This window comes from Bidens hawaiensis, unplaced genomic scaffold (assembly GCF_021521415.1).
Source record: "Bidens hawaiensis isolate Kalapana, Puna unplaced genomic scaffold, B.hawaiensis_p1.1 tig00059096_1, whole genome shotgun sequence".
Taxonomy (NCBI): domain Eukaryota; kingdom Viridiplantae; phylum Streptophyta; class Magnoliopsida; order Asterales; family Asteraceae; genus Bidens; species Bidens hawaiensis.
In genome coordinates this window covers 1-72089 of record NW_027506429.1, presented here as the reverse complement: position 1 = coordinate 72089, position 72089 = coordinate 1, and the positions used below count along the sequence as shown (strand labels likewise).

General features: G+C 34.6%; 3 protein-coding genes, 2 long non-coding RNA genes, 1 other non-coding gene and 1 pseudogene across 6 annotated transcripts; 3 read left to right on the top strand and 4 right to left on the bottom strand.

Moving 5' to 3' along the window:
• The first annotated feature begins 2039 nt into the window (after positions 1-2039).
• Positions 2040-2112, top strand: TRNAA-AGC (transfer RNA alanine (anticodon AGC)). Its single transcript has one exon. It is a non-coding gene; the product is annotated as a tRNA-Ala (tRNA).
• Positions 2113-4883: 2771 nt separating this feature from the next.
• Positions 4884-6465, bottom strand: LOC143617826 (uncharacterized). Its single transcript, XM_077090259.1, has 2 exons — positions 6034-6465; positions 4884-5972 (listed from the first exon to the last, which is right to left on the bottom strand). Exon 2 carries the CDS (start codon positions 5818-5820, stop codon positions 5047-5049), a length of 774 nt encoding a protein of 257 aa, XP_076946374.1. The 5' UTR covers positions 5821-5972; positions 6034-6465; the 3' UTR covers positions 4884-5046.
• Positions 6466-32629: 26164 nt separating this feature from the next.
• LOC143617829 (uncharacterized) lies at positions 32630-37006 on the top strand. Its single transcript, XM_077090261.1, has 2 exons — positions 32630-33173; positions 36645-37006. The coding sequence occupies exons 1-2, from the start codon at positions 32717-32719 to the stop codon at positions 37004-37006; spliced, it is 819 nt and encodes a 272-aa protein (XP_076946376.1). The 5' UTR covers positions 32630-32716.
• A 1838-nt stretch (positions 37007-38844) lies between these two features.
• Positions 38845-45684, top strand: LOC143617824 (inner membrane protein ALBINO3, chloroplastic-like). Its single transcript, XM_077090258.1, has 11 exons — positions 38845-39193; positions 40870-40980; positions 41104-41178; positions 41923-41983; positions 42338-42411; positions 42568-42672; positions 43117-43224; positions 43306-43409; positions 44316-44465; positions 44896-45019; positions 45453-45684. The coding sequence occupies exons 1-11, from the start codon at positions 38855-38857 to the stop codon at positions 45549-45551; spliced, it is 1350 nt and encodes a 449-aa protein (XP_076946373.1). The 5' UTR covers positions 38845-38854; the 3' UTR covers positions 45552-45684.
• A 1074-nt stretch (positions 45685-46758) lies between these two features.
• On the bottom strand, positions 46759-50762 carry LOC143617825 (uncharacterized). Its single transcript, XR_013150891.1, has 3 exons — positions 50565-50762; positions 47153-47226; positions 46759-46859 (listed from the first exon to the last, which is right to left on the bottom strand). It is a non-coding gene; the product is annotated as an uncharacterized LOC143617825 (long non-coding RNA).
• A 1938-nt stretch (positions 50763-52700) lies between these two features.
• LOC143617827 (uncharacterized) lies at positions 52701-54368 on the bottom strand. Its single transcript, XR_013150892.1, has 3 exons — positions 54340-54368; positions 54215-54257; positions 52701-52872 (listed from the first exon to the last, which is right to left on the bottom strand). It is a non-coding gene; the product is annotated as an uncharacterized LOC143617827 (long non-coding RNA).
• Positions 54369-67604: 13236 nt separating this feature from the next.
• On the bottom strand, positions 67605-71351 carry LOC143617828 (actin-depolymerizing factor 2-like; annotated as a pseudogene).
• Between the last annotated feature and the right edge of the window lie 738 nt (positions 71352-72089).

Genomic DNA, 72089 nt, shown 5'->3' with positions numbered 1-72089 from the left:
AAGTTGACTTTGGGTTTGACCATTTATCAAGACCCGAACCGACAACCCGAACACTCGATAAAAAAAAACCCGTTTTAGTATCTTTATTCCAAAGGGATTTGCATTCTTGCATTTTACCCACCTTATTACTTAACATAGGTTGAGTAAATATTAAGGTTAGATACTTTAACCCGGTTTCGAGCAAACTTACATTTTTAAAGGGTTATTATTATAAATTCTTAAATAGTCACATTTTAAACCTTGAACTAGAAAATATTTAACATGAGACTATTTTTAAAGGGTTATTATTATGAACTAGAAATTCATTGGATTTTTAAAATGAGACTATTTTTAAAGGGTTATTTCTTAAATAGTCTCATTTAAGTTCGGTTAAATCCAATGAATTTTTTTTTTTTTTTTTCTTATGTTCTAGTTGAAATTAGTTTGATTATGGTGTTTCAAGCTCAATTATGAATAATTATGATGTTTGTAAGCTTAATGTGATAGTTTCAAACATGATTATGGTGTTCAAAGTTATGATGGCAGTTGCAACATAAGCTAGAACTAGAGGTACACACTATAGAAATATGTAAGCATACTGTTCACCAGTTTTACTCACCACTGTTAGAACACATCAAAGCATCATAAAAATTAAGATTTTCTTTTATACTAAATGGTTTGGTTTAGCTTTGGGCTGAATCTTGTAACGTGTTTAGCTAAATATGTCATGAATGAGTTGACCTGACAAGCCCACCAAGTGACATGTCTAACTCATTTATTCTTACAAATTTTAAAATACATATTCTAAATGATAAAGCAAATGAACTGTTATTTTTTAAGCTTGATTCCGTCGGGTCCGTTTCCTCCCAAATTTTCCGGTTGACCAATACCGACCCGAAACAAAACTCAAGAAAGCTGAAACCGGAGGATCAACCCGTATGTTTGAATCAAATTGTAGAATGGGACGGTCTCAGTTAAGTTTCCGGGTTAGTCACACCACTGAGGGTATGTTTGGTTGGAGGTAATGGAATGAAGGGGGAATGAAATGGGAGAATGAATGGAATTGATAGGGGATGAAATGGATCATTACCATTCCTTTGTCTTGTTTGGTTAACTTATAAGAATAAAATGAATTATTAATTTATGTTGTTTGGTATCAAAAAAAAAAATTTTGTAGGAATGAAATATAAATAATAAAAATACTCATATCTCAAAATACTTGAAAAAAAAACTACAATGGCAACGGTGGTAGCTCCGGCGACGAAAATGGTTGTGGCGGTGGCGGGTGGCGGCGGAGTTGGTGGTGGTGGTGGTGTTGAGAAAGTAGGGTTAAGAAGAAATGGAATGAAAAAAGGGGGGTGGGGCGGAGATTGATTTTGATGGAATGAGATTCCATGTGTAATAGATGATTCCATTCTATTGAACAATCCAACACCAATTTTTTCATTCCCCCGTAATGAATCATTTCATTCCTACTATTATTTCTACATACCAAACGCTACCTTATCTTTCGCTTTGTTTAAAGAGTAGGTCGGTTATCATTAAAGGGTAGGCAGTAGAGGCCAGTTATGGGTTTGGGTTAAACTGGTTACATTTAAAGGCCTTTTGCGTCAGCCCAATAATTAATAACTTGGCCCAGTTTTAGTTCAGATTTAGCCCATAATAGGTCCGTGAAGATGAAACAAGTAAATTCTTTGTATGTCAACATAATTTAACCAACAACAAGTGCTCATCTCAGATCATCAAATTAGATCTATACGATTCTAAAATTTTACCTACAGTTTGCAGGTCGACACTCGACATGTTTCCTTGTGTGGGTCTGTTTTTGTTTCTAGCAATACTACATATCTAAAATTTTACCTACACCTTTTAGTTCCTAAAAATTGTTGATTTGTTTTAAGTAGTTACAAATGCCATGACAACTCAGTTAAAAACTTTAATAATCAGTTTTATAGTTTTGATTTTATACTGATACCTTTTAATACAGTTTTACTTTTACAGATATGTATTTCATAAAAATAAACTAGCATATAAAAATAGTATACTTTGATACTGGAAGTGGGGATGTAGCTCAGATGGTAGAGCGCTCGCTTAGCATGCGAGAGGTACGGGGATCGATACCCCGCATCTCCAATTTATTTTATCAGTTTCGTTTATTCAAATGTTTTTTTAACCCTGAAGTTTGAGGAAAAATACATGAGCAATCCTTCACGTTGAAAGTGTACTTTTTATGTGACATTCATGTGTATATATTGCACCGTTCAACTCATGTTCAAGTGGCTTTTCTAACAATTATTATTACTTTTTTTTTATAAAACTTTTAGCAATTTTATAAAACCAAATTCACATAAATTTCACACATTTATATCATTTCTATATAATGTATTTTAAAACAAAAGCTTACATAATGTCTCTATAATGTAACGGAAATGGTGTTACTATGAAAACAAAAGTTTGTGTTGGGTTCAAACTTCAAATCCTTGAAATATTACTTTTTTTTTCAATTAAGAGTCATCTCGTTTTACTCGCCCTAAACCCCGGAATTTCAGGACCTGAAATAAGTTATTATAACATTTTTTTCTGATAAGTTTTCACACTTTAAACAATACTTCATCAACATATAGTGACTAGTATCATCTTTCGCGTATGGAACTTTAGCATCATATTTGTCATAAGATGAAAGATACAATGATAATCATCACAATACGCACGTATAAGAGCATTCACAGGTAATTCACCAATCACCATCCATATAATTTACCTAAAAAATACCGCTATATAGATTTATCTCTCATATTCTATAATTTCTCACATCACGTCCCCCGTATCTATCTCATTCTAATTCTCTTTTATTGTCGATGATTCTTTGAATAATTTTCCTAAAACTTAAGTATTGGGACGAGGATTGGGATGGAAATTTATTAAGTTATATATATGTTTACAAGTACGGTGAGAAATAACAAATATTGACAACGGTGGGCAACCAACTGCCGAATTCAATTGTTGGTATAACCGGGTACCAATAAAAGTTAATGTTTCATTTGGAGAACACTGTTAGATATTTAGATCGCATATCTACTCAGTTAGCACTTGCTTTGAGAGTAACAATTGTTTCAACTGTGAAGTGTGGCTTACGCGGACAACATTCAGAGACCATAGAACATTGATGTTAAAGCCTTCTCTTTTTTTTGTCATTTGTATTGTAATTTCGTTCTTGGATTGTTATACCTTGGTCCTCTTACTACTCGCTTGAGATTCTGCTTTTGTCGTTTTAATATATTTGGCATTTCTAAAAAATATTGAATGAATAGCAAAACTATTAAATACTATATACATAAGTTCAATAAATACAAACTTTATTGTTTCTGAATACAATAACGGCTCGACATTCTAAACAAAGTAATAAATGAATTTTATTATTTTACATGTTAAAATTAAGACATTTTAACTTTAAAAAAATAGTTGATGAAATATCATTTAAATTGAAGTGGGAGGGAAGTAATGAGAAGAGATGAAAACGTTACCCCACCGGTTTTCCAAAATATGAAGCAAAAGAACATGTTTCGTGCTTATCGCCATAATTTCTGCTAAGTGTTGTTGAACAATCAAAATCATTACCATACATGCCAAGTTGCCAACCACAACACACACATTCATATGTATATTATTTTTTTATTAAATAATTAGAATATAAGAGTACAAAAAAAATCACATTGGCAATATCCTCATGTTACTTGCAATAATGAACTAAAAACTAAAATTTTAAAGGTCTTTGAAGGTGGTATGTCTATAATAGAATTTAACCAAGTAGTCTAGGTTGTAGTTCAAAATGAAATAAAAGGCGAAAGATTTAAAAGTTTAAGGTATAAAATGTTTTGCTTTTTTTTTAGTACCAACAAATAAAACCCGGTTACCTAGGGTAACCGAATGACAAAAGGCGACTTCATAAACACGCGATCGCAGATAGCGTCAAATAGCTTAAGCCCGCCATTTCCATGAAAAATCCACCAGTGAAAGGCTAACTAAGATAACCCGATTAGAATTATATTCAAAATATAAACATTGCTGACTTTTTTTAAGAAAAAAACTATGAACACTCTTTAAACTATAAATTTATACTAAGACAAACTTTAAAGTCAAGGGTTATATGATTTTTATAGAATGATAATTCGAGGTCTTGTATGGATAAAAAAAAAACAAACTCAATGACAGTTGAGGCTCACCGCATCTACAATGTAGGGCGCATATGGTCGAACATGTGTTTGATGACTGCTTTCCATCTCTCATCTTCTTACTATATATGGATATTTATAGCGACGAACGACGGATTTTTACACAATAAGTTATTAATATCTAAATCTAATGTAACAATGATGTAGTGATGTAGATATAACACTTCATAGATTTTAGTTGAGATGCTCTCACTTTCTCAATTGAGGTTCCATTGCTCAATTTTATCAACTGCCATTACCATCATATTGTTTTATTATAGATTTTGTTTTGTTAGAGCTTTTGTTATATATTGTTTTGATAAAACTTCTCCATTGTTGCTACTTTACGGGCTCCTCCTATATCTAAATGTCGGCTTGCCCCAAAGAAATTTCACGGGCATGCACTCTGTCTTCTCACTGCGTCTCTCCCTTCCTTGTCTGTTTCTCTTTCTTGTGTATCGAACCACGAGCGGCCTCTTTTCACCAGAATAGTCATGGTCGTACATATAGATATAAACATATTATATAAGTATTTTAACATTACTATTGTATAAACAATTTATTTTAGCTTGAAAAATTGTTCTATATTATATAAGTATTTTAACATCTTTTTTTTTAAACAATTTTTTTATAAGGGTGTTTAGATGCATTTTCTAAGTATTGAAATGAAACAAATCACACAAAAATAACATCTAAACACCCTCTTTAGATTAATAATAATACACAAAATTTCTATCACTTATTGTATATCCACATCATTGATGATACTAAGAACAAATAAATTGAAAAACAAAATTATCAAATTAAAGTTAAAGAACTGGTTTCTGCATGCTCACCCTTTCATGTCAAATTTCACTTACTGTTTTGATGGTGAAGAAGCCAATGGAAGCACCTTTGAAGCAGCTGAAATTTGACCATTTTGTTGCACCCCACCATTTTTGCCCTTACTTTCATCCAAATTTACAAAAGAGCCATTTGCACCCTCTAGTTCCTTCAATCTCCTCAAAAGCTTCTCCTCTGCATCTCTCAAGAACTTGAATGTTGGTGGTGGTGAAGATCTTATGTTTTTGCTATCAACTTCAAACAAAGGGTTCATATTCAACCCATGTTGACTAAACTCAAAATCTTGAAAATCAAGCAAATGTGACACCTTTATAGGTGGTGAGGCTTGAGGGGTATCAAACTGAACAAGAAGATCACTCAAGCTTCTGGTTCTTGAGCCTTTTCTACTCCTTTGTGACTCCAAGTCCTCTTTGGTTTCTTCATTAATGGTGGTCAAGAACCTTGGTGGGCCATGGAGGTTATGCAGCCTCATGAGTTCAAGATCCAAACTTTCTTCTTCAGAATCATTTAAAAGCTGATCTTCCACCATACCCATGTCAGAATCTTGATAATTTTCATGGGTTTTTGTGGGTTTGGAATAATTTGAGGTTTTCCAGCAAGAAAGATGAGTAGGGGTATAATGGGAAGAACAAGAACAAGAAGAGAAAGATGATTTTTGGTTTTCAATATCAATTCTTGTGTTTCTGTTCTTCCACCATAGCAGATAGTAGACCTCTGCTGCACATCCTAAGAGGACACATCCACATACAAAACTCAAACCAATTTCTAAACCACTAAAAGTTGACATTTTTACCCTTTGAGAAATTAAACGTCAAACCATCAAAAAGATTATAACTTTTGCAATATCCTGAACTTTTTTTCAGAAATTAAACAACAAAACTACAAAAAGATTAATCTTTTGCAATATTTTGAACTTTTTTGAGAAATTAAACATCAAAACTCCAAAAAATTAAAACTTTTGCAATATTCTGAAGTATTTTTGAGATACTAAGCATTAAACTCCAAAAAGATTAAAACTTTTTCAATATTTTGAAATCTTTTTGAGAAATTAAACATCAAAACTCCAAAAAAATTAAAACTTTAGCTAAATTTTGAATTTTTCTTGAAATATTAAACATCAAAGCTCCAAAAAGATTAAAATTAATGAAATCATTGAAGTTTTCTTGAATCTTTAAAGCAAAATTGAGCAAGTAAACTCCATGGAGATGAAACAAGAAGAGAAAAGAACAGATGATTCTTGAAATCAGACACAAAAAGTTGACATTTTTTTAGAATTGAAGTAAACAATTGTTAAAAATGGAATGGAAGATTCTTATTAAAAAAATTTGAGAAAACCCTTTATTAAATGATTTAAATCAATATTTTGATAATATTTATTGAAATTTAAAACTTCAAAAAAATCCAAAGAGATGATGTGGTCTCACATGCAGAGTGTGTGCTTAAAACCATGGTGGGCAAGAAGTTTTTCCTGAGCTAAAAAAACTAAATCCAGGGTAGTGATGCTATAGAGAGTTGTACATTATGGACAAAAAGTTGTATTATATTCTGATGTTAAGGACTTTTGAGTTGGAAAGAGGGTGTCAGCTTTTGGTGATAAATATAATATTTGGTAAACTTTAATAACAAAATAAAAATAATTAAATAAGAAAAACACAACTTATCTGCAATAAATAAGTCTTTAATGAGAAATTGGACAAATTGTAGATGAAGCCGACATGTTTTATGGCTTTCAAATGAATCTGAAAAAGTTTTCTTTCTATCTGAGTAACATGTTGGATGGAGACAAAACTCAAATCTAAATTTTCTATACCTTTCCGGTTAAAATCGTGTTTTGAAAACCGGACCAGACTATAGTTTGGATTGTTAGATAGAAAACGAGTAGCTTGGACAGTCGAACACTTCAACTAGAAACGGATGAACTCGTTGTATATGATTATTTCATAGCAATTATATACGTGCACTTGTACTCGTTAAATATGTATACTCGTTGAATATAATACTCCACAACAATCATATGCGTGTGTGTACGTATAGATATTTATTATTGTTCTTTTAAACTCAATTCATATTTTATATGATTAATTTGTGGACTTAATTTAAAATAATTAATGTTGTATTGATGTGCGTATGCTTGAATCATTAATGTTAAGATTTATTTTCTTTTAAAATCTTCTTACATTTAACACTAGCTTAGAACTTAAATATTACGTCGTTTTCAATGGAGGGTAGTAGTAGGGAGTTTGGGTTTCTCAATGGATAGTCAAGTTCAGTTCTCACATACAACATTTTGGGGGGACAGGGGTGGCTTTGTGATTTCTAGTTCGATCCTGAAGGCATCCAGGTTTTATCACAGTGGGCCTTCGGACATGTGGTTTTTCCCCAAAACTGGAGATAACTTGTAAGCGCTTAAGCGCTCCGCATGGCTGGGTTGGGCCAGCTAGCGGTGGCCTTTAACCATTCGCCCTATACATAGTACCTAGGCATTCTATATTTGTTGGTCGTTAAAAAAAAGAACTTATATATTACACAGGATTTAAAATATTAATATAAAAAAAATCTTAAATATTTATGCACATCTCATGTGAAAAATTGTATTGCATAATAACAATTTTAACAAAAAATTTCAAAATTATGTAAAAATTATTAATATATAAATGGGTTTTGAAAATACATTAATTATTATTTTATGTAATTTAACTTCTATTACTATTTGTTTGAAAATAACACTTACATAACTACGTCTCGAAAAAGTTTAAAACAAAGAACAATTTAAAATAACTGTGTTTTATTATCAACATTAGTATTTTCTTTAAAAATAAATTGCTAATAAAAGAAAGTGTATTTAATATGAGAGAGGGGCAGAAAAAATTGTGAGAATTGATATAGCGCAACACATAACATAAATGATATTTTATTTGTTATATGATTGATATAGCTTATCATACAAAACTAACTTGATTATGACGTAATTCAATTTTTATTAAGACCATTAGTTGTGGAGGGTGGCGAGGTGTTGTGGCTGCCTCACCCCACCAAACCATAGCACCCTCCGACACTATCCTTTTCCCTCCCCTCTGGCACTATTAGGGTAGCGCCCATAAGAGCTCAAAACGCGGTGTCCATCCTCACTAATAACTAATCTTTTTTTTTTGAAAGAATATATTTAAACTTAGTTAACCCAAAGCTCTTACATTAGCTTGTGACTAGTTATTACCACGCTGTCTATATTACTTTACGTGACACTATAACTAACTCACAAACGACCTTATATTTGGTTTCAAATTCCATATGTAATCTTCAAAACGTTAAAAAAACATATAATGATTGGGGTTGGCGATCATTGCCAACACTTTTCGCAAACAAAGTTTTACCAATAATTGAAAAGGCTCTTAATGTATACCCTTCTCTTAAAACGTACCAAATTAATAAAAGTTTCAACAAATTTTACGGATTGTAAAGGCCACGAGTTGTGGTTTAAGAGTTTATATCATAGTATAGGATTTTATATAATATTAAAAAATGACTCCATATTTCATAACTTTTCAACATCGCCTATGTATTACTTTTTTAACAATAAGATATATTCGAAAGGTCCGCCAGAAGCAGTGGCGGAGGCAATAAGGTAGTATCAGATCAACCAACAACATTCTTTCTCACGTTAAACGTATAACAAGCACATTTCAAACCAGCTTTATCATTTTTTTAATTCAACCCATTGATTTATTAAAAAAATTGGAACCTGGTCTTTATTTCCTCATCTAGCAAGCAGGATTATTTGTTTGTTTGTTTGTTTTTTTCTTTTTTTTTTCTTTTCATTTTGCAATAAGTATAGACTTGTAAACTTTTAAATTAATGGGTTGTTAAAGTTTTTGGAAATTGATGTCAAACTTCTTGTGGTCGCTCTCTCGGGATTAGATGATATATATGGTTATATACTAACAAAAATGAAATAAAAAATCATGGGGTGTTGACAAGCCTATCTCAACTAGTTCATAAATTAGTAATTTTGGTACCATGTATATACACCTGTAAATGAACCGAACGTTCGGTGAATCATCGTAAACTGTTCGACGGGAAGTTCGTTTATGTTCGTTTATTTAATAAACAAACGAACATGAACAAAAAATTTGTGTTCGTTTAATTAAACGAACGAACATGAACGCATGTTCCGTTCGTTCATTTATGTTCATGAACGTTCGTTTATGTCTGTTTATTTATGTTCATTTATGTATTAATATTAATAGAAAATAATTAAATATTATCTGGATAGGTCATCTGCTTAAAGGTTTTATATTTATTAATTTGTGTTCATTTAAGTGTTTTCATTTAAGTTCGTTTATATTTGTGTTCATTTACATTTGTTCAGTTATGTTAGTTTAGATTTTAAACAAACAAACACAAATGCCCATTTTTAAATAAACGAACATTAACATAAGTATTTGTTCGATTTTAAACAAACAAACACAATCTCTAGGCTCTGCCGATTTTATTTGTGTTTGTTTGTGTTCGTGAACACATTAATTTCCTTAATGAACAAACACGAACATAAAATATCGTTCGGTAAGTGTTCGTGAACACATTAAGTAAATAATGTGTTTGAGAGGTTGAAGATTTTGAGTTCAAGTATATCACATATCATAAGAAATAAAAAACTTTATTATTCAAAAAAAATTATAAGAAAGTTTTAACTTCAATATTAACGTATTTCATAATGTAGTCTATTACCATAATATAATTATATATTATTATTACTATAGACTAAAATAGAATATAGGTGTCGCAAGACTCCTATTAGGTAATGTGGCGGCAATGTATTGGTCCATGCTATTTTTTTTGTTTTATTTTAGGCACCGCAACAAACATAATAGAAACTGACCGAACGTCATTTTTTTTGTTTTAGTTATGTTCTTGTGTCGAAATAATAATGATTATTTATCTTTATACTGTTCGTCAAACATTAGCGTATTTTTTTGTTTTACGCGTCCGTAACTCTTCCTCAGCCAGGATGGGGCAGAATAGCTCATTCTTCAACATGCACGCGGTCAGAGCCCCGGGCTCCTCCCACTGCTTGGAAGCTTACGGAGAGGTTATTAAATCGGTAGGGGGTGGACGCATTTCTTCTTATTTGTTCTTTTATTTTTCTTATGTATCAATCTTTTTATTAATTTATTACTTTTTGAATCTTTAAGTATTCTTTATAGTAGACACAGGTAACTAATAATAAAATACTAAAGATACAAAGGCCCGGCTGGGTATTGACTAGGCCAGGCCAAAAAGTAACTATTTTATAAATTCCGTTCCAGTTGCATCTCTTAAAATAAGTTCAATATCAATTTTCTTATTCATATATTATTGCCCTGGACTTGTGCTTTGTTTTTTCGAATTATATAAAGATTTCATTCTCCATAGATCCTATATATATCTATATGAAAAAGGAATCAAAGAATTAGTAGATCTGTTCCGTCCAAAATGGCAATGGGCTCCATATTTGCATGAAAATACAATAGATGAATAGTCATTCGATGAAAAATCATACTCTACCTATTCCGACTGGGGAGAACAGGCCATTCGCCAGGGGGATTCCCCTTCTCCCGAAGTTACAGGGCTATTTTGCCGAAACTTAACACAAAAGAAGAAAAATAAATAATAATAACCTGGTCCCGGGCTCCATCTCTCCTACTCGTTGCCCCCCTTTCTTGGCCCTTCCTTTAAGAGGTTGTTGTGTAAGACGTGAGGTATGGAAGTAGGCCAACATTTTTATTGAACACATTCTCCATAGGACCCTCCTATCTCTTTCTTCTATATTTTTTCCATTCATTCCCTTTGAGGTGTAATCGGACCTACTTTTTGTGACAACTGCCCGAATCCGACCCGACCCAGGTACCCGTTTTCGAATCCGATTCTTTTTATGATTTAAATTTGATTATTAATCTTTGTAAATTTAACATTAAATAAATATTATATATGTATATTTTTATATTACTTACTAATAATAATAATTTCCGTCCCGCCTCTTTCTCTTTCTTGTAGCCGTCCCGCCTCTTTTTCTCTCTTGTCGCCGTCCCGCCCCTTTGCTTAACCTTTGAGCCTTGAACCCCCTTTTTCTCTTAACTCTTTGCTTGTCCTTTGGTTCTTCCCGCCTAAGGATGTCTGCGCAGCTCCACGCGCCAGACTCCTTACAAGGAAGACTGCGTGAAGACCAGTTGTTCCTGCGATACGCGAGGCGAACTGTTCTCGCAGCGCGCTAAGAATTGTAGTTCTTCTCGCAGCGCGCTAAGAACGGTAGTTCTTCCCGCGACGCGCTAAGAATTGTAGTTCTCGCAGCGCGCTAAGAATGGTAGTTCTTCCCGCGACGCGCTAAGGATTTGTAGTTCTTCTCGCAACGCGCTAAGAATGGTAGTTCTTCCCGCGACGCGCTAAGGATTTGTAGTTCTTCCCGCGACGCGCTAAGAATGGTAATTCTTCCCGCGGCGCGCTAAGGATAATAGTTCTTCCCGCGGCGCGCTAAGGATAATAGTTCTTCCCGCGGCGCGCTAAGGATTGTTCTCTGTCTGCCTTCGCCCTCGCGCGTGCGCTCGAGTCTTCTCGCGCTAGACCTTAAGTCTTTTCTTCTGTTTAGGTCAGCCTGTATTCTTTTGAGATATCTTATCTTTTGATTGAGCTCTTTAGGTCAGTTCCGACATCTGTCCGAAAAGCCACTTTCGGCGCAGCATGCGCACCAATCCTATTGGTTGACAGAAAAAGTGACTGACATTATCTTTTGAAATCTTCTTTTGCATGTCTTGAACAGTGTTTTCTCTGACTCCTCCCATGCTTTATTCTGTAACCTGTCAGCTTTTCCATCCCCTGCAGCTGCCGGCATATCTTTTGGTATCTTTTGCTTTTGGAATCTTTTGCCTTTTGATATCTTTTGCTTGATTTGATATGATCTTTTCCTCTTTTTAAGGGATTGTGTTCCCTAGGGTTTCCCTATATATAATACTATTTTCTTGTTATTTAACACTACACACACAAACACTTAAACTCCCCTCTACTCTCTTCTCCTTGCCCTCTGCCGTTGTTCCTCAGCCGCCTCCTCTCTCTGCCTTCGTCTTTTCCCTGGTCCTGCCCAGATTTCCGGTAATATATAATATATAATAATTTGTTAAAGATACATATTACTATGCTAACATATATTCAAGACATAAAATCAATCGTTAAACCAATAAACTTTTATTTATAGGTTAACTTGTGCTTGTTTAAAAGTTGGTTCTTGCATTATCTTTCATCGCGCCGTTTACAAGTGAGTAACCTCGTACCTAATCCCTTTTTTATTTTTAATGTTTTGGGATGTTCATGTGTTCGTACAAACTTGAGTCTTAAACTTGTTTATAAACTTTTGTCGCGCAAAACCCCATGTGTTATGGACGTAGACTTGGCTGTTTATTTGTATGTGTGGATCATTAACCGTCTTGTCGGCCTATTCCGCAGTTTTCATGGATCCATTAGATGAACACGGGAGAACTATCGTTTATGATTTCTCTTTTGTTTACACTTGCACAGTTTTCTTGTTTTTGTGCTCAATTGGGAGCACGGGTTGAACTATGAGCTATGATCTATTAGGCTTGATCACAATCTGATTACACCCTTGTTGAACACCAGTTATACACATGATGCGCGCAGATATTGTTATCTATTTATATGTATTAAACTTGATTTCTCACCGACACGTAAGTGTTGATGTTTTATTTTAACACATGTTCAGGTTTGCTGTAGCTGTTTCTGGAATCTCTTGGACGCGTAGGATGTTTTCTTTTTGTTTGGACCTAGTTTAAAATGTAACAAGACAAGTTTATGTTATTTGAATATTTTAAGTTATGATATGATTTATGTTACTTTATGATTCATGTTCTGCGCTCGCGCAATGAAAATGTATTTATTAAATATTGACACCCAATAGTGTCGCGAGTAATGAAACAATATGTGGCGCCCCGATGTATAATCCGCCATCGGTCGGGGTGTGACAGATTGGTATCAGAGCTCCGTGACTTTAGGATAGGTGGTTAGACGTAACGACCTAGAATACCTAAGAGTCCCTTCTCGCGCATGAGAAATATCTCATGTTTGCGCGCTAATTGTTATTTACTCGATATTTATAAAATATGCTTGCGTATACGCAGCGCATGATTTCATGTTTATTTCGCGATCCTTCGATTTTTATTGTTGAATTTCAATTTATTTCTTTACTTACATATTCGTTTGTTGAGGGGATTGAAAATCTGAGAAGTCATGGTGGTACATGAATAGTTGATTTTCAATTACCATTAACTTTATGTTTTAAATTGAAGATTTGAAAAGTCATGGTGTTACATGAATTGTCAATCTCCAATATTCATTTACTCGATATTTTAAATTGAAGACTTGAAAAGCATGGTGATACATGAATTGTCAACCTTCAATGCTCGTTTACTCGATATTTTAAATTGAGAATTCGGAAAGTCATGGTGATGCATGAATTGCCGATTTTCAATTCGAATTTATTACCTGTATTAAGTTTGCATTTAAATTCATATCTTACTTCAAAATTTGATAGCATTTAACTCCGCGAAACAAGCTTTACGACGATATACTTTGCGCTAAAACGATTTCTCATACCAAGATATTAACAAAAATTAAAACTTTTATAGAATGCCTCCGCTATCTCGCCGATTTCAGAGGAGAGAAGCCTCGCGCAGGCGTAGACAGCAAGGTTCCCAGGAAATGGCCGCCGCGATAGCCCAAGCCTTAAACCAAAATAATCCCAACCCCTCCGGATACAATATTAAATCCTTTAATGCGGGTAACCCTCCTAAATTCACAGGACTTGAAGGAGCCACCGTGATGCTCCAGTGGCTCGAGAAAATTGAAAACACTTTCCTCCATACCCAATGCCCTCCAGACCGACGAACCTTATATGCCTCTAGTGTCCTGGAATCAAGGGCGCTTACTTGGTGGAACGGAGTAGCTCACGCGCGTGGCGCAGAGGCTGCTTCTAGCATGCTTTGGGAGGAATTCAAGGAAATCTTGACGCTAGAGTTCTGCCCTCCCAACGAAGTAAAGCGCCTGGAGGAAGAGTTTTGGAACCTGAAACAGTACAGTGGCGAAGCGCGCGAGTACGCGACGCGCTTCCATGAATTAAGCTTGCTTGTCCCGCACCTAGTTACCCCTTCCCGCCGAGCCATCGAAAAGTTCCTTGGGGGTCTCCCCATGGAAATCCAAGATTCTGTATGGGCCAGGAACCCACTAACCCTCTCTGACGCCATCGAGTTGGCCGTTGTGCTCAGCGACAACCATGTCAGGGCAGGAACCCTGTTCCTGCGGGGAGCTGAGAAGACCAAACCCACCAAGACTGTCACTGAACCAACAGAAACCAAGCCGGAACCCTCAAACCGTAACAACCTCAAGCGCAGGCGCAAAGCGTATGCGCTTACCAACCCGCCCATTGTCCAGCAACCCGCCTACCAACCTCTAGTACACGCTCCTAACCCACTGTCAACTTACCCAACACCCCCTGTAGTCCATAATTATGCCTTGACCAATCCCGCACTCCCTGCCCCGCCAACTAAGAAACCCTACACAGGAAACCAAACCTTTTGCCCAACCTGTAGACTTCACCACCCACCTCAAGTCCCGTGTCGACTTTGTCACCGATGTGGCCGCGCTGGTCACAATGCGGAAAACTGTAGAATCCTTCCCGCCAACCCAATCGCGCAAACACCACCAACTTACCCGCTAAACCCACAACCAACATACCCTAATCCACGACCCAGGTCGTGCTATAACTGCGGTGATCCCAGTCATTTCCGGAACGCGTGCCCGAGACTACAAGTTTAGATTACGCAAGCGAACCCAGTTAACCAAATTTCGAACCAAGTGACGCGTGGCCGAGCTTTTAATATAACCGCGCACCAAGCGCAAGCGAATAATGACGTGGTTAATGGTACATTTTTACTTAACGGACAATATGCATCCATACTTTTTGATACTGGCACCGATAGAAGTTTTATTTCTCGCGCATTTGAGCAAAAACTTGCGCGACCGCGAGTAAACTTAAACGAAAACTTTTCAGTTGAATTGGCTAATGGTGAAACTATTTTAATAAACTCCGTGATCAAAGATTGCACGCTTAACCTTAATGAACATGATTTTCTAATCGACCTCATTCCCATGCCTCTTGGAAGTTTTGATGTGATTATTGGTATGGACTGGCTCTCGCAAAATCGCGCCGAAGTTATTTGCGCCAAAAAGATGATTCGCATTCCTCGAGAAAATGGTGATCTGCATATCTACGGCGAGAAACCATCTAACGGTCTTAAACTAATGTCTTGCACTGAAGCCCGAAGACTTTTGCGGAAGAAATGTGTTGCATTCTTAGCCCATGTGGTCAAACCCGATGAAGGAAAGAAGAAACTTTCTGAAATCCCCATCGTGCGTGACTTTCCTGAAGTCTTTCCCGATGATCTTTCTGGTTTACCTCCCGCTCGGGAAGTTGAGTTTCGTGTTGATCTTGTCCATGGTGCTTCCCCCGTAGCCAAATCTCCTTATCGTCTTGCGCCCGCTGAAATGCAAGAATTAGCAAGTCAACTCCAATAGTTGACCGCTAAAGGATTCATTCGCCCTAGCTCTTCGCCCTGGGGTGCTCCGGTGTTGTTCGTTAAAAAGAAAGATGGTACGTTTCGCATGTGTATCGATTACCGCGAGCTGAACAAGCTCACCATTAAGAACCGGTATCCCTTACCGCGTATTGACGACCTCTTTGACCAACTCCAAGGTGCCTCTTGTTTCTCCAAAATCGATCTCCGTTCTGGCTATCACCAGTTGCGTATCCGCGAAGAGGATATTCCCAAGACTGCTTTTCGAACCCGCTATGGCCATTTTGAATTCTTGGTCATGTCCTTCGGTTTAACCAACGCACCCGCCGTTTTCATGGATCTAATGAATCGGGTGTGTAGGCCTTTCTTGGATAAATTCGTGATCGTGTTTATCGATGACGTTCTGGTGTATTCTAAAACTAAGGCCGAGCATGAGCAACATCTTCGGTTGGTGTTGCAAAAGCTTCGAACCGAGCAACTATTTGCCAAACTCTCCAAGTGTGAGTTTTGGTTGGATGAAGTACAGTTTCTTGGTCATGTTGTAAACAAGATGGGTATTCATGTCGACCCATCCAAGATTGAAGCAATCAAGAACTGGATTACGCCATCCACTCCTACCGAAATCCGTTCCTTTTTGGGCTTAGCTGGTTACTACCGGCGATTTATTTCGAACTTCTCAAAGATCGCTTTGCCTTTAACAGCTTTAACGCACAAGGGCAAACCGTATATTTGGGGCTCGAAGCAAGAAGAAGCCTTTCTGAAGCTCAAGCGATTGTTGTGCGAAGCTCCTGTTCTAACTTTACCAGAGGGTAATGATGATTTTGTCGTGTATTGTGATGCCTCCAACCAAGGTCTCGGTTGTGTACTTATGCAACGAGGCAAGGTTATCGCTTACGCGTCAAGGCAACTTAAAATTCATGAAAAGAATTATACGACTCACGACCTTGAACTTGGTGCAGTTGTATTTGCCTTGAAAATCTGGAGACACTACCACTATGGGACTAAGTGCATCATCTACACCGACCATAAAAGCCTTCAGCATATTTTTGATCAAAAGGAACTTAACATGAGACAACGCCGATGGAACGAACTCATCAGCGATTACGATTGTGAGATCCGATATCACCCTGGAAAGGCTAATGTGGTAGCCGATGCGCTCAGCCGTAAACCCAGCCAACTTAACTGTATCTTGCCGCGCCTGCAGCTTCGCTTCGCGCCGATTCAAAGCAATCTTGAATCACGCATTCGTGACACGCAGCGCGCATCGATCAGCAATGGCAACCTTCGCGCCGAGTTAGCGTGTGGCGCGGAAGCGCATTTTGTCCCTAATCTGAGTGGAATTCTCTGCTATCTCAATCGCATCTGGATTCCCAATGATGAGAATCTTCGCACTGTCCTACTGTGTGAAGCGCACAAATCTCGGTATTCCGTTCATCCTGGTGCTGACAAAATGTACAAAGATTTGCGCCTTTCTTATTGGTGGCCTGGTATGAAAAAGGATATTGCTGTGTTCGTAGCTAAATGCCTAACTTGTTCTAAGGTAAAAGCTGAACATCAACGCCCATCTGGTTTGCTCGAACAACCTGAAATTCCTACGTGGAAATGGGAAAGTATAGCAATGGACTTTATCACCAAGTTACCCTTGACCGCAAGCAAACATGATAGCATTTGGGTAATAGTGGATCGATTGACCAAGTCTGCCCACTTTCTGCCCATTCGTGAAACCTACCGTGTTGAACAACTTGCGCATCTTTATGTCAAGGAAATTGTCTGCCGTCATGGTACTCCCTTGAGCATCATATCCGATCGCGATGGCCGTTTTATATCTCGCTTTTGGAAATCTCTCCAAACTGCGTTAGGAACTCGTTTGAACATGAGCACTGCATATCATCCTCAGACCGACGGACAGTCTGAGCGAACCATTCAAACCCTTGAGGATATGCTTCGATCTTGTGTTCTTGATTTTGGAGGTAATTGGGATTCACACCTACCTCTGGTCGAGTTCTCTTATAATAACAGCTATCATTCCAGCATCGGTATGGCCCCATTTGAAGCACTTTACGGTCGAAAGTGCCGTTCACCGATTTGTTGGAACGAAGTGGGTGAAGTTCAAATCACAGGACCCGAACTAGTTCAAGAGACAACCGATAAAATCGCCAAGATCCGTGATCATCTGCTGACTGCCAGAAGCCGACAGAAGAGTTACGCAGATCGCAGGCGGAAGCCTCTCGAATTTCTAGTTGGTGATCTTGTTCTCCTCAAAGTGTCGCCCTGGAAGGGTATTGTCCGCTTTGGGAAGAAAGGTAAGCTTGCACCTCGTTATGTTGGTCCATTCAAGATTCTTGCGAGGGTGGGAAAAGTTGCCTACAAACTAGACCTGCCGCCCGCGCTCAGCAATGTGCATCCAACTTTCCATGTATCCAATCTCAAGAAATGTTTAGCTGATGAGAACCTTCACATACCACTTGATGAAGTTCAAGTTGATGAGTCTATGCATTTCGTTGAGAAGCCTGTTGAGATTATGGATCGCGAGGTAAAGCAAACCAAGCGCAGTCGCATCCCTATTGTTAAAGTTCGTTGGCAGTCCAAGCGCGGAGCCGAGTTCACTTGGGAAAGGGAAGATCAGATGAAGATCAAGTACCCGCACCTATTCTCTGCGCAACCTACTTCGAGATAAATTTCGGGACGAAATTTTTTTAAAGTAGGGGAGACTGTGACAACTGCCCGAATCCGACCCGACCCAGGTACCCGTTTTCGAATCCGATTCTTTTTATGATTTAAATTTGATTATTAATCTTTGTAAATTTAACATTAAATAAATATTATATATGTATATTTTTATATTACTTACTAATAATAATAATTTCCGTCCCGCCTCTTTCTCTTTCTTGTAGCCGTCCCGCCTCTTTTTCTCTCTTGTCGCCGTCCCGCCCCTTTGCTTAACCTTTGAGCCTTGAACCCCCTTTTTCTCTTAACTCTTTGCTTGTCCTTTGGTTCTTCCCGCCTAAGGATGTCTGCGCAGCTCCACGCGCCAGACTCCTTACAAGGAAGACTGCGTGAAGACCAGTTGTTCCTGCGATACGCGAGGCGAACTGTTCTCGCAGCGCGCTAAGAATTGTAGTTCTTCTCGCAGCGCGCTAAGAACGGTAGTTCTTCCCGCGACGCGCTAAGAATTGTAGTTCTCGCAGCGCGCTAAGAATGGTAGTTCTTCCCGCGACGCGCTAAGGATTTGTAGTTCTTCTCGCAACGCGCTAAGAATGGTAGTTCTTCCCGCGACGCGCTAAGGATTTGTAGTTCTTCCCGCGACGCGCTAAGAATGGTAATTCTTCCCGCGGCGCGCTAAGGATAATAGTTCTTCCCGCGGCGCGCTAAGGATAATAGTTCTTCCCGCGGCGCGCTAAGGATTGTTCTCTGTCTGCCTTCGCCCTCACGCGTGCGCTCGAGTCTTCTCGCGCTAGACCTTAAGTCTTTTCTTCTGTTTAGGTCAGCCTGTATTCTTTTGAGATATCTTATCTTTTGATTGAGCTCTTTAGGTCAGTTCCGACATCTGTCCGAAAAGCCACTTTCGGCGCAGCATGCGCACCAATCCTATTGGTTGACAGAAAAAGTGACTGACATTATCTTTTGAAATCTTCTTTTGCATGTCTTGAACAGTGTTTTCTCTGACTCCTCCCATGCTTTATTCTGTAACCTGTCAGCTTTTCCATCCCCTGCAGCTGCCGGCATATCTTTTGGTATCTTTTGCTTTTGGAATCTTTTGCCTTTTGATATCTTTTGCTTGATTTGATATGATCTTTTCCTCTTTTTAAGGGATTGTGTTCCCTAGGGTTTCCCTATATATAATACTATTTTCTTGTTATTTAACACTACACACACAAACACTTAAACTCCCCTCTACTCTCTTCTCCTTGCCCTCTGCCGTTGTTCCTCAGCCGCCTCCTCTCTCTGCCTTCGTCTTTTCCCTGGTCCTGCCCAGATTTCCGGTAATATATAATATATAATAATTTGTTAAAGATACATATTACTATGCTAACATATATTCAAGACATAAAATCAATCGTTTAACCAATAAACTTTTATTTATAGGTTAACTTGTGCTTGTTTAAAAGTTGGTTCTTGCATTATCTTTCATCGCGCCGTTTACAAGTGAGTAACCTCGTACCTAATCCCTTTTTATTTTTAATGTTTTGGGATGTTCATGTGTTCGTACAAACTTGAGTCTTAAACTTGTTTATAAACTTTTGTCGCGCAAAACCCCATGTGTTATGGACGTAGACTTGGCTGTTTATTTGTATGTGTGGATCATTAACCGTCTTGTCGGCCTATTCCGCAGTTTTCATGGATCCATTAGATGAACACGGGAGAACTATCGTTTATGATTTCTCTTTTGTTTACACTTGCACAGTTTTCTTGTTTTTGTGCTCAATTGGGAGCACGGGTTGAACTATGAGCTATGATCTATTAGGCTTGATCACAATCTGATTACACCCTTGTTGAACACCAGTTATACACATGATGCGCGCAGATATTGTTATCTATTTATATGTATTAAACTTGATTTCTCACCGACACGCAAGTGTTGACGTTTTATTTTAACACATGTTCAGGTTTGCTGTAGCTGTTTCTGGAATCTCTTGGACGCGTAGGATGTTTTCTTTTTGTTTGGACCTAGTTTAAAATGTAACAAGACAAATTTATGTTATTTGAATATTTTAAGTTATGATATGATTTATGTTACTTTATGATTCATGTTCTGCGCTCGCGCAATGAAAATGTATTTATTAAATATTGACACCCAATAGTGTCGCGAGTAATGAAACAATACGTGGCGCCCCGATGTATAATCCGCCATCGGTCGGGGTGTGACACTTTTTACATATCTCTGTTGCCTATAAATAAAAAAGTGAAGGGAATTTTTTGTAACAAAAAAAGTAGAATATAGGTGTCGCAAGACTCCTATCAGGTAATGTGGCGGCAATGTATTGGTCCATGCTATTTTTTTTGTTTTATTTTAGGTACCGCAACAAACATAATAGAAACTGACCGAACATCATTTTTTTTTGTTTTAGTTAGGAAAATTGGTTTTTATTGGTCCCAACTATTTCATTTCTGTCGGCGCTGGTCTCAACTTTCATTTTGGCTGGCAATTCATTTCTGTCGGCGCTGGTCCCAACTTTCATTTTGGCTGGCAACGGTCCAAACTTTAATATTCGTTTCTTCTACCAGTCCGCGACTGATGGAGCACTAACTCCGTTATGTTTTTTTGCTTACGTGTCAATTTGAGTTGTCAAAAAACACCTTACGTGGCAGCCACCGTAGATTATTGTATATAATAATACAAGTTCATCCATAATTCTGCAAACCCTAGAAATCTAATTGATTAATCCAATCCATGTTTGTTAAAATTAAGTTAGGGTTTTTGATTAGTGGATTAAAATGATTCAAAACCATGTTTTAATTACCTCGAATGATGCCGAGAAAGGGGGTGAACGAAGTTGGCCGAAGCTCCGAGCTTGGAGGAAGGATTACGGGGTTAAAGAGGATATATCAATGAAATTTGAGAGGATGAGCAAGTTTAGCTTGGTGTGTGGATCCTATTTATACTAGTAATTACGATGAAATTCATTAATCAGTGTTAATTGCTTATGGCCGATTTTCCGATGAAGGTTACGGGAATTAGTTCGACGGTTAAGGCGTTAAAGTATTGTTGTTTATTGCCGTCTAACTACGTTATTCTAAATTAACGGGTCAAGAACGGCTGAAATGGGGGTGTTTTTCGGTGGTCGGAGCCTCACGGCGTTGCCGGCGGCGGCTCGCCGGGAATACGGACTACAGGGGGGGGGGGGTTGGGTTATTTTCTATTAATTTAATATATTTCAAATTTATAATTTCGGTTTAGACCCTAAAGCTTGATGTTATATTAAGTATAAATCAATAATCCACGATGGCTGCCACGTAAGATCTTTTTTGACAACTCAGATTGACACGTAAGCAAAAGCATAACGGAGTTAGTGCTCCGTCAGTCACGGACTGGTGGAAGAAACGAATATTAAAGTTGGGACCGTTGCCAGCCAAAATGAAAGTTGGGACCAGCGCCGACAAAAATGAAATAGCTGGGACCAATAAAAACCAATTTTCCTTTTAGTTATGATATTGTAAAGAACGTGATAGAAACTGATCGGATTGACGTAGACTTTCCGCTTCAACACCTAGGACTAACTAGGGGTATACATGGGTCGGTTTGGGGCGGTTTTCAGCCAAGCCCATAACCATAACCGATATGTCGGTTAATGAATATCTATAATCATAACCGACCCATTATGGCAGTTTTGGTTAATCGGTTTTGAAGGTTGTAGCAAGTCGGTTTGGGTTAGTTAACCATAACCAAAACAATGCATCTGCACCGAAAAGTTTGGTACCAAATATTACAAAAAAACGACAGTACATGGTCCAACAAAATATATAATCCATGATATTAATACCAATGTTAAATAAATGGCAACATATAACTGAAATTCAAGTTAATTCAATAACGTTAAACCAAAACCATCAAAATGGTATAATCCGACTATATCTGGTGGAAGTTAGTCTCAAACATATTGTTGGTTAAATCAATGGGTAGGCTCGGTTATGACGGGTTTGAAATTGTCTTTAACCAAAACCGACCCTTATTTGGCGGTTTTTGAAAATTCAATAAACCGACCCGCCCGTTATGTCGGTTATTGGTTAAAACTGGTTTGGTTATGTTAGTAATTATGGTTCGGTTAAACGGTTATGACAATTGCGTTGCTCGCCCCTAGCCGTAACATAACACATCTTTTTTGTTTTTAGCTCCGGGTACCGTTAACAAACATCACGGAAACCGACGAATTTGCGTAGACTCACCGCCTCAACACCTGAGATTGACAACACTATGGGCTTTATCAACGGCCGAGTTTTACCGATACCGCTCCATTAGTCAACCTTAATGTTTATTTTAGTGATGTTAGTGTAATGAACATAACCGAATACACGTCGAGTTACCGCAATAATGCTCAAGAATAACGCTTGGGTTTTACCACCGCATGGGTTTCATCGACCAAATAAATGTTGTTTTAAATATTTTGTTTTTTTATATGCTACTCTTTTTATATGTTAATTTGACGAATTTATTTTTTGGGGTTTTATATGTAACTAGGTTAGTTACCCATGTAGCACATAGGTTGGAATAAATAAATTTATTTAAATAATAACACAAAGTCAAATAAAAAAAATTATGTTTAACAGATATAAAGATATATTATACGATACAATAAATTACATACTACATAATATGAAAATAAAAGGTCGTTACGAAAGTCATAAATCCCTAAATATTTCCTTGTACATAATATTTGTAGTTTTATTTGTAATTTTACTTTCTATATCAAAACTTAGTAGTTTCATATTTTTTATGCTTTTAACTCTAGATAATGCAACGCATAACTGACCACGAGTTAAAATAAATTGTCCCAAAACAAAGCAACAACTTTTATTAATCTTCATTTCAAAACAAAAACAAAGTGAAAAATTTATTATTTGAAATTAATCATTTTATCTACACGTGTAGGATTTTTCTTTTTAAGAATAAAAGTGTGAGTTTTAGTATTACTTAAGGATATGATTTCCGTTTCTATAACACGGTTATCATATTGTATTTTCACATGTATTTTAGTTTCATTGCATAGACCACTTAAGCAACACCACATCAATATCGTCTTTCAGGACTAACCTATGACCTGACAACCTTAGATTTTGAGGCAATTTAAAACATCAGAAAACTAATACTTTCTTGTAATGTATCATTTTATGTCTGATAGATACCATTTGAACAATGGTAATATTTTAAGTCGCCAGAAAATATGGATAGCAAACGCTTGATAATTTCTTGAACGAACTCATTTTTTGATGCAAATATAACTCGTTCACTGAAGAAATCTATATTTTTATATTTTTCAAATCTTTAATAATATAAGGATATACAAAGTCAATTTATTATCTGATTAACTGTGTATTAATATCTAGCATTTGTATTCCCAAGGTAAGAAGTTGTCTCATTCACATAAAAAACCAAAACATGTAGTCTAGTGTTTATATATTTTTATGGATATTTTTGTGGATTTTTAAGTCAATTAAAAAAAAGAAGTAATTTCTATGCTTTTTAAACCAACTCGTGGACCGGAACTCATTATAATCATAAACTGTTTTGACAGGAACTATGTTTGACACTTTAACCGGGTAAAGAAACCCGCTCGTTTAAATTAACATAAACTCTAAGAATACATCAATAGTGAATTTGTATTTTAAGGGTTAGAAAAAAAAAACTTTAATAAGTTAAAGTTTATTGAAATTTTAATTGTAAATTAATCTTGCATCTTCATCCAATAATATCATTTCTTATAAAACCTCAATATTAATTAACTAATATAATATATTTTATACCTTAATTTTTGTAATCATTATTCAAAATGAACGTGAAAATTGATTACTTATAATTAAAAGCCTAATATTAATAACTAATAAAATATATTTATATAAAAAATAATATATTTATGATGGTATTAAATTTTTTAAATATGAAATAATTATTATAAAGAGAAAATGAAAGATTAAAAAGAAAAAAAATGAAATACAAAATTATTAATAAGAAAGTGGAATGTATTTAATATGAGAGAGAGGAGGGAAAATTTTATAAGAATCATCATGGTGATGACATGTGACACTTAGAAAGCTTTGTTTATCATATAGTATAGATTTTATATATTTTAATCATCAGACGCACGACACAAGCCAATGGCTTTTTATAACATTTTATTTTTAAAAATACAAGAGCAACCATGTGTATGTTAATAAATTAGGCCCAATAAGACAGCCCAAGTGTACATGATCATTAGAAGGAGAATGGTTTGGGGCTAGAATGCTAGATGCTGCATGCATGAGGCCCATCAGAAGGGGCTACCCGCCAGGCCGCAACTGATCAACCCAGTTACCCAACCAATTTTTTTTTAATAGCAAAGATATTGCTTACAAACCATCACTAATGGGGATAGAATCCCTTACCACAGTTTTAAAAGTAAACCATCAACCCAGCTGACTTAAAAGATTTGTCACCTCATTAGCAGTTTTTTCGGTTACGTAAGTGTTTAATTAGTTTTTGTTTTTTGTTTTATTTGCATTTTAATTAGTTCTTTTGAACTCTAAATTTCCATGAAAAACATCCAACCACCCCTCCTACCAAGAAGCTAGCAGGGCCCGAAGAAAACAACATAAACAATCACAACATTTTTCATATTGCCCAATCTAGTCTCACATTTGTAGCTAGAGGTGCACACAGAATCCAGTTAACCGGTTCGTACCCAAAGTTGTAATCGGTTACTAAGCGATCCAATCCTAACCGGTTACTAACATATCTTAATGGCCTGTTAGTAACCGGTTTATATTATTGACTTCAAAACCGGTTATAAACCGGTTAACTGATTTTTTTATTATTATTTTACTAAAAACCGGTTTTTTCTGGTTATTAACCGGTTCGGTCTAACCGGTCAAACCGTTTCTCTACCGGTTAGTAACCATCTCGAAAAACCAGTCTAACCGGTTAATTCCCGCCTAAAAAACCGGTTAGCATATTAGTCGATTAATGGTTAACCGGTTAACTGATTTGTGCACCTCTACTTGTAGGCTTGTAGCCCTCTTTTTTAATTCGTAAAAAGCTTAACACTTTGATATCTTCAAGTATGTTTTCAACCTTGATTGGTTATTATTGACGATATAATTTTGATGAGTCCTCCATGCACCAAAGAGCCACCATAATGCACCCTCTTCCTTTCATGCTCCTCATTAGGGACGTATTTGTGAATCTCCAAAATGTCATGCACCGAAAAGCATAGATTGGGGAAATATAAACAAGTGATGCTTTGTCACACCACGCTTCGTGACATAACTGTAAGTAAAAACGTGATCAATGCACCTTACATCGTCACTACAACGGTAAATATTTGGACCTGAAAAGGCGTTTTCCTTAATGAAATTATCCGTTGTGGGAAGACAATTTAGACGAGCTCATCATGCTATGGTATTCACTTTCAAAGGCAGCCCAGTACTCCATTCCATAATGTTATTTAGGGGTGGGGGGGGGGGGGGGGTTCAAGTCATTAAAGAAACCATTTCACCAAGGCCAACGAGAAACAACGAAAGCTATCACCAACCCAAATTATCCGTTGTGAGAAGACAATTTAGAGGAGCTCATCATGCTATGGTATTCACTTTCAAAGGCAACCAAGTACTCCATTCCATAATGTTATATTGTTATTTAGGGGTGGGGGTTCAAGTCATTAAAGAAACCATTTCGCCAAGGCCAACGAGAAACAACGAAAGCTATCACCAACCCAAATTATCCGTTGTGAGAAGACAATTTAGAGGAGCTCATCATGCTATGGTATTCACTTTCAAAGGCAACCAAGTACTCCATTCCATAATGTTATATTGTTATTTAGGGGTGGGGGTTCAAGTCATTAAAGAAACCATTTCGCCAAGGCCAAAGAGAAACAACGAAAGCTATCACCAACCCAAATTATCCGTTGTGGGAAGACAATTTAGAGGAGCTCATCATGCTATGGTATTCACTTTCAAAGGCAGCCGAGTACTCCATTCCATAATGTTATTTAGGGGGGGGGGGGGGATTCCCAAAATAGCCCTTTTTAGAGAGAAGATTTCCAAAATAGCCCTTTTTTCCTTAAAATAATTTAAGATTTGGACTGACAAGACGTATTGGGAAAAAATAAAAATAATGAGGGAGCAGTCTAAATTTTGAAGGAAAGTAAGGTAGGAGACGGAATTTGGGAAAATAATGAATGTAAAGTCCAAATTATTTTGTAATCTTGGAGCAAAAGTCCAAATTTTTCCAAAACTTTTTCTTTCAAAAAACCGTATTGAGAGACTGTTTTTTTTATGTTTCCTACATTTCCCGTCCATATTTTCAAATTCTTGAAAAAATATATTTTTTACAATTATACCCCTGAACCACCACCACCACCATCACCGACTCTGTCAGCCCCACCCCATCACCACCACCGTCACTATTACCATAACCTTTCCACCGTCAATTTCCGTCGCCGGAGAAAACCACCACCACCATACCGTGAAGGCTTGTGGTGAACCGTCACAAAATAATTACAAGATTACAAAATAATTTGGACTTTACATTCATTATTTTCCCAAATCTTGTCTCTTACCTTACTTTCCTTCAAAATTTGGACTGTTCCCACATTATTTTTATATTTTCCCAATATGTCTTGTCAGTCCAAATCTTAAATTATTTTGAGGAAAAAAAGGTTATTTTGGTAATCTTCTCTCTAAAAAATGTTATTTTAGGAATGGGGGGTTCAAGTCGTTAAAGAAACCATTTCGCCAAGGTCAATGAGAAACAACGAAAGCTAACCAACCCAAACCTACTTATCTCACCCCCTTTGAACTAGAAGCTATAAAGTTTCTCCAATAAGCACATTAATTCATTTACTACAACTCCATACATGATTTGGTGTCTCCAATTCCAATTTAACATGATTAAACCATCATATCCTTTGCACCGATCAGCCACTAGGCAACCCTTCCACTTCCAAGGAGAACAAATTGGGGAAACAAGGTTTTTAACGGGACTTCGTCTAACCAAATATCTAGTCAAAACCGAATTTTAGACCTGTTTTGCATTTAATAATTTTAGGAATCATAACATAAGAAACAGCAAGATAATTATTCATTTTTGATATAGTTTCCCAAGTTCGGTTAAAGTGTTTTATTAATGTAATATATAAGATTTAACTAGTATTTTCAATTACTTAACAATTATGGTTCCAAATATTTAACATATAAAATATTAATTTTGCAATTGATTACGTGTGCACCAATTTTGAGGGTTAAATGCCACGCCTGTGATAGGTGATCACATTTTACAAACCAATGAAGTTAAAAACAAAAAAGTCAATGAATAAATGGAATATTTTTGAATACGTATACTTTGGATGAGGCCAACCCAATGATGGAAAACAACAAAACAAAAGCAATCCGATTAATAGGTCACTTAACCAAATTCACACTATCCTAAGTAAATCAATTTACTAAAATCATCATGAGATTGAGCCTTTTAAAGAACTATGAGTAAAAAAGCAAAATTCTTTGAAAAGTATCAATTGTTTTACAAGTTAAAGTTGGCCTTCCAGTGCAATGGCACGAGAATGATTGTTAAGTTTTGGAATACTTAATATTTCAGGTTCGAAACCTGACTCAATAGAGTTTATGGTTTTGTCATAGTAGTGGTTTCCCCCTTAATAGTTTTCCTGTGTGAGTCACACTTAGTGTGTCAAAATCACTATGGAAGGTTGAACTAAGACTCACTCGTGTATCGATGATAGTTTTATATGCCGTTAAAAAAATTGTTTTACAAGTTAAACAAAAACAAAAATCAGATTTTCAATTAGTATTTCAAATGTATAAAAGATATTATTGATTAAATGGAACCAATATGATAATCAAGAAAACTAGAGTTATTATATCAATAAAACTAGATTAGTTTTTTTAAAAAAAATTAATCACGCCACTAAAGGCTTGTAGTTAATGTATCTTTTGTTACGTGTTTATGTAACACATATAGCATAACATTCTATAAGTCATAGTCACATAGCCGAACCTTTAAAATCAAACAAATTTTATGTAAGCCTCTAGATAAATGAAGCGTTCATTGTGGAAATTAGATGTTAGTTCACAATATTGTCTCGTCTTAAATATGATCAAAGCATGTATAACTTTGATCGTGATTGTGATAATACTTTTATATTTAAGTGTGCTGAGTAACTACACATGAAACAACAATTGAAATGAATAAATTGTTCCAAATAAATACACTATCCTCAAAAGATTGTTGCATACTATTAATATATCAAATGAACAAAAAAAAATTGGAATTGATTTAATGCTAATTGATAAAATGAATACAAAGAAAATTGTGATTGTTGTATATTTATATTCATAAATGATGATTATCAACTTATCATCTATACTAAATAACAAAGTTTTATAACAATACTATTACTGATTAATAAAATAAGTATATATAAAAAAGAGAGTGTCGAATTTTATGATTAAGATATTGTTATTTCAACTATTTTTGAAAGAACAAATCATATATATTTGATATGGACATCTTCTATATAAAAAGTGGAATCTTTTGTTATAATAGAAGAAGGGATTTGTGTTATTCAAGAAAGTTGATTTCCTTTTTAAAAAGAAGATGTATCATACTAATGCATTTGGATCCATAACCTTGGTTGCAATACACGAGATCTTTTAAAACTTAGCAATAAAAACATGTCATTTTAGTATCTAACAATACAAATAAAAGAAAATAATAGAGATGATGGGGCAATCTCATACTCATTCTTGGTCTAATCTCTCTTCTCATTCATTCTAGATATCCATTGGTTATGAGGCAAAACCATTTTAACAAATGAGTTATAATTTCCTTTGTAATCTTTCATCTCATTCATCCTATCTCTCCATGGGTTATAGGTCAAAATAATTTTGACAAATGAGTTATAATTTTCTTTATAATTCTCAAATTCATCATCTTATTTATCCTACATATATCTATGAGTCATGGGTTAAAACAATTTTAACAAATGAGTTATAATTTTTCTTCTAATTCTCTAACTCTCATCTCATTTATCATAATTATCCATGGGTAATAGATTAATATGTCAAAACAATTTTGACAAATGTTGTATATAAAGATATTTTTTCTAATTTGTAAATTTAAGATTGTAGATTTCTTATTATTTTTACAATATATTTTATTTTATTTTTACCTTTAATTTTGTTTATTTCTTTCAAATAACAGACCATATTTATTTTTATTATTTGACAAATCCCGTGTAATACACGGGTTCAAAAGCTAGTTACATATAAGAAATGATCAAATATATATATGGATACTTTATACAATTAGATTTGCTCCTCGTACACAAATTTGGAATTTTGAATTAAATGTATAATCTGTCCATCATGCTATGAGAGTTGGTCATGCCCGAAGTCATTTCCTTAACCGCAAGTCCGCAAGGAAGGAATGACAAAAACAAAGCCAGTAATTGGAGCAAAGTTGCAAGACTACTCTCATTCACAACCCAATCGAACTCAACTTTTCACTAAAAAAAAACGAATTTTTCTCTCTTCCACCAATACAACCCAACCAAACTCAAATTTTCATTCTCATTTATAACCCAACCAAACCAATTTTTATTATTATTATAGAATATAAAATTTTAATGAATATGCTAAAAAAAACAAGGCTTAAACTGAAAATAAAAATAACTTAAATATAAATTAAGTTAACATTAAAAAAATAAAAATTCGAACCAATGACGATGGGAAAAGATATGAAATGGATTACTCGTTTTATTTTAAGCTTGGATTACTTGGTTTGTTAATGAGAAACCACATAAAAGAATGTAGATCAAGAAAATATAATGTTTTAATTTTGACGTTAATTTAATTATGATACTTAAATTTAGTTGTAATATTGAATTTATTTATGTTTTAATTTTGATATTGTTTAGTTATGATATTTTAATTTAATTATATTTTAATTTTAATATGTGATAGGTGTTTTGATGTGGCAGAAAAATATATAAACAATCAATAGAAAACTAGCAAGTGGCAAATAAAATAACAAAAGATTGAAGAAATGGTATTTATGCCATCATCAGTTCATCACGACCGACTTTCGTTCGTCCCATCAACCAAGTTCCCAGCCCTAAATGAATTTTCTTTTTCTTTTTAATCTTCCACCCCCAACCGACTGACTGAAATCATGCCAATGGGAGTGGCCTAACAGGGTAGCCGTAATAGAAGGTAAAACTGGATAGCCTTCATTAAAAAGCGTACCGATGACACAAAGATCCCTAATTCCCTATATAGACGTAGCATCGTTTTAGATACATTTAAATCTTTGTCACTATAAATGTATATTACTGTATTCCGGCCACAAAAAAATAAATAATTTATTCTTTTAAACTCTAAGTTCTCACTTATACATCATTTTTTTTAACAACTAACAAAACCCGACCTCCCGGATACAGTTATTGACAAAAGGCCACCCATACCCGTAATCGCAGACGGCATCGATGACTCAACTCGTCACAAATTCTAGAAGAAACCCACCACCTAAAAACCCACAATAATAAAACCCGTGACTAGCACATAACACCTTCTTACAAACAAAACCTAAACCGGTGACCTTCCTTTTAAGAAAGCCACATGGTACCGCTAGTTATTCATTAAAATTTGAAGTAGGTTTTTAAAAATGTGTATATTATAATTTGTAATATATCGTGTATAAAATGATCATGTGAGTGAAAAAAAACTCAAAAGAGATGACACATGGAGACTGATGATTCATTAAACTCACCTCCAAAGAGTCACCTCGTCCTCCTCGGGCTTTATCAACCTCTAGCCCCATCCATCATCATGTCATCTCATCTTCTTCAATTCCCAATACACTAGTCCTTTTTCCATTTCTACCCCTACTCCATTTCCTTTGGCTCCCTCTCCTTTCTCCTCTTGCTTCTTTCATTCCCAAGATTCCCACCTTGTTGCCTTTTGTAGGGGTGTTTTCGTCTTTTTAACATCTCTCCCAATTTAGCCGCTACCCTCCATGTTTTCAGAGATGGTTCTGCACCAAAAAAACATATATAACGCAACGAATATATGCATGATTGTTTTGAAAACTTACACTTTGACACCTTATATTTTTGCCTCAACTTCATTTCCAACTTCTCTTCTTATTATCTATCTAAATAAGCAGAGCTATGATGAGATGATTAAGAACGACTACTATCTAAAAAAGCAGAGCTATGATGAGATGATTAAGAACGACTCGTTAAAAACTCGAATTCAATTGAGATTAAATAAGTCCAAGACTAAATAAAAGGTCAATTGATAAACAAACCTAAGTCCAAGCTTCATACCCAAGTTTAAGTAGACTCATCAACTCAATCGATTTTATTATTTTTATGCTACAAATCTACAATATGTTAATAAATATATATACCTATTTATTAAAAGTTAATACGTATATACACATACATGTCTGAGTGTGTAGAATAATTATATATGCATAAAAAAGTTATTTTATCTAATAAATGTATAACGAACTGAGTTGCTACTTAAGCTTGATATTCAAAGATCACTCATGAGCTGAGCTTGAGATGCAAAGATTAACCGAATTAATCTTGAACTCAAGCTCTGTTCAAACTATTTACATCTCCATAATCCATTGATATCTTCAATTAGGAAATAGCGCAAATGGATCAATCATGCGATTCTGCGGCGTCCTCCAACTCGTTGTCCCCTTCCCTTCACTTTCTTTGCTGGATGGGAAGACCCCCCCTGTTCGTTATTCATATATTCATCAAAATTTAGTGTTTGTTACATAAAAAGTATTATTTTTTGCACTCTGGACTTATTTCAACTTGTATATGTGTTGTATGAAACTTGGTTATTATCTAGTATTTTTTTTTTCATATTTTAGGTTCTTGAAAGTTTCATACATCTTCCATTTAGACCACTTATTTTTTTATTTAGATAAACTATATATAGAAAAATCCGTAAGACCAGAACAATATTAAAACATGAGTTTTTTTTACTAGGAAAACATTTGAGTGATTTTAAAATGAAATATTTAAACACTTAAAAAGTTGAGAAGGTGTGAAAAGTATTGGGTTCAAGTCTCACAAACAATAAGAATTAACTAAAACTGATAAAAAAAAATGATATATTATAGAGGTTTGTTTCACTAAAATCACTCATGCATAAAATGACTTATGAAATATTATAATTATCAAAAGAAAGTATAAATCTAAGTGGCTAAATGAAAGTTATGCTACTATTGGTTGAAATATCTTTATAGTTTCACTTTCATCCACATCTAAAACCACAAGGGGTTAAACTGCGAACATAAAGTAACTTCAAGGAGCGTATTTATTTGATAATAAATTATCTAAACCTTAAATGATCATTGGTCCTCTCTTTTTCTCTATAAAAGAAAGATATTATTTCGTAAAGCCCATGCAAACACCAAAAGCTAAAGAAACCAAACAGTCTCAATCTTTCTCTGAGGCAATGGAAACCAATGGCAGCAACGTTATTAATTCGGTGGCCGGAAAAGAAACCACCGCCGCCGCACCGACACCGTGCCGGTGGAATCCGACGAAAGAACAAATAGACATGTTGGAGACTTTGTATAAACAAGGTGTGAGAACACCAACAGCCGAACAGATTCAGGAGATTACAACCAAGTTACAAACTTATGGACACATTGAAGGCAAAAATGTGTTTTATTGGTTTCAAAATCATAAGGCAAGGCAAAGACAAAAGCAAAAACAAGATCATGTGGCTTACTTTCATCAATATTTGCATCACCATCATCACCCGCCACCGATCTTTCCGATACCTCATCGTCCAAACGGTTAGTGTTTTTGTTTTTTAGCGACAAATTAATACATCATTTTAGTCTGATACCGTTAGGTTACAAGCTCTTTGGCATTCGTATTTTTATTTACTTGTTAATTTAATATTCATGTTTGTTTGTTATGTATTTATTGTTTTAGATGATTAATTAGATGATGAATTTTTATTGCTGTTTACCTTTTCAAGGTTGTATATAAGCTGCAAATGTCATATATATGTAGTACTAGGTAGAGTACATGATCTTACAACAATTGAAGTACATTGATCTAATTAGTTGTTAATGTCTTTCTAGGATATACCCAATCTACTTTTAAGTTCTAATACATACAGTCCTCCTATGTTTAAATAATATATATCTAATGTAATCTCTGTTTTGTTGCCTTGCCTTCCCGTTTTGAGTTTCAAGGTGTTGTTTATAACACATAAGCCGTTCAAAAAAAGTTTTAGTTTATATAGTCGATTTCTAAACCTTGTATTCAGTAGTGAAATATATGCATAATTGTTTTATTAGGATTGATCATGTGTAAAGTAATACTGTACGTTATGTCTCTTGAATAGGAGTTAGTATGTTTAATCCATGTGGAGTGTAACTTTTTGTCTTTTAAGATAATTTCTTATGAATATTATAAGTATTTGTATGATTATTTTATAACTAATGCACGTTTATGTGAAGTCAAGGGCGAAGCTTTATAGGGACCGGGGGTCAATTATAAATATTTGTATGATTATTTTATAACTAATGTACGTTTATGTGAAGTCAAGGGCGAAGCTTTATAGGGACCGGGGTGACCCCCGGTCATTGCCGTTTTTTTCGATTAATAGGTAATTTTGTGATTTTTGTTCGAAAATTTTTATAGGTGTTGAGCATGGTCAACTTTGAGGTATTTCCCTAAAAAGCTATCGGTCATCACTGAACTTTTTTTTTATAATATCCCAGCGTTAGATTTTTTTTATATATATAAGACCTCGTATTTTTTAAAACAAATACTTGTCGAATACTAAAACTTTGCTTTATAAAAATCATTGAAGGGGGCTATTAATTTGTAATAATGATACACTTGTTTAAACAACAACAAAAAACGGGATTGTTATTGAGTTAGGGTTTGGAAACCATCTACCATTCATTCGGTTCAGAACTCAAATTCATTGCCTTACCGAGTCATTGGAGACCACCAGCCACCACTAAGCACACACCGTCGTCCGCCATTGTTGGCCACCATCCTAGAGACCACTAGCCACCACACACAGGACAACGCCTGCAACCTTGGAGACACCACACACGCCGCAATATCGAGTAACCACACCCTTCCTCTCGCATTATCATGAATATTTTAGGTCTTTGTTGGTTAAAAAATTATCTAGTTTTTATTATTTTTATTTTTTAGTATATGAACAATCATTTGTATGAATGAATAAAATTAGATATTTAGATATCATATTGTTTGACCCGACCCAAATCGAATCAACAGTCCGAACTGAATCACCACCCAACCTAAACCGAAAATTTTTTTTAGATCCGTGACTTCGATCACCGCTGTGACTAAGCTCAAGTTTCATCACTATGTGAAGTAATCTGGTAACTAAAGTGGCAGCAATAGTTATAAATAAGTACATTCTATAAGTTTTTATGTCAGGAAAAAGTTATATTCTAGGGTACAATTATAATATGATTTTTGTTTTTTGTTTATTTATGATCTATATGATAAGTTTCGATTTTATTATTTCAACTACTTATAATTTGTATTTTACCTGCATCAGCTTTAAACATATTCAAAGTAAGTCCACTGTCCTTTAAATTAAGTTACAAATAGTAACAAAAACCAGATGAAACTAACAATATATATGATTTAACCAGCTCTTTTAAAATGTAACAAATTAAATTATTTTTATTTTAATCATTTATTATAAAAAATGATAAGACTTTTAACAACCTTGTAGTTTTAAAAATTATATTTTTCTACGATTCTGCTATTTTAAGCAACTAAAATCTATTTTTAGTTCATTACACCGCAAATCTCTTAAATCAGTTTTGTTGTATTAAATTTTTAAGCTTGTTTAATAAAAACGTGTATTTGAAAAATGCTCAGTTACTTTACTATATCAAAATTGATTTAATTAGCAAGTAGTAATTAACTTTGTATATAAAAAGGTGGTGTTATATTTGACCTATAAAACTACGTCACATGCGTATAGTAGCATAGTTTTTTTTTTATCATAAACTACCATATTTCTTTGCAAACTTCTGATCAGAAAAACAAATATCATTGCAACCATTTTATTCCTTTGAATAAAATCTAAAACAAAACAAATCATTTTTTAATTATAGACTCGCAGTCAATAAGAACAGTAGCCAGCCAGTGTGACCGCATGAGGGTTAAACAATGTAGTACTTTGTCAAATATTAAAAGTCTGTCGTTTCCGTCTCAATCCATCTGTTAATTTGTACTGTAAATGTAATCCAAAGGTTTCTGATTTCTGTTTGTTTATGGGCTTTGCTCATAAAGCTATGTCACTCTTTGTCAAATTATTTCCACTCTGAATACCAACACATATACTGACACTTGTTTTGCTTTTTCAAGATTATAGTACCATGTATCTTTCTTCAATCAACTTCGCTATAAACAACCCCTTCTGTAAAATTTTGTAATTATTTTTTTACCACTTACACACCTACTCAAAAGTTTTTAAACTTAGCTTAACAACCCCTTCTAACATATATTTTTGTGTACCACCATATTTCGTTTTAGAAATATAGGTGGATTCATACATTTCTCATCAACAATATGTATGTATACTATGCTCTAATAAAGATTGGGTTTGTACATTGCACAACCTTCATCTTATATATGCGGTTATATTATGATGTACTAGTTATTCTTAGACTAACTTTTCATTTGATATGATAAGTATTAATGTAATGGTTTTTTAAGGGGTTGAGCATTTAATTTAGCTACAATAATACCATCTTTACAAAAGGCTCTAAGTTTAAATTTTATACTAAAAATATTTCAAAAGAGAAGTTTAACAAAAACTGGTTTAATGACTAAACTGATTCAACCGCGCTTTTTAGAAATCAACCCATCCAACTAGTGAGAACACATTGTTGTTGTTCGTGACAATTATAATTTTAGACCTCACTAGAATGTTTTTTCCACAATTTTTGGATATTGTGTTTCGACTGTTTGTTCAAAATGAACACCCTTGTTAAAATATCAAAAGAATGCTTATATAAGCATTTGAATTTGAACAGAATACTACATTGACCAATATAATGTTTGTTTTAATATATTTGATTCAGTGTTCATGTTTAACTATTTACTCTTAAAAATGTCACACTTTAATGTTTTCTACCAATATGGTACTATTCCAGTGAGAACCATTCATCAGTCCTATCTTCTGATTGATTTTATACTACATAAATAAATTATCCTTTATTTTATTTCATTTTTTTGTTGACATACTTCTACAGTTCTATATGGCCAATGCTATATACCACAACGTGACATAGGGTTCTACACTCAATACCCAAAGATGCTAGTACCTAATGCTACCACAACCAAGCGAAGATCACTACGGACCACTAAAACCAAGCTGCCTGCCGGTTCAGGAACTGTTACCAGCGGCAATAATCTGACCAAGACAAAGATGGTCAATAGCAAAAACTATAGTCATCAAGAAACATTGGATCTTTTCCCACTTCATCCTACAGGGATATTGCAGAAGAAAGAAGCAAATGCTAGCAATGTTAACATTAATGTTTCAAATATTTGTATGTCGGGTTCTTCTGATCGTTCACAAGAACAAAACTTTTTTGATTTTTTTTCTAGTTAACTTAATAGCATTAGTCTATAAGATTTGACATTTGGTTCAAATGATCTACTCAAATGGTTAAAACTAATTCTTCATTAACAATGCATGCAAGTGTGTTGATTTGTGTGTGTGTGTGTTTTATTATGTTGTGTGCTTGTGTGTGTTCGATACAAAGCCAATGGTTAAACTAAAGAGCTGTAAGAAACGCATGAACACCGTGCATAATGCTTTTCATATATTTAGAGAGATGTGATTATATGAATACATATCCATTTTGTGATGCACAACTAGTATCCTATTAAATCAACATTATAGCACATTAACTCATCCATTATTTAAAATAATGTTGAATTGCTGATATAAAGCATGTGAGGTCATGGATTTGAGTTCGCCAATTCTTTTTCGTTTGTAAATTCACAAATTCCTCTCTTAGATGAGTTAATCTTGTTAGATTTGTGCATTGTTGTAGCATGAATATGCATTATTATGTTAAAAACGAGGTGTTCATTAGTGTGCAAATTCCGAGCCGAGCTAGTTTTTACAGTTTTACAATTGAGAGCAAGTTAAAGTTGGCTTGAATTCGCTAGCTGAATAGCTCCAAACAGACCCTAATGGTGACATAATCAAAATCATAATAACAGAAAGAAAGAGACATCATGATCTAAGTGGCCCCGGCCCAATAGTACACCTCAAAAATTTTATGTTGGGCCGGTAGGACTCATTTTATTTTTCTGTTTGCATTCAATCTGTTAGATCGTACAAGTCTATATCATTAATACGATCATGGACTGCTAATTAATGTTGCCCGAAGGGGCTAGGACGCGCAACAATTCAAAAACAAACTGTGCCAAACCTTATGGTACCGGTTCAGAAAAGTTTATTGACAAGGATACCACAAATTGTTAAACGTTTTGAATATTGATTCAAATCACTAAATGGTTTTTTTACAAACAAAACTAATGAATTGAATTTTGGACTGAGTTTGAGTCATGGGGACAATGTTTTACATAAATGTATAGTAAGAATGCGTACATGAATCTTAACTCGGCACAAACACCTAAAACCTCGTGCATGCAAAAGCTTTGTGCGCCGGACTTGTCCTTATATATGCTTTATTTTATACATATATCATTTTACAACTAATACAATTATTTCATTCAAGAATAGAGGAGCATGTAACCATGGTTATCTTTAAGGTCGTCTTTTGAATATTTTTTGATTCTCACCACAAGGTTATGTTGATACTTATCGAAAACTAACACCCATTTAAGGTTCATCAATTGTCTTTATCGTGTGTTGTTTCTTCCATTCACAGTGGTCCCAACATTATCATATGATATGAGAGCTTCGGTAGAAAGACAATACAATTTCCTCTAGTTAGTAGATGCGGTAGATCTCTTACGTTAAGTAGTTTTCGTAATAAATCCAGGAAAGATCCAAATATATAAAATTATAAAATAGTAAAAATATGTTATTTTTTCCAAAACTTTGGACATAAATAATTCAATTACATAAAGAAAATAACAATTTGTGTTGGTGATTGAAAAAGACATTTTGAAATGAAAATAACTTAGGAGGTTAATATTTCTCTTAGGCTGAGTTTATTCCAAAAATAAAAATCAACGGAAAAAAACAAACAGATTGTGTGTTAGATTCTCCAATCTTTTGGCCAAAGCTGACGTGTCAAAACCTTACTGGTTATTATTATTAATTTTATTATCATTACTATCATCTCTCATCCCAAAAAAAAAAAAAACCGGATAACACAACACGCACTCTCATTTCATCTTCTCCACACACACAAATGAGGTATGTGAGGTGAAATTGCAGAGATACTATACATACAATAACCGTCAAAACCCTAACGCAATGGCCAAATCTCTCATTTCATCTTCTTCCTCATTCACCGGCACGCCGTTACCTTCACTCTCTCGCTATAGAGGAGTCTCTCCGAGGACTAAGCTTATATCGACTAAAGTTAAGTTCAGTTTCAACGGAGTTCCGACGCCACCGTTTAACGGCGGTGGATTGACGGTTGATTTTTCGGCGATTGCGAGCCGTGCGGAGAGTGTTTTGTACACGTTAGCTGATGCGGCGGTTGCGGTTGACGCTGCGGCTACTGGTACAGGTGATTCGGCTACTGCGACGGCGCAGAAGTCAGGCGGATGGTTCGGATTTATATCGGATGCTATGGAAGTTGTTTTGAAGGTAGTTTGTGAGGATGCTTTGTGTTTATTGGTTTGATAGTTAGGTGTAGTGATTTGGAATGATTTGTGGAATATAGGAGATATAGTTTGGATTTAGGTTTTGAATATCAGCTGTGATTAGATAATAGTTTGATGAATTCTGGTGTTTTGAAGGTAGTTTGTTTGGATATTATGTGTCTATATGTGCGTATTGCTATTGATTGTTGTTTTGATAATTAGATGTAATGATTTGGATGGTAGGAGATAGTGTTTGGATTTAGATTTTGATAATCAGCTGCGATTAGACGATAGCTTGATGAATTTTGATGTTTTGAAGATAGTTTGTTCGGATATTTTATGTTTATTTGTGCGTATTGATTGTTAGTTTGGTGTTTGTATTTGTGCTTTATTAGTTAGCTGTAATGATTTGGATCGTAGGAGACAGTGTTTGGATTTAGGTGTTGATAATTAGCTGTGATGGGATGATGGTTTGGCGGTTTCTGATTGCATAAGTAAGCATAAATTGAGATAGGAGTAAAATTAGGTTAAGGAAGATTAATTAGGTGATCATAGGGGTGCAAACGAGCCAATCCGCTCACGAGCTACTCGAGTTCGGCTTGTAAAAAATGAGCCGAGCGTAAATGAGCTCAAGCCTAAAGATAAGCTTGTTTCATAAACGAGCCTGAGCTTCGGTTATGGAGCGGGAGCCAACTTGTGAGCCTAAGCGAGCCTATTATTTGTATAGTTTTTATTTAAGGTATTTAACATATGTATATCTAAGAATAATTAGTATATATAAAAGTTTGAGAAAATTTTCAAAACAATCTATATCATGTTATATTTAAAGTTATAATTTAAAAACATATATAAAAATAGTTATAACGCGCCCTGCTTGCGGTGCGCACATATAATGTATATATGTGTGAACCCTCAGGTGGGCAAAAGTGAAATTGCACTAATTTTGACGTTATTTTACTAATCTCGTGAAAATAACTAAAAGTGGCGGTATTCAGGCATCATGTGGTGGCGCTGACAGCCGAAAGACAAGGGTACATGCACCAATCGGCCGGTGTGCCGATGGTTGAGTGTTATGTACCTTATGTCCAAGGCTTGATGCAAAACTACTATCAAGCCGGGGGTCTCACCGGAAGCAGCCTCTCTATTCCTACGGGGTAGAGGTAAGGCTGTCTACATCTTACCCTCCTCAGACCCTATCATAGCTTTGCTATTAGTGGGATATACTGAATATGATGATGATGATATTAAAATAGTTATAAAGATATAAAAATTTAATTAATAAATAATAAACGAACTAAGCACGAGCCGAGCTTGAGATTGAATAAAAACTCATGAGCCAAGCTCGATCTTAAACGCGCCTAGTCGAGCTCGGGCTTGGCTCGACTTGTTTACACCCCTAGGTGATCTAATCACTTTTGTTGAAAGCTGTATGGAACAGGTAATTTGATGATTACTATATGAATGAATTCATAATAATCAGATAATTAGTTCCAAAAGGCGCATCCAAACAACACTTTACCAAGTTATGTATCTGTTAGTGTAAAAGATCATATAGGACAAAAGATTGATTCAGTTTTGATTAGCACAGATTTGAACTTGTAGTTGGACCAGATGCTTTATCTTCTAAGTGGTTAATTTTTGTCGAATTATGCTGATATTAACTTGCACTATTGTTGCCAGGTATTGAAGGATGGACTGTCTGCAGTTCATGTACCATATTCCTATGGATTTGCAATTATATTGCTTACTGTTATTGTTAAAATTGCAACGTTGCCATTGACAAAGAAACAGGTGACTCTTCTCAAATATTTTTTTATATTGTAGTGATATGTGTCTCACTGCTCTTTGACATTAAAGTATACATTCGTTTTCTCACTCTTACATGAATTGTTTGATGAATTTACTTGTTAAAAGGTTGAGTCTACCCTGGCAATGCAAAACCTGCAGCCAAAGATCAAAGCAATTCAGCAAAGATATGCAGGCAATCAGGTGTGCAATTATAAATTACAGTCTTGTATGTTACACTTACACAAGATTGATGTTTGTATGCAAAAGTGAGCATATCATGTAACAAAGCTCTTATGTGCTTATGTATTTTTATTAGAAATGTTAGGCACAGCTTGATTTTGTTATATATTAGGATTTAATGGAGAACTTAAGTTGAAGACTTGAATAGGGGCCTGATTTATCAAAATCAGTTTACCAGAGTTGGAAAATGATATTAAAGCGATAATAATAAACTCAACTTTAACCAAAAATTTTGTTTATCTGGAAATATGCTATAGGCTACAATTAGGGTAAGAAAGACCAAGTACTTCCTTGTTGAAGATGACTGATATAACAAATAGTAACACAATTTAGTATAGCAATTTCTGCCTGTCCAGCATGGACTTAGCAGTTAACACATGACAATTCAACCTTTAAAAAGATCAGTGGACCACTTTTAAATATACAGCCATCATGTTGTATGGGCAACTATAATTTGAAGGGGGCGAACTTATTTGCATGTGTATGTATAGCAATTTCTGGCTGTCCAGCATGGACTTAGCAGTTAACACATGACAATTCAACCTTTAAAAAGATCAGTGGACCACTTTTAAATATACAGCCATCATGTTGTATGGACAACTATAATTTGAAGGAAGGGGGGGGGGAACTTATTTGCATGTGTATGTATATATGTCTATATGCATACGTATATATGTGTGTTTGACAATACTGGTATTCTTTCAGGAAAGAATACAACTTGAGACATCACGATTGTACACAAAGGCAGGGGTTAATCCTTTGGCAGGTTCGTGTCACGGTTAATAATTGCATTTTAGTTGAAGACTCAAAAGAGTTTCATCATATTGTTGTTCTCATGCACTATAATACAATGCAAGTGCGTGTGTGTGCACTAATTAAAAGTGGCATCAGCATGTAAATTGCAACATTTAATTTTGCTCATTGGTTAAGGAAAGCATTAACTTAGAAAAAATTGAATTTAAAACCTCTTGATCTGTTTGTGTTTATGTTTGACCCAAGCCATATCCTTGAACCAAATCAGCATGTTATGCTTATGTATTACTTACATTATTATTTCCTTTGAACTGATTAATTAGTACCATTGTTAATATGTACAAACTTCAATTTTATTTAATGTCAGGATGTTTACCTACTTTGGCCACAATACCAGTATGGATTGGCTTGTATCAAGCTCTTTCAAATGTCGCAAATGAGGTATATAAAGTTGAAAATATCAATATTTACCAAAAGTTTTAATCTGTATTTATCTTTTTTTGCATTGGTAATCATTTCAAATATTGATGCATTTGATTAGTTGATTAAAAGGAAGTGAAATAATTGCTGATTTATGCAACTTTACTTGTTCTTAAGGGACTGTTTACAGAGGGATTTTTCTGGATTCCTTCTTTGGGAGGCCCCACAACAATTGCTGCTCGGCAAAGTGGATCAGGAATTTCTTGGCTTTTTCCATTTGTGGTAATAAAAATTCTTTCAGCATCATAGTGTGCATAATATTATAGACACAGTGAAAAACTAAGTATTCGTGAGCAACGTGAGAAACAAACTGATTCACTACTTTTCATAGATCTTCAAATTGTGAATCAGTGTTACAAAGATAGTGATTTAGTTTGTCTCCAAAGTTATACCGTATATGATTCTAATCAGATTTTGAGTTCAGACTTCGGTTTGACTAAGAAAGTCAATTATCGTCTCACTTTATCTGCTATCACCATTTTCGAATTTAAAGCGAAGTCCCACATACTTTGTAGTTAATGAAATACATAATTCACAACTGAGAACTTTGTGTAAGTTCGCTAAAACAAATATATTTAAGTAACATAAAACTAATATATTTTACAATAAGTTATATTTGAACAATTGTTTAGATAGTGCTTATTCCATACCTTCTTTTATTGGTAGGATGGCCATCCACCTCTAGGCTGGCATGACACAGCAGCCTACCTTGTTTTACCTGTACTTCTTGTCCTTTCTCAATATGTATCAATGGAAATTATGAAACCTCCCCAAGTAAGAACCTATCTTTTTATTTATTATTTTATTTTATATTAAATGGTTCTCACATTCTTTTAACTATCCTGTTTTTGACAGACTGATGATCCAACTCAGAAAAACACTCTTCTTGTCTTCAAGTTCCTTCCCCTCATGATTGGATACTTCTCTTTGTCCGTCCCATCAGGATTATCAATTTACTGGTCAGTTTTGACTTGCTTAAACAATAAAAAACTATTGTTATTTTTGTTTATCATCACATATTAATATAACCAAAAAATCTCATACCAAATGCAACGTTATCTACTTTAAAAGTTTTTTAAAAAGTCATAATCTCAATCACTTAACGTGAATTCATTTTTTTTTTCCTATTTATTTGTAGTCGAGATTAGGGGTGTAATCTAGGCTCGAGCTTGGCTCGTTTAAAAAATATCTATTTAATATATAAAATAAGATTATATAAACAAAAGGCTCGTTTAGGCTTGCGACCCAGCTTGAGCTCGATACTTGAAGCTTGGGCTCAGGCTCAGGCTCGTTTAATAATGAGCCTCAATAAAAGCTCAAGCTCGCGCTTGTTTAAGCTTGGCTAGATTTGAGTTTTTTACGAGCAAATATCAAGTAGCTCACAAGTGGCTCGGCTTGTTTACACCCCTAGTGGAGATACTCTTCAATGACAAGAATGCTTCTTTTGCATTCTATGTTTTTGATTATTTTAGTAACTCGTTCATGTGATAATATCGTATTAATATACAAACTTCAGCAGTGAAAGATAGCACTGTGTTGTGGTTTAAGGATGATTTCTTGACTTCCCTTGTGACTTGTGGAAGGTTTTAACAAAAACTGAGTTGACCTATATTTTTAACACATTTTGAAGCTGACTATGTTTAATTGAAAACCATTGTAACGTGAAATATTGTAGTTGTGCTTCATCGTGATTTTTGATTAATATTTACAATGTGCTTTGTGATGTGACTGCAGTGTATGAATATTGTGACAATAATGTTAAGTGGTTTCTTATAGATTGTTAAAAAATATCACAATGATAATGATTGATGTTTATTTTTATAGTTGTATAAATATTACCTTAATATTTTTTGTTATGAATTAAGGTTCACAAATAATGTGCTTAGCACTGCTCAACAAGTATGGTTAAGGAAAATGGGAGGTGCAAAACCTGTTGTGAGTGAGAATGCAAGTGGAATAATAAGTGCCGGCCGTGCAGTAAGATCGGCGTCTCAACCATCTGAGCCTGGCGCTAGGTTTGTTTTTCTTTGTTTTTTTATAAATATTTCTATTTCATATTTTTTTTTTCTTTCAAAACACTAGCAATATCACATTTATTCATTTCATAATTAAAAAAAAAAGCATTCACTAATTGCTTATAATAGCAAAACAACTTGTGAATCATTATAACTGATAAGATTCTTTTTGTTTATTTATTGAAGCAAACGGTTGTAACAGATTCTAATTTATTTACCATGTAATGCGTGAATGTGATATTTTTACCATGTTGAAAGGGTGATTTTATGAAATTTTAAACTTTTAGAAGTGTGTATATGTAATTGTCATTTTTTAATGCAATAATATGGAAATTGTACCAAGGTTGGTTATACTTTATGCAAAGTTTCACTCTTTTCCTATTGATTACATTTAGTAGTTAGAAATAATTTGGTATAAAAATGTGAATAGGTTTAAACAGCTAAAAGAAGAGGAGAAAAGAAAATCAAATAAGGCAATTCCTGCCCAAGATGTTCAAGTTTTGGCATCTACATCTGAAGATGAAGATGAAAAGGATGAAGAAACGAAGTCCACGGTAATTATTTTTATTTTTTAAAATGTTTTATTCACTCGTTTTAGCTAAACGGAACATATGTGAATCTTGGTTACCATTTGGCGAATTTTTTTTTCCAAATTTAACTTGCAGTAGAAGGTAATGCTGAAAAGAAAAAAAAAACACTCACTAAATAATAACCCAAGTTTCATAATTCTTCTATTTAAAGGAACTTGAAAAGTAAAATGGTCATTTATAAAAATTGGTCATTTAAATCAATTTAAAAAAAATGGTCATTTATAAAAATTGGACAGTAAAGAAACTTTGAGTGGTCTTTGTAGTTGGAAAAAAAAAAGTTACCAGTGACTTTATTAGAACAGTATTGAAACTTGGTTGTTATTTCATGATTTTATCCCTTATTTTTATGTAATTATAAATTCAAATATAATGTGATTAATAATTTTCAAATATTCAGGAGGTTTTGGAGGAGGCGTATGCTTCAAGTACCACGAAACCAGTTCCGGATTCTGGACCAAGGAGGAGTAAGAGATCAAAGAAAAAGCGTTCAGTATGATACAAAATTCGTGTCTAGATATTATTTGAAAAATCTATTTTGTAAAATCCATATTTTTAGTTAATATATAGCTGTCTACTGCCAACAAACCATATGTTTGTTAGGTATATTTTGGTATAATGGAATCAGAGAGGAGAATGAAAAAAAGGTTTTCTCTTATTTGATGAAATGATAGCTATCTTTCCATTCTATATCTTTTTAAAACATATTATGTTAGTTAAATGATCTTCTATTGTAATCTTATTTGAGGTTTGAATGAATCTCTTTGATATTTCATTTGTATTGGTTATACATAGAAAATTAAAAAAACGTTTATGAACTAATAATAATACTCGTTCAATTCCTACATGTCCATTAGGGGTGTAAACAAGCGGAGCTAAGCTCGAGCTCGGGTCGTTTTGACTTACGAGAGTGAGAGCTCATTTCGAGCAATTTTTCTAAAGCTCGAACTCGGATCATGAGTTGTATTTTCATACTCGGGCTTGGCTCGTTTTCTATTTATCAATTGATTTATATACATCTCTACTTATTTTTATATATTTTGAGAAAAACTTTAAATGAGCCTAAGCTCAGCTCGAGCTTGTGTAGTACCTTAAACGAGCCAAAGCTTGGCTCGAGCTCGGTTGTGTGATGTGAAATAATTACATGGAAGTCCAAAAGAGAGAAAACTTAAAAAATGCACAAGGTTCATTAAGGCTTGAGGAGCCTTAGTGAGCCTTCCTATACAAGGCTCGAGTACGGGCTTGGTAACTAAACGAGCTTTATTTGATGCTCGAGCTCTAAAAAGCTCGTCTTGTTTGCACCCCTAACAATGGAACGAATACTTGTTAGGTTTGAATCCAACTTCCACTAGGCTCTGTAGGTCACTCAAGCCACACAAGTTGTGTTTTATCTAATCTCATTGGTTAGCAGAGTATTAGTAGGGTCCAGTGAGTTTTTTAGGTAATGGATTCTCACATTAGCCAAAACAAGAACATAAGAAACAAATGCTTTTATAGAACTTATTTAGAACCATGAGAAATTGCCTAAATGCTTATTACAATAGAGGCAATGAATGGCCTAACCCACCAATGCTATCTTACTTAGATTTTTTAAACTAGGAAATAGAAAACCTCCATCATAATATATCATCTTTATACAATAGAATGTCCACAGTTTCTCTAACTTCCTCCCTTCAGAAAATATTATAACTTATTTTAGTTATTTAATGGAGGACACGCATTGTGAATCAATTCATCTGTTTGAAGGTGGCCGATTATTCCCCGCCGGGTTTGGTCTCGATGGCTGTTTGTAAACCTTCTTCACTTCCTGCAAGAATATATAAACAGTTTATTCAGTGTGGCAAAATGGTGGATTAGTTGGTGGGTTGGATAATGGGTCAAAATGGGACAACTAAGTAACGGTTGTTTTGTGTATGATTAAAAATTTGAAAGAACTTGTATTTTTACAAATTTTTTGAAATAAAAAGATTTAGGAGGTTTATGCATTGTGATTAAAAAGTTTGACTCTGACGGGTCCGTTAAACCAGCCCATTTTCGTATTAAGTAATTTCTTTTAAGTTTACAAATTAACCCAAATTGACCTATTTAGCGAATACGTACATGTGGAGTAGAGCCGTATATGTTGCCTGGCTTTGAGTTTGAGTTATGTTGAGCTGCCTGAACCTCGAAATAAACTATAAAGAAAGTTAAACAAGCAATTTTAGAAGCTATACTTGCTAAAAAGTTTTAACATAATTGCTAGAGGTGACAAACTGGATTGGGGAATCAAGTTAACTGTTAATAAAGTGTTAGGAGAAATGAGTCAGTTGAACTGAATTCGAGGGATTTGTAGACCCTTGTTAAAATTTTGTGTTACTTATTATTACGAAAGATATTATTACACTAATAACCTAATTTTGTAAAAAAAAATAATGTTTAAGAAAATATACATTAAGAACAAAAACAGGCGTTCTAGGACTTTTAATTTCTTCATCCAAAATCGATATGAGCCCTTTTTAACTGAATTTATTGTTCTAAATCATTTGATGAACTGTCTGAGATTAAATACAACCCAAATAAGTCGTTCAATAACTAAATGGGTACATTGTGTTAATTCTCATTTTTAGTAATCGCGCTAGTTTGACTTCAAAAGTCATACTTTTGTCGTGGACAAGAAAGATGATGAGTTATAAAAATATCATGCCTCAAATGCCCACCAACGTCAACGTATTAGTTGTGAATGAAGTATTAGATAGTTTAGTGTATTGGGTGATCTCACCGTTTGTAAAACCGACAATATAAGTTGGGACAAGGAGTCGAATATTACACGAAAAATCATTTTTAGTGCCTTTCAAAAAGATGCCCGTAAAAGAGAAAGAAAAATGAGTCAAGAAAGTAGAATTTAATCATAAAAGTAAAAAATAAAAGGTTGTATATTGTAAGGCCCCGAACCCGGTGACCCTACTTTAGCGTCGGATTTACTCATAAACACAGTTCTTCAAATCAGAGTTTATTAAAACTTTTCGCGGAATATAAAACATCAATCATTTGTTACAAAACATTAAATCTTTTCTTTGATACCATAACACAAAACTTTATATTTAAAACATCTTTACTTCTTTCTTCAGATGCCAGCCGTTCAATCCATGCCGTGTGTCATCCTCATGCTAACTCTATAATCAGCTCACCTGCGTGCATACTAAAAGTCAGCTACGCTGAGTGAGTTCTAGTTAATCGAACGCCATACAATACATAAACATACATACATATCTGTAGATACATATCAATACTTCACTAGTTACCCTTCTGTTCTACATACATACTCGCTACCATACATACATACATATCTACAATCACTAACCTCAGTCTACCGAGAGTACGTTCATAGTTCACCGTCTATACCTGTACTCAAGGTCGTGAACACGTACAAGGTTCGCAATCCTTACCTATGTTCACCATTTATGGTACGTACAAGGATCACGGTCCTTCCCTATACCATAGTACATCCACAACACGTACAAGGTTCACAGTCCTTCCCTATGTTGCAACCTAATTCATAGCACGTACGAGGTTCGCAGTCCTCCCCTATGCTACAAAATCAGCACGTATAAGGTTCACAGTCCTTTCCTATGCTGAAATACATCCATAACACGTACAAGGTTCGCAGTCCTTCCCTATGTTGCAACCTAATTCATAGCACGTACGAGGTTCGCAGTCCTCCCCTATGCTACAAATACAGCACGTATAAGGTTCACAGTCCTTTCCTATGCTGACGCCTATTTACATTACGTATAAGGTTCGCAGTCCTTATCTACGTTTACATATATAATCTACTTCACGTATAAGGCTCGCAGTCCTTAACTACGCCATCACCAGCCGAGTCTATGTCCGACAGAAGCTAGAGGGATTTGCCATCCTAACTTACTATGTCGAACGTAGAACTCACATGCCATTCGTGTACCTATATACACATACTTACATTATAACATAAGAACACTCTAGGCATTCCTTACCTCATTCATTTAACAACCATACCCCTTGTCGACACGTGCAATATCCGAAGATCGTTCACGCCCCGACAAGTATTCATTTGAAATATTCATACATCTTCGATATATAATTTTTGTACCTTTATTTTTAACCTGACAGTACGCGCAATATCCGAAGATCGTTCGCGTACCGACAAGCAATCATTCATATCTATCACACATATCACATATGACATACACTTATCACTTAGGATAAATGTATTAACAACACATCGAGTATGCACACAGCCCCGAAAACATAACAAGGAATGGGGCTAGAAACTCACCTGAACACGGTTACGTTCACCGTTAATCGTAATCCCTTTCTTCAGCTGTGCACGCCTGACTGTATAACAAGTACACGTATCAAACAACTATCACTACTCATATCATCTTTCCAGTCTTAACTACTACCCACAACGAACGGGGGTCCGGGGGCAGCGCCCCTGGCAGCGGGGTCTAGGGGCGGCAGCCCCTAGCAGGGTCCAAGAGGCAGAGCCCCTGGCTGGGGTCGAGCTGCCAGGTCAGCTTGGAAAAATTTTATTTACATTAACTGTCTTAACACATTTTCCATTAGGTTTTTAATTTATTTTCTAAGCGAACTTAACTTTAGGCGAAGTTAAACCTTAAGCGAACTTAGCTTTAGGCGAAGTTAAACCTTAAGCGAACTTAGCTTTAGGCGAAGTTAAACCTTAGGCGAACTTAGCTTTAGGCGAAGTTAAACCATAGGCGAACTTAGCTTTAGGCGAAGTTAAACCTTAGGCGAACTTAGCTTGCAGGCGAAGTTCATCAGGCGAACTTAGCTTGCAGGCGAAGTTGTCGTCTGCAGGTTCTGTTCGCTCTTAAATCCTTCGTTCCTTAACCAAATAACTCGATTTAGGTACCCATGGAATCGTCTGACCAGCGCCTACAAACCCCAACTATCAAATCGACCTAACATCGATGTTTAGAGGGTGCGATTTAGGCATATAGGTTACGGGTCCTTTTTATCAATCGATTAACCTATCAAATCATAACCATTTTCAGTAAGTTTAGCTTTGTTGGATTCGTTTTTACCATACAAACTCGGATCTACCATTTCTCAAATCAAACCGAACCTATACGAACGATTTCTAACCATAAACGTACCTTGAACGAGTCGAACTTACGAACACGAGCTGGTCTTGTTGCTTTGGTTCGTCACAACGATCTAGCACCAACTAACGTTTACTCTCTCTCGGATCCTGCTCGTTTATGGTGTGTGTGTTTTTGAATGTGTAGAGACTAGAATGGAAAGAGATGAGGTTTAGGGTTTTATGGTGGTTTAGGGGATATTTATATCCCTTAAAGCCCATGGACCTAAGGCCCATTCTCATTTAACCAATCTCAAATAATCTAACACTAGCCCGACTCATACCAACTCCTACTCTATTATTTATTTCCCGAACCCGAGTCAACTTTCCCTCTATTATTAAGTAATATAATAAATATCATTTTGGAAATTTCGGAATGTTACATATATATACCTGGTTTAGCTGCATAACCTTTGTATGGCAATAACAAGAGGCAAATTAAGAGGAGATGAGATAGAATGTGTAGTGTCTTCATTTTGAAAATGTAATGTAACTCAATTGTGATGAAACTGAAGATAGAAATGGGACCTTGCTTTTAAGTGTATGATGATTGGACTTTTAACTAGTTGTCTAGTAATCATGCTTGTGTTTGAAAGTTTTAGTGATAATTATTATGTGCCACTAAGGATCCAATGTTAATCATTTGCATATAAAATTGTTCACCTTTCATCATTTTAGTATGGATGAATTTATAGCTGCCATCTTATTCAACATAATTCCTAAGAAAAACTCAAAAAGCCTTTCTTAGAGGTGTAGCAATGTATTTTTTTACTCACAAAAAAAACTCAACAATTTGTTTTCTGTTACTTGGTAAAAACTTTCTAAAACTTTCTAAAATGTTACTCATCCTCATTCCCGTACATGCACACTTTACTGCGTAGATCTCTCATCCACATCTCACGTACTCAAATTGAATCGGTGATAATTTCAAATATTTATCATGTATCAATATTTCTTTGGATGATACGGGACTTGGGAAAAGTGTCATAGAAGTAGGGCGTGTCAAGCAAGAAATGGGCTCGTAACTATGAAGTGCGGTTCAACAAGTTGGGTCAGGTTGAATAAAAAATCATTTGTAAGCAATTTAAATGTTCTTTATGCGACTTATAATTTATAGCGAGTTTCTTGTCTATTTGACGTTTCTTTTTCATTTGGTTAATTTATTTCTTTTAATCAATTACTATAATATATATATATATATATATATATATATACTCGTTGAAATTATCATTTAATTTCGTTGAAATTCTCATTTTTATGCTATATTCATTTAAAATTGTATTCCATATATTATTGTTATTATCGAAATTCAATTTGTTGTGCGTTGACTTCTATTAAACTAATTATTAAACGATCAACAAATTTCAAGTGTTTTATGATTTGTGTTGGAAGTCGGCATGATGCTTAATTAGTTGTCCGTGTACGGCGTTGGCTACTTTTTTTTATTTTGTTTTTTTGTTTGCTGCTTTTTGGTTAGAAAATATCATATAATTTTGGTTGCCTAATAAAGCATACAAGTCTTATGTATTTTAAAAGTTAGAATTAAAATCATATAATTTTGGGAGATTGTTAACCGATTGGTTTTCAGTTAACTGGTTTTGGTTAAAAGGTTTTTACGTCAATTTCAATTTGGGTATAGAGTCAATTAACCATCTAATGAATTTAGGCTTTAAATGTTTAGAAAGAAAAAAAAAACAGAAAGAACGAATTTGAGATAAGAAAGTTAATTTGGGTTTAAAAAAATATATTCATGATTATCCATGACTGATATGATATTTGTTTAGGGTGTTACAAAACCAGAAGCAATGAATGAAAGCTTAAACGGTTAAGTCACAATTAGCAATTCTGACCATTGAGCCTTTGTGCAGGGTATAGATGTGTGATATATATATTTAGCGCATTTCGTCCAGTTATATGAATCAGAAAGACTCATATGGTAGAATGAGTTATGTCAAGATGAGTGTAGGTCTGAATGATTGAACGAGTTTTTCAAAGCATGTTACTGAAGATGATTTGCCTATAGCATTCCCAGAGATGATTTACCCATGGCGTTCCCAGACATGAACGACACGTCTTTTATTCATCTTTCGTGTATTTTTGTGGCCTTTTGATATATATTTTTGTAATAACATGAAAAGTCGAGCTAAAATCATCTCAATTAGAAAAGAACGGCATGAAAGTCTTGCCATCATTTAACACATACAAAGTGCAAACTATTAAATCGTTTTATTTTAAAAGTGTAACTAAAACTATAATAATACATCTTTTATAATTTATAATCATAATCGACCTATTATAATGAAAAAAAATGTTTTTTTTTCATCATGGTGATGGGATTAAAAAGGTTCTTGGATTATCTCTTCATGAAAAATAAAGAAATTATTAGGACCCCCGTCTTATAAAATCAACTTCTAAATAACGGATAAAGAAAACAACCAAGTTCACGCACAAATCGGTTCATCTTCAGAACCTGGTTATCAAACTTATAAAGTGTGTACTTTCCAAATGATTAAAAGCACAAACCATCAATCAAACAACCGTCTCAATTCATTCATTGGAATAAAAGATATATAATACGCTGATGCATATTCAAAATGAAACTTTCATGTTAATGTTTTATTAGCATTAAAGACAATAAGAAGAAGCAACGTTTCCATACTTGAATCATTGCTGCAAAATCCACCCGCATTGAGCTATTCAACTGCAAAACACATAGACATAGAACACTTGTAAGAACAGAACTAGACAAATCAAAAAACTTATCATCATATGATATCGTATGCCCAATAGATGAAACAAACCACACCTATAATTAGCATTTGAAGACATGTCCAAACAATAATTTCATGTTCTTTTCTATCCTAGGTTGCATAATAACCAAAACTTATAAATTAGACAAATCATACAACTTGTTATTATATGATATCATATGCCCAATATATAGAACATACTGCACCTATGATAGCTTTTCAAGACATGTCCAAACAAATATTTTCATGCTGTTTTCTATCCTAAGTTGCACAATCAACAAGAATTACAGACAACAAAAAATCAACAAAAACAAGACTAGAAAAATCCAAAATCATGTCATCATAGAATATCATATGTCAAGCAAATGAAACAAAGCACACCTAAGATTAGCATTTCAATACATGTCCAAACAAATAACTTCATAATATTTTCCATCCTTTGTTGCATAATTACCAAGAATTGTAGAGTAACCATAACCTAGATATTGTTATTATATGATATTATATGCTCAATATATGAAACATACTAAATCTATGATTATCTTCTCAAGACATTTCCATACGATAAATTTCATGTTGCTTTCTATCCTAAGTTGCATAATGATCAAGAAGTGCATACTAGACAAATCCAAAATCTTGTCATTTAAGGAATCATATGCCCAATATATGAAACACACGATACCTCCAAACAAATAATTTGTATCCTAAAACTTGTCATCATAGCATATCACATGCCCAGTCGACGCAACACGCTACACCTGTGATTAGGTTTTCAACACACATACAAACAAATCATTTCATGTATCCTAAGTCTTGCCATTATAAAATAGCATATCCCAAATACATGAAAACATACTACACGGCTACACCTATGGTTAACTTTTCAAACAACATCATATCGTTTTCTATTCAATAATCCACAAGAACTGCAGACTCAAAACACCATTAGAGGTGTAAATAAGCCCGAGTTCGCTCAATCTCATCTAAGCCAGGCTCAATTTGAGCTTTTAGCAAGGCGATCTCAAGCAGCTCATGAGTGGCTTGGCTTGTTTACACCCCTAAACACTGGTCAATTCATAAGTTTCATTAAAATACACAGAAAATACATTTATTCATTATCCTCCATTTCTACACAAAAAAAAACACCTAATTTGCCATATCCTGAATTTACGTATAATCAATCACAAAACAACACGTAATAAATAAACAAATAAGCAAACACATCAGAATAAAAATGAAGCATTCAGATCTAGGGTTTGATAATAATAATAATAAAATTTAGGGATTGCATACCTCTTGTGCCTTTGAGCAAACACCGAGTTCTTCCTATCTTCCTCTGCAAATATAATATAAATATTATTAAAATCAATGAACCTGTTTTAAATCGAATCTGATTTGAAGAGGAATTGGATGCGTACCGGTAAGACCAAGGGAGAATTTGGTGATGGCGAATCCAACGAGGAACAGGCCAGTTCCGGTTGAACTCAATGGATCGAACTTCCTCATTCTCTCTTTCTCAGTGGTGCTTGTGTGTGAAATGGATTTGGGCTTCTTGTTTTCTTATACATGGGCTCCTATTTCTTGAGCCCATAGGCCACATGCTTTATTTTACTAGAGCTGCAAATTTTGGTTTTTCTAATGCCCAGGTCGGTATATAGCTGGGTACTTGAAAAGGCTCTACTTTTGGATATTTTTTGGATAATTTTGAATATAGATCAGCTATTGGAAAAACCAAGTTCTGGGTTTTGGGTATTATTGAGTACAAATTAGGTTCGATTTCAGGTACGGATTTTGGTAGTGGAATGCATACTCTGCCCTAAACCCATACCCCCTATTGGTGCACGAATCGTGGTTTTTAACAATTCGCTTCGCATGGCGTTTGCTTCGCACACCCAGACTTCGCATTGCATTGGAGTTTCGCGCGAAAAGTTCGTGTAATTATCAAAAATTTTAAACTCAGGAAAAAAAGAATAAGAAAAAAGATTGACACCACGTAAAACAAAATGAACTTAACTTTTAAGTTTTTAATATAATAATAAAAAATTATAATTATAATAATGTACAAAAAATTGTTCTGTAATGTATTAAGTAAATGAAAAATAAATAATTAAAGATTTTTGTTAAATTTCCTCATACGGATATTACTAGAATTTTAAATAAGAGCAAAGATAAAATAATATTAAACAATTTATGATACCAAATGCTAAGTTTAAAATATATTAAATTCATAAAAGTTAAAGGGGAATATAAGCGAATGAGGTAAATAAATAAATAAGTGAGGATAGGTTCATCTAGGGAAGACAAGATACCTAACTAAAGTTTTACTAGCTGTCACTCGAACTTAGGCTGAGGGGTGTGGAGCGTGAGAAAGGGCGTAAGAGGACAACCACTCGCGCCCCGGGGCGCGAGCACCACACCACCGAGGCGCGAGAGGGGCGCGAGAGGGGCGCGAGCGCGGAAAAAGAGGCAGGCGCCAGGGGGTTCGTGGGACAGGATGAGCGTGAGGGGCATGGGGAGTGGTGAAAATAGCCGTTTGAAAGATAAAATGAGCCGTTGGCTCTTAATTTTTTTAAAAAAAAAAAAATTCTACTACTATATATTACCCATTTTATACAACACTTTAACACAACTTCAAAAAACACCAAACTTACCCATTTCTTTATACAACACTTCCTATATATTACCCATTTCTTTCAAACTTTTTTAAAAAAACCTTTACAAAATCCTATATAATACCCCTAAATCAACCCATTTTTACCATATCAAACACAACTTCAATCTCCAAACAACCCATCGTCCCATTTTTTTTTTTAAAATAATGTCGTCGTACTCGTCTGATTCCGACTCCTCCGAAGAGGATGATTTGCTTCTTCATGTAGGGGGAGTTTTGACCGCAGCCGTGGTAAATCTCTTGCAAAATCAAGCCCATCAACCCCGACTCCCGAGGGTTAGAGCACCACCTCGTGATCGTGATCGATCGGGTGCTAACGATACTTTGATGAGGCATTATTTTAGCCCTCAACCGGTATACGCGGAGTCGGATTTTCGAACTCGTTTTCGAATGAGCAGGCAATTGTTCACGCGTATAGCGAGTGATTTAGAGGCACGGTATCCCTTTTTCCAACAAAGGGAGGATGCTAGGGGTCTTCCCGGTTTTACCCCTCTTCAAAAATGCACGGCTGCTATCCGTCAACTAGCGTACGGCATCTCGTCGGACGCTTTGGACGAGTATTTACAGATGTCGAAAAGGGTTGCACGTGAATCCCTTCATTTTTTCTGCCAAGGTAAAAAACATTAATTTTACTTTTTATTAAATATTTATTAAATTTTTTAATATATATTGTACGTAGGAGTCATATCGACTTACGCTCGGAGATATCTGCGTAAACCTACAACGTATGACATCCAACGCATATATGAGGTGCACGAGGAAAAACATGGTTTTCCTGGGATGCTAGGTAGCATCGATTGTACGCATGTTGGATGGGCTATGTGTCCAACGGCCTGGCGAGGTCAGTTCCACCGTGGTGATCATGAAGGGCCGACCCTCATACTTGAGGCGGCGGTGTCACAGGATCTTTGGTTTTGGCATGCTTTTTTTGGTGTTGCTGGGTCAAATAACGACCTTAATGTTATCGATCAGTCACATTTGATCAACGACCTTATCGACGGGGTTGAACCACCTCAATCTTTTGTTGCAAATGAAGAACTCTTCAAGTACGGGTACTATCTGGTCGATGGTATTTACAACGAATGGGCTGTGTTAGTTCAAGCTTTTACAGATCCAGTCGCCGACAAACGGAAGTATTTTACGAAGAAGCAAGAGTCTGCTAGAAAAGATATTGAAAGAGCTTTTGGAGCTATAAAAAAACAATATTATGTTCTGGCGAACCCGATACGTTATTGGACTCGGAAGAGGATAATGGACGTCGTCTACACGTGTCTTATCCTACACAACATGACGTTAGAAGACGAGGGCAAAGCTATATGCCAAAACTACCAAGGTGACATTCCGCCACAACCGTCCACAATCAGTGATCAACAAAAACTTCATAACATAGCAAATATCAAGAGCCGTGAGATACACGGGGATCTTCGACATGAGTTGGTTGAACATTTGTGGGCGAGGCGACCAGAGGATCTTGTATTAGATTAGTTTTATTATTAAATATTATTGTTTGTTTAATTTTTAGTATGTTTTTTTTATTATATGAATTTTCAAAAAAATGTGTGTTTTTTTAAATAATTTCTTGTTTTTTTAATAATACGTTTTTTTAATACATTTATAAAAAAATAAACCGCTCGCGCCCCCTCTCGCGCCCCTCCACACCATGGCCCGGGGCGCTATCACCACTACCAACACCCATCTTATCAAGTTTCTCTCTCTGCCACACGTCACAATATTATTGGCTGGCGCCCCCACTCACGCCCCCTCTCGCGCCCCCCACACCCCTCAGCCTTACCATTCATTCATATCTCTAGTTTAGTTACAAAGGAAAGTGATTATAAATAACATGTCTCACCACCTTTAATACTCACACCTTATGACAATAATTTCCGGTAACAAATCACGATTCCTCCCAAACTCCATTTTTCCGATAAACCGACGCGAAACCAAACAACAAAAAAGAAACCTTTATTCACCACTAGGTTAAATACCCGTGTACAACACGGTTTTAACAAATTTAATTTTGTAAGTTCAAAACATTTGAAATATCTTTTTGACTTCTATATTGATCATAAATCGACAAATATCATATAATAGATCATAGATGTCCTATGTTTATATAATATGTACATATAATAATAGTAAGGAATTTACTACTCCAAAGAAGAAAACTATGTTGATTAAATAATTGCATTTGTTACCGGGGCAATTTCATAGAATAGTAATCAAGTTTTAAAAGTGTTTCAATTAAGGTTACTCAACTTTAAAAATTGTTACAATTAAGTCATTAAATTTTCATATTTTATTAAATTAAATGTTTTAACATGTATTTTTAGCGTTTTTCTTTTATGTTCCACATAAGAAATTTTTTTATCTTTTTTTTATGTTGACGTTGAGTGACGACGTAGATTTTATTTTATATTTTTGAATTTTAATATAATTAACATTTTTAAATTTTTTAAAATTTAACTACATATATTGCAAATACCAACCCCACATCTTATCCTTTATTTCTTTCTTGACACACAAAAATCAGTAAGACTCGATTTGAAGATTTTGTGACCCGATTTGAAAAAAATATATATGAGTGACCTAATTGAAACACTTTTGAAAGTTTGTTACTATTTCATGAGATATTTCCTTTGTTACCATATAACATTAGATACACTATGATATAAATACTTTATAATAACTATTATTGATTTATCAGAGAACTTATTTGATCATATTAAATGGTCATGCTATAAGAAAAGAATAATTGATAGGCTTGTTGCACAATAAAATGTACACTATAAATTATGCAAACTAATCATGTCAAAAAAAAAAATTTTAACATAAAAAACGATGAATAACATTAAATCATAATAAATCAAGTTACATTTATATTTACAAACATTAAATATAAATCATAAATTTCTAACATTAGAATCCTATTTGTAACTTTACCATATGTAATATTAATAATTTTACTCTCTTTATGCTTTTGAGTCTTGATAATGTCACATGTAGTTGTCCAAGACTGAAAACCTGATGTTTTTAATACAATCCATTTTTTTATAGTAATTGACCTTGACATTTATTAATTGTCATTGTAAGACAACTGAAAATGGAATTTGTCTTCTCCAAAATTTCCATAATTTGTATAAAATGTTACGGAATTTGTAAAACATAAATAAGTTTGTAATGTAATTGAACGATTACATGTAATTTAGACACAAAATTTGTACAAATAAGTTTGTAACAGGGAGTTTGCAGTTATATAATTTTCATAATTTGTATATTACTATGCCATATAAGTAAGTTGAAATATAACGTTCGAGCAGAAATTAAAAGAGTCAACTTGCTAAATCAGATACAGTTATTTAGATGGTGATTACATTATTTGAATTTGAAAAATCAATTAATTGAATAACACACAAGGCAAAAACTTTTGACGCTTTAAATAATTTGACAAGTTTTGTTATTTTTGAAAATGGTTTTTCCAAGGATTAAAATATTTGTATAAAACGTTACGAAATTTGCAGTTAACATATACTCCGTAAATAAGATAAGTTGACATTTAAAGTTCAAACAGAAATTAAAAGAGTCAACCTGCTAAAGTTAGAGATCTATAATTGGTGTGTAAACTGTACTATTTATATATGATATTAATTATATAGAAAGTCATAAAAATGAATTTGAGAATGATTTTAATTAAGTAGGGTAATAACGCTAATTGCAATGATTTTAGTATAACACGCAACTGACAGCAAATTGCAATGATTTTAGGTGGGGATGAGCTCAGTATCATTCCGGACCGGATCCTGAATTTCCTAAAAACTTGGTATCGGTACGGGTACCGAAAATTCTTGGTTTGGTACCGGTATCGTAGGCAAAAATTCAGTAAACTCCAACACCGATACTGATTGGTACCGAACCCGAATTATTCGATCCTGTTTTCTTAAAAACTTTATGTATCGGTACGAAAATACCCAGTACTATTTGCCCATCCCTAATTCTAGGAAACAAATTTGGTAATGAATTTGATTATTAATAACAATTCATGTGTATGTTTTTGCAAAAATAAGATCATGGAATTCTCTAGATTTTGATCAATTATCTAATATAATGGTATTATCTATATTTTGATCAAAAGTATGAATACCTCGCCACACAAGGTTATTGAAGTACATTCTTTTGTTATCTTTGTCTGCAAAAGAAATGTAATGAAGATCAATATAAAATCAAAAGCCATTATAAATTCACATGTTGCGAAGAGAGTTAACATTCCTAATCACCATGAAGATATTAACATAACAACAGTATGAAAAGAAGTAAAAAAGACAATGACTATACGGGTTTTGATGCTCACTGAACCATCCTGAAACAATGGTTGCATGACAATAGTATCCATCTCAGCATCAGGGGATAATGCCTTACCCCGAGCTTTCAACCAACATGTAAGGATAGTAGCCATGCCATTTCATGATTTAAGTTCTGACCCATTATTTACCAGTTCCAGCATAAATAGCCAGTCAAATAAAAGAAGTATGAATCAATATTAAGAATGTTTACAACCAACATAAGTAACATAACAAACTGAGTGAGGTATAAAAGTTTGGTCTCGATCAGAAGAAACTTTACACTTTATAGCGCATACTTTAATCTTCAATCATTAAGTTATGTGTCCAAAAATATTAACTAAAACATGAACTCAAATGTTCACACGACGAGTAATTGACCAATCTCAATAATACTGTCATCAAGCATCACAAAAAGTAATTTTGACTACTTTCATTTAAATTAATAAAATAAACAATTAAAACAGTAAAAACTAAACCCAATATAAGTTCAATGGCAAGCAAAATGGGAGAGGCCGTTCGCAACAGCATATTGGAATTCTAAAATCACAAAAAAATATTCATTATTTTCAACCGTGTTAGTTCATTACATATACACATCAATGTTTCTACCTATTAAATATCTACAACTAACTTTATCCTAAATAATGGTCGATGAACAGGGCCAAAGAAAAACTAAATACATTTGCAATTAACAAACAAATTTATAAGATTTTGATTTCGATAAAAAGATTGCAGAAGATTACAAAAAGAAAACAATATCTAACAAATCGACACTTGAAACATAAAGCAAATAAACCCTAACATGAATAAAGATGTAGAACAACACAACTGAAATTGTTGAACCATGTATTAAAGTTGTTGAAGGACAGATCGCAGATAGAAAGATCGATTATGGAATTACGATGTGGGAGCGAGAAAATTGAAACGATCGATAATAAATAAATAGATGCGAGAGATTCAAGGATTAGGGCATCGATGGAAAGGACAGTTTAAGACTGAAAATCTAAAGCTGGCAGGTGTAGATGATAATCGGTTATAAACTTATAATGTCAAAATTGGGCCGGGTAAGGGATGAGCGCTGATTGTAAAAATAAGTGGGGTGGAAGGCGGGATTTTGAGGGTGAGGAGGGCTGATAAGTGGACACATGGCAAACGAAAGTCTTATTTATTAAATAGTATAGATAAGCAGCCCCACACCACCTTTGAACCACCGCGCAGCATCACAGCAGAACTGACGTTAACCGACAAACTTTCTTTGTATCACTACCATCGTTAAACTTAAACGCAAGGTAACACCACTTCGTAAACTATCATTAACTATTTTCACCTTGTTAATAATACCCAGTCACATCGTCATGTTCAGAAAGCTCTTGTAGAACTCAAAACCTTTTCGGCCAACCCGCTCGTTTTCAGGCAAAAGTGTTGAAGAAAACGAAGGTATATATATATATTTGTTACTTAAACCAAGCTGAAACCAAGTTAAATTGATTAACACCGTAAACAAAATAATTGTAGTTCGAATATAAGCATGTACTATACGTTTGTTTGAAATCATCCCGTGAATTTGAAACATCACTATGAATCAAAATTTTAAACTACCCAAATATATAATATAAACAAAAGAATATTAAATCATTAATTGTTATTAGTTAAATAATAAGATAGATAGATAGGTAAAATTTCAAAGAAAGCCAACAGGCTATATTTCTAGTAATTATTATATAAAACTAGCTACTAAAACAAATTTCATATATTGAACAGTAAAATTCAAAATGAGTTTACAGAATATAAACTTTAGAACTAACAAAATATATTTTTAAAAGAATATAATTTGTATGTAGATCTTTACGAACACATCGGTGTTGTTTTGGAACATTAAAGGTATGGATCCTTACCCCTACTTTTCATTGCTTTCATACTCAATTGTTATAAAACCATTAGTTTCATATACATTGGAAATTCTCCGCATCTTTAAAATATCGATTCAGTTGACTCTCCGTTGAATTTCTATTCTTGACTATGATATTGTTTGACGTCATGCGATATAATTATGTTAGTTGTACTCATTATCGCATGTTCCGATATATGTTACAATAAAATATTTGCTATGAGTTGTGTAAATAAGATTATTTGTATTCCGATATCCTGAGTGCCGCTTCTCGTGGAGTGTCCCACAAGCATGTTGTTGCGGCATCGACAACATGTGCACCACCCGTGACGGTGAGATCAGTTCACGGCGTCTCTTAAGTACAAGTGGCACATATGACTATTAGGAGGTGTATGGATCGGTCCTAGGATTAATATTAAGGAGATGGATAGCGGGTATGCCAACTCGCCATCTCGTGTGATAAATATGCAGGAGTAGCTACCCGTATATTATCACGTTTTATGTTTAACTCGTGGGTACATCCGTATGATACGATTGAATTTATTTGATAAAATTACTTTGCATCGTATCATTATTATAAGTTAAATCTAAATGACGTCCCATTAAATCCTTAATTTTTTTGAGCTTATTATTCCGTACTGAGCATTCGGCTCATTCCGTTGTTATTTATTTTGATACAGGTACACAGGTTACTTTGGACGGGGTTAAGAAAGAAGGATAAAGTATCAGAATCCTAATAAAATATCTTTTAAACATGTTAGTTTGTAAATTATATTTAAGTTTGTCTTGTCTAATGTATTATGACTTTGACAAGTAAATAAATAAAAATTATGACTTTTGTTCAGAAACCATGTGTGTTGTGACACGTCAGCCCCTTCCGGGCCGGGGTGTTACAGTTTGAGCTATTCGTGTCGCATCGGATTTTGGTGGGTTTGGGTCTGGCTCATAGGGATTCGGGTATGGTTTACGGGTCCAGATATGGTTTTCTCTTCCACTTGCGACTCGAGCCGTCATGGGTCCCGCTGGGTTTGGATCTGGGTTAGAAACCAAGTTCTCACGAACAGGTTCCGGGTTCCGTTAGCTGTTGGGTCTCGCTGAACCCGTTATCAATCGAGTATGGGTTGAACCCTGTTTACACCGGATTGTTATTATTATTATTTGTATTTGACAAAACCCACGATATTGTTATTTGTTTTAAACTCGTTTATTAAGTTTGTTTAATTGGTTCGATTGAAACTCGTCCATATCGACTTCGTTTATGCCGGTTTCGTTTGTTATAAATCTTAACAGGAATGGAATGAAAATGAATATAAATTGTTTACCTGTTTGATGTATTTGACTAGATCTAGATCTAGAATATCTTGATTGGATGAATTGGATTTAAGATTGTTGGGGGTGTACAAGAGATTTATGTTGTGTGAGTATGTGTGCCAATGATTGAAAGGCGATGATGAAAGGATAAGGATGGATTTAGGGTTTTACAGGTTTAAATAGGCAAAGCCCAAAGGCTTTTAGGCTCATAATCATTCTTAGGTCCAATAACTCCTCTTAACCTTATCCATTTTTTAAAAAATATTTAAGTAATTTCAATGACGTTCACGACACTATAACTAAAACAACCCGAAATGCTTATTTACTTATTTACACGAAGGAGCACAAAAGTTGCTATAAATAGGAAGGTCCACGACACATTCCATTTTACACCAAAACACCAGCACGTTCACACGTTTAGCCTAGTTTTACGTGTCGGTTCTCACAGTACGTGCCAAGCCCCGAGGTTCCGGCGGTTTAAGCCTTAATACGCGATAGAGAATAGAAGTGCTACTCGTTCAAGCTTAAGCATATAAACTCCGAATACCCGTGTAAGGTAGGGATTCTGCTTAAGTTATTATTATATTATACGACTTAAACCAAGTCAGGGCTATAGCCCAAACCTTGATCATAATTATGTTTACAAAAGATTTATGCATACAAAAGTTATAGCTAAAATAATGTTTCTTTATGATTAAGAAACATAAGCTTTTACATACAGAAGATATAGTCAAAAATAGAATCGTCACGATTAAGAAACATTATATGCAAGAGATATAGTTAACATTTATGTTTCTTCATGATTAAGAAACATAAGATTTTACATACAAGGATTATACTCAATTGACCTTTCTTCTCGAAGAAAGAACCTATCAGGAATGTTTTTTCATGAGTAAGAAACTCGGCACACGATTTGTAAATAAATGGAAAGACTACGGGTCTAAATATTATATTCAAATAATTTATCAGTCAAAGTTTAAAGCTATCAAAACTAGACTAAAGGTTTGTAGCTGGATCAAGAGACGATCCGGATATTTATATAAACCTATTTTATTATAGGTCAATCATCATTCATTCACAAAGGTTTTCAAACGAGATCGTCATGTCATTCAGAAAAGACAATCAATGTACAGTCAATCATTAAGATAAACGGGTTATTTATCTTAACAAGTCAGTCAAAATGTTATATGAGATTACGTGATCTCTGAATTTAAGGGATTACGTGATCCCTAAGTCACAAGGTAGAAAATAAAAGCAACCCAGACCGAGTACACATGTGTCTGGATCCTAACATATCTGTCTAGCCTATCAACAAAGGCTACGTGGTCACCGATATTTATCTCGATTCTCGAGACATGCGATGATGGTGCTTGCGTGTGTGCATAATAGAGGCATAAATTGTAAATAAGGTATAAAAAATCAAAACACATAAAAGGACATAAATGCTCCTTAGTAAAAGAGCACAACTAGTCCCGCTAGTAAATTGAATTGAAATGACAAGAAAATGATATCATAATGTTAAAAATGCTAAAAAATTGTTTTTTTTATGTATGATAAAAGTGACCAAGCCACAAAAACAATTTTTACAATTACTCTATAAATTTACATTATTTAAATTAATATTTATCAAAGTATTTTAGTAATTTTATGTTAATTAAAAAGAAAGTAATCAACAGAAGTTAGTTAAGTAAACTAGAAACAAAAAAAAACAATAAAATCATCACAATAGAAACGACATGTAACCATATTAACAGAAGTTAGTTAAGGGGGTGTTTGGGATTGCTTATTTTCACTAACTTATAACTTATTAGCTTTTTGAAAAAGAATAAAGTGTTTGCGATTGCTTTTGATGTGAGAGGGAAAAGTTAACAAATTACACTTTTGTAACTTATTAACTTAATGAAAAATTATAAGGAGGTAAAATAAGGAAATTCCAAACACCCCTGCGTAAAGCAGAAAAAAATCATCACAATAGAAACCACATGTACCATTTTTACATCTTGCTATTGTTCACTTTAAAAAAGATTTTGAAACTACAGTCCAGCCCCACAATAGAAACACACCACACGGATCACGATCCAAAAGCATGTGTCCGCCGTCCGATTAACCTAATCAACGTCTCCCATCAACTCTCAATCTCTCCACACAAATCCCACACACCCACCCCCAAAAACTTTCAAGTCCTCCACCTATAAAATAAACCACCATTTTCCCCCAAACAATCACCAAATCCTAATCACAAATCTCATCCAATTCAACAATGTCAGGCAGAGGTAAGGGAGGCAAAGGCTTAGGCAAAGGCGAAGCAAAACGTCACCGGAAAGTCCTCCGTGACAACATTCAGGGAATCACAAAGCCTGCAATCCGAAGACTGGCTCGCAGAGGCGGTGTGGGTTGATTTATGAAGAGACTCGTGGGGTGTTGAAGATATTTTTGGAGAATGTGATCAGAGATGCGGTGACGTACACCGAGCATGCGAGGAGGAAGACGGTTACCGCCATGGATGTGGTGTATGCGTTGAAGAGGCAAGGAAGGACTCTGTACGGGTTTGGGGGTTAAGGTTTGGAATTAGTGTTGTAGTTATGTTTAGGCTTTGTTGAATCTGTGTTTAGTTTCATGAACCCTAGCTGTTTTTAATGAAATGAATTTGGCTTTTGATATTGAGTTGAATTATATGATATGAATCTTGTTTAGTGTGTCTGATTTTGGGGATGAATTGATTGGTATGGGTTTATTTTTAGCTTTGTTTGTTAATGCAAATGCCTCGTTAATTTGTTTTGTCTGAAATGCTTTGAATTGTTAGATTATTTGGTAATTAACCATGAAACTGTTGACGTTTCTAGTTGTTGAAATGCGTAAGAGGTGATTACAAATCATGTAACTGATTGACGATAAGTTATGTATGTGCTGAGTGTAACAACGCTATGATCTTTCACGTGTTCTACTCAACCCTGATTATGTGTGTCAAATTTGCTAGTGTTTATGATCAAGACTGATGTTAGGCGACACCAGTCGGGTATGTGTCAGGTAATACATGAGTGTGGGATCTACTTGCTGGTTTGTTTAGATCCTTTGACTTATCCACACACCTTTGGACTCCATACGATCGTATGGCGCTACTACAGAATTTGTCAGCTTTTCGCAGCCTTTGGTCGGCGAACATTCTCCTATACGATCATGAGTTTTTTTCAAGCACCGGCAACTTTGAAGACCGTATGAACTTTGGGTTTAACTTTTTTGAGAAATTATAACTTTGAAAAAAGGCTTCTCGCTAGCGACGTTACTCTTTGATCGTTCTGTGACTATGACGACACCATTCTTACGACCTGTAGTTTGCGCCCATGTCTTTGGTTCATCGAGAGACCCAAACAACTGAAACAAAATTTTTTTAAAAAACTAGACCTGATCGGTTGTAAACACTAATATGTTGTTATAGAATTCATTATCGTTATCGCCATCGCCAAAAATTGACATCACTCACGTTGGCTTGGTAGTGAATGAATGAGGAAAAAACTTGTCGTTTGTGTTTATATATTTAAACCGGTAGAATATTATATCACGTCCAGAATATTGTATCGTATCATTATGTAAAACGAGGATAAGCATGTACGGAATATTATATTATATTTCCTATAGTAATCATATCCGTATACTATCACAACTCTAAACACATCCGACTCAATCAATTCTTTTTTTTTGTTTCCGTACGATCGTATGGGAGTCATACTATCGTATGACTTCCAGTCAAACTCCGCACGTCAGTGTACCTGTGTGTACTTTTGTCACGTGGGGTTCCATACGATTGTATAACTCCTATACGATCGTATGTACGGTGTGTGAGTTTTGAGAAATGGTGTACGAGTATCATATCCCGTTATTTAACTTTGGTTTGGTTAAACAAATATATATATGTTTTGGATAGTCGGGTTGGTATCACCAAACACCATACACGCTCATGCCCGCAAAGCATTTTAAAATGTCATACATGGTCTAATAACCGGGTACCCAATCCAAATGTTCAGGGTTTGCACTTAGGTTCAATTTCCATTGTTTCTGTTTGCACTTTGCACCCCTGGTTCTTTTATAAGACTTCAGTCTTATTATACTTCATAAAATTGTGAATTATGTTTAAATAAACAATTGAGATTGTTAAAATGCTCATATAAATATGTTTCAAAAATAAAAAATGCCATACATTATGTAAGATTGGAAAATTAATTAATGTTAAGTCACTAAATACTTCATTATAATTGATCATTATGTAATGCATATTGCTTTGTTATATGAGTTCACCATATAAAATGAGGCTATAAATAAAATAGAAATATGCATACACAAAAAATATGATGGTAGCAAAATTGAGTTTTACTACAAAAATAACAAATTTAGTTCCAACTCAAAACAAATCAACTGAAATTGGTTCAATTGAAGATGATGATGTCATCTATAGTTTTCTTATACAGTACAGTAGTAAATTATATCCTCCAACCATCTTATAAAGTCATAGAACAAACCAAAAGGTAAAATATCATTAACATCCCTGTCATAAGTTTTCAACATACCAAAATATTTGCAAAGGATAACTGAATTTGCCAACTTAGTAACCCAAAACCAAAACAAGAAAAAAAGGTCAAAAAAGTACCAACATAACTGAAAGTACCACTTCAAACACAAACCAGAAACATATCATCATAGGCAGCTTAAAGGAACACATACCCCACAAGCTATTAACATCTCCCTTTTGATCATAATAATAATAAAATCCATTTTGATTTAATTGGCTCGGCTTTTGAAAACATCAAGGTCCATCTCGGTGGGGTCTGTTGCTTGAAGCTCCACCTGGATCCCATCAAGTTCCCTCTTGAATCGGTCCTTTGAGCTTGCGTAAATCATCTTGTTTCTCACCTTTGCAGTATCAGGAGACCTACACAGGTAGATATAAAAATATATAAAAAATTCAAAAGGTTTCGTTTTCAAGTTATATACGGGGGGCAAGTAGAAGATAGAGGCAACAACTTCAAACCACTTATTTGGTTATGTTTAATCCCAAGCCGCCAAGCGGGTCAAGAGTATTCTTAAAAAGATAATGCATAAAGTGACACGCTAATTAATATTCAACTTATTTCATTAAAACTACTTTATAGGTCATCCAAATGCGCATCTGATTTGGCAATACAACCAAGTTAAAAACAATGCTTTCGTCACTTTTTTCCTATCATGTAAAAGCAAAAATCATAAAATGGGCAAAATAATTAAGAAAATTTTCGTCAATCAGCATGATGTTGGTCTTAATGGTATAAAAATTATGTTTTCAGTGATACTGGAATAGACAACAGAGAGCTTGGTGTGAGTGAGATATTACTGGCTATGTTTATCATAACCTGATACATATTTGTGTAACCTATTAATACTTGAATGACCTTAATGAAGAAAATGGTGATTGGTGGTACCCTCATACATTATACCTATTTTTAAGGCATAAAGTCTCCTAAGTATGAGTAAAAGAAATAATGTAGATATGCCCTGAGTTAGACTACTTTGGAGACTTTCTTGTTTTGGATACAGAGGATGGTACCCTACCAAAGCATTTATAAATTCAGAAAAAGAAAAAAAAAGACTTACAAAAGAGAAGAGTTTGGACCATCTCGAAACAGGCCCCCGAGTATCGCTCGGAATTATACCCAAGTGTGTAGAACCAAGAGACTTAGTCGTATTCGAAAGTTAGGCAATAGTCGGAAACTTTTTCCGCAATGGTCAAAACTCTCTTTTCTAAGTCTGTTTTTTTCTTATTTATTCACAAAAGCTTTGTCAGAGTACCGTCCCATATATTCAAAAAAAGAAATCCCCTAAGTAGTTTAGTACTCTTGTAATCACACTCAGAAACTAGCTATATTATTTCTTTTAAATGGGCAAAAAGTATTTCAGGTCAACCCACAACTTGTTTTTGATCCACACATATTTTTTTTGTGTTTGACCTGAACCCATATTAAAAAGTGTAAAGTTAATTTAAAGTTGATTCAGTATCTTGTAATACCATGCAATGAAAAAGATCCTGCTTTTTTGGCAATTCTCTTCAGTAACAAAGTCATAGTCAAAGACAGCATATCTGCATTCGGCAGTAGGTAGTGATGCAACTAAATCTTCATGGCTTTGAGTTGGCTCGCCAACTTTTTCCACAATCACTTCCTTTTGTTTCTCCTCAATCTTGAAAACTATAAACGGAATGTTCTTTTTGCCTTCAGTTCCAAAAACTTTAGTTTGCATTCATCATGCACAGCCATCCCAGATGCAGCATTAGCCTACATGAAAACAAAGGGCGGATAATGAAACAAAATATTAATAATAATTTAGGGTTCCAACTTCCAACTCAGTCACTGATATTAAAAGACTAGCCTATGATGAATTAATCAAGTTCTATCAAACATGAGTGAATCAAATGTCTGAAGATTTGACATATGAACCAGTTTTGGTAATAACAACTGCAATATTAAGACTATAGGTATAAAGATAGGAAGCAATTCATGCACACAAATTTTCGGTGTTAACTGTTGTTAATTTGTGTGCTTAGGCAAGTAAACATTTCTTGTAAGAGGCAAAGACATAAAAAAAGTTGAAATTTAATGCCATAATGTTCTTTAGATGAGCAACTTTAAAACAAATTCTTCCATCAATCATGCCTCATGAAATGCATCAACAATGTCACCCACATGAGTTCAAATTTAAACAATTTAAAAAAAAATCTTCTTGTGTAAGTTGAACTAAAGTCTATACCAATTGAACAGAAAGAATCTATACTTGTAATAGCAGGGTTTAAACTTCTAATTGATTGTCATTGAACTAAACCTTGTTATAAAGGGAGCTTGAGTAAAAACTTTGAATATACAACAATATAATGCTATATCTAGATCATTCAGATTTAACCTTCAAATCTAGATCCAGACAGCATAAATTTGATACAAGCCATCGATTAAACAAGTAATATTATCAAATTATTAACCTTCTAAGCTACCAATCAAACAAGAACTACAAACTTACTCTCAAAACCTTACAGTAAATCAAACCAATTCAAATTCATCTATAATGGCACATCAAATCAAACACCTAAAACCTAACCACCAAAATTACACCATACGAAACACGATTCAACGCATTCAAATGTAAACGCTCAAACAGATTGTAATCTAACAATTAGTCAACACTCAAAACAGATGGTAATCCGATTAGAGATGTGTCTAACCGATCCAAATTCAACTCTTTATTCGGTTCGGTTATCGGATTAAACCAGCTATTATTCGCTTGGATACAAATCCTAACACTACTAACCAAATTTACACTATACAAAACACAATTCCTCACATTTAGATATAAACACCGGAACATATTGTAATTTAACCAATCAATAAACAAAATTAACAAGTCAACTGAAGTAAAATGTTAATACAATTACCAAGTAAACAAGTGATATTATCAAATTAACTTTCTAAGCTACCAAACAACCATGAACTAAAAATTTTTTACTCAAAACCTCATCAAAAGTTAGATCCAAATCCTAAAAATCAACATTTGGACAAAAAATCTGGATCCATTAACTCAATTACAACCCTAGGGTTTCAAATTCATCAATAATAATGGTACATCAAATCAAACACCTAAAACCTAACACCCAATCACCAAAATTACTCAAAACATATTGTTTCTAACGCAATTCAACGCATTAGATGAAAACACTCGCACAGATTGCAATTTAACCACTGGTAAACACTCGAACAGATTGCAATCTGAATTAAAATTGTGCTCAACCGAATCAAATTCAACCGATAATTCGGTTGAATTCAGTTCGATTATACGAATAATAACCGACCGAAAACCGAATTCACAATTCGGACACGGTTAGAAACAGAACCAAGCCGATTCGATTTAGAAATGTCTAACCGAACCGAATTCAATCTGTCATCCGATTGAAGTCAGATCCAAAAATTCACCTGGACAACAAATCTGGATCCATTTGCTCATTTTACAACCCTATGGTTTCAAATTCATCAATCAATCACCTAAACCTAACACCTAATCACCAAAACTACCGGAACAGATTCTAATTGAACGCATTCAAATGCGAACACTCGCACAGATTGTAATAATTAAACGATTAATAAGCAAAATGATCAAGTCAACCGAAGTAAAACAGTTGTTTGGAGAGATTACCATAGCTTTGACGGTTGATCGGAGAAGATCAGTGGAAATTGTAGAGAGAGAAAGTGGAAGTCTACAGAGAGAAAGAAGGTGATGGGAGAGACCTTTGGAAGGAAGTGTGCACGAAGATGATGATGATGATGATGATGATGAAACAGCGAAAGCTGTATGTATTGTATCGGGGGTTGGTTGGTTACCCTCCTCTCACTTATTATAATAATAATAATAATAATAATAATAATAATAATAATAATAATAATAATAATAATATCAAATTGAATTTTTGTGAGTTTTGATTGAATCTTGTATTATGGTTCAGATACAACTAAGCCCTTTATAAGTACGGTTATTCACAAATGGAGACACAAAAGCTCGGGCTCAAGCTCGAACTTAAATATAAAAAATCAAGTTCGTGCTTGGCTCGTTAGAAGCTCGAGCCCGCTAATAACTCTTGCGTTTCTTACATTATTGATGTTTAATATTATGATTCTTTAATTGTGATGCATTAATCACTTAACTCTTTAAGCATATAAATACTATATTTGAAACCCAGTTCCTATACCGGGCCGAGTCAGTGTATTTGGGCCGTTTCTAAAAACCCGGTCGGGTTATGCTGGTGGTGGTCGGCCCGGACCGGTTGGATCAACGGGTGAATCGGTAAAACCATTTTTTATTAAATCCAAAATGAAATGTGCATGTCGGGATTCTAACTTGGTTCATTTCAGTATAGAATCTTTAATAATTACCCCATAAGCCAACCAACCAAAC

Excerpts from the sequence above, each read along its gene's own strand:
- LOC143617826 (XM_077090259.1), bottom strand. The coding sequence starts at position 5,820 with ATGTCAACTTTTAGTGGTTTAGAAATTGGTTTGAGTTTTGTATGTGGA.
- LOC143617829 (XM_077090261.1), top strand. The coding sequence starts at position 32,717 with ATGATCATTGGTCCTCTCTTTTTCTCTATAAAAGAAAGATATTATTTC. Across the intron at positions 33,174-36,644 it reads GATACCTCATCGTCCAAACG|TTCTATATGGCCAATGCTAT; the intron begins GTTAGTGTTTTT and ends ATACTTCTACAG.
- LOC143617824 (XM_077090258.1), top strand. The coding sequence starts at position 38,855 with ATGGCCAAATCTCTCATTTCATCTTCTTCCTCATTCACCGGCACGCCG. Across the intron at positions 43,410-44,315 it reads TCAGGATTATCAATTTACTG|GTTCACAAATAATGTGCTTA; the intron begins GTCAGTTTTGAC and ends TTATGAATTAAG. Across the intron at positions 45,020-45,452 it reads ATGAAGAAACGAAGTCCACG|GAGGTTTTGGAGGAGGCGTA; the intron begins GTAATTATTTTT and ends TCAAATATTCAG.